Genomic DNA, 72,089 nt, shown 5'->3' on the forward strand with positions numbered 1-72,089 from the left:
CTACAACTCTCAGCAGGTCCTGAAGGTCTGCATCTGACAGGGCATGCTGGCAGTTGTACTTTTCAGAGAGGGGAACAGTAAAAACATGAGAATTTTTTTTATTTTTTTTATCAGTAAATACCTTTTCTTCCATTACTTTAGGGACTTGGGAACTGGCCTGGCTGGACACACTTTTGTAGCTTTATTTGAAAAAGAGCCTTCTGCTTCTCTTCTCTTTCCCTGTCATCACATTTTCCCACACTGAACTCCCGAGCTCTGCTCAGCATCTGGAACACGGGCAGGCGGCAGGAGAGCTCCCTTCTCTGCGTGCAGTGTCAGCGGGATGACGGATGGATGACGGATGCACGCAGTGAGAGCAGAGGTCAGGAGGCGGCTTGGCAGCACTGTGCCACCTATAGAAGAGGACAAGCAGCTGGATGACAGTCCAGATCATCTGGCTGCTTGCTACATACACACTGTGCCTATGGTAAATGCTGCGCTGTTTATTACAAAAACTCTTGTTAGCAGGCAGTTGGGGTTGCCGCTGACTAGTATAAGCAGATAGGCAAGGGGCCCAGCAAGGATTTCCTTGCTGGGCCCCAGCAAGAAAAAAGGGCCAGGCTCTGTGGTGGCCAGGCCCATGGGAGAAAACATAGGCCAGCGCTTTTTCCTATAGGGTGGTCATAACCATTAAAACCATACCTGCTCCATTTGCTTGTGACGGGCCGGCCGCCGCCATCTTGCTTAAAGATCTGGCGCGAAATCTCGTGGGCCTGAGATAATGTAATTTTGCCGTCGGGCACGGTGACATCCTATGTCACTGCACATGTGATTTTAGCCAAGATCTGCAAGCAAGATGGAGGCGGCTGGTACGTTGCGAGAAAATGGAGCAGGTAAGCATGATTTTTTTCTTTGTTGCACTATTTCAGGTTAAATCTATTTGTCACTGCGAAGCCCAAGGACATTTGGCTTTGTGGCTAATCAAATTTATTGTAAAATAAACTTTTAATTTTTAAGGGGACAAACTGGCTTTTATTCTTATGATGGGACTTGTAGGGGGAAATGGGTGTTATTTTTTATGAGACTTTACCTTGCACTTTTATGTCCACACCATGGGGGACAGCTCTGGTACCCTTGAGGGGGGTGCCTTTGGCTGCTAACTCTATCATTGTAAGGAGTCATGGTGCTCCCTTGGGAGACTCCTACTGCAGCAGATGGGGGCATTCCTCTCACTGTGTCATCTCTTGTGTCTTTTCAGCTCCACTGTCAACTCTATTCTAACTATAGTTTCTTGCAACCCTTTCCCTTCGCAGGGAGCAGGGCAAACCCACTTCTGCCCAAAAGGGGGGAGAATGGAATGTTAAGTTCCATTCTAACTAAAGATCTCTCTCTGCCAGATACACTGCCACCTGCTGGACAACCAGGCACATTACATGTAATTCAGTTGCATAGCAATAGTATTAAGGAACAGTATAAGAGGACCTGGAATTAAATACACAGATGATTTGTTAGCCATCTCTTTACTTGTATAACATCTGTAATAACAGGTGTTACCAGCCAGTCACCCTTATGGTAAATTTTGGCTAAGTATTTCCGGTGTGGCCTTTTGTTGAGCTCCCTATCTAGTGCCACGGTGACTTTGTTTAGGTCCCTAGGGTGCAGTATGTGTTTTTGTTTATTTTTTGTTTGTCAGTGCTTGTAGGGGCTATTCTTTACGTGATTTCCATTAACCCTAAGTTCACACCTGAGCGTTTTACAGCGCGTTCTTACGCGCTGTAAAACGCTCAACAAGGAGAAACCAATGATTCCCTATGGGAATGGTTCTCACATGGGCGTTTTACAGCGCGTACGATCGCGCTGTAAAGCGCCCGCGCTCAAACAAGTTCTTGAGCTTTTTTTGGGGCGTTTGTCGCGTGTTCCCGTACATAGACTTCAGCGGGAACGCGCGACAATGTGTGTTCGCTTGTCTCTGTATGCACGATTGTAAACGCTGGTACAATCGAGCATACAGAGAGCTCGTTTCAGAACGCTCAGGTCTGAACCCAGGGTAAAGGTTATGTTTTAATTATGTTACTGCCCCTCTCATTTAATATTCTGAGCTGTCTGTCCTTCCCATTATCTGCTGGTCCTTCTCCTCGCCCTCATACTCCTCGTCAGTCGTTCCGTCAGCAATTGATCATGAAGCGATTGCCAAGAGACAACAGTATGTTGCTGGTTCTGCAGTCCCTCCCTTTCCAAGTGGTGGACTCTGCACCTTTCAGAGAACTGATGGCTTGTACCAAGCCGAGGTGGAGAGTCCCAAGCCGTCATTTCTTTGCCAAAAAGGCAGCACCAGCCCTGCACACATATGTAGAACAGAAGGTGGGCCAGTCCTTGAGCCTGTCGGTGTCTGCCAAAGTGCATGGCAGCGCCGACATGTGGAGATGTAACTACAGTCAGGGACACTACATGTCCTTTACGGCTCACTGGGTGAATGTGGTTCCTGCACAGCCACACCAGCAACTTGGCCAGGTGACGCCGCTTACGCCTCCACGTTGCCATGCTGTTGGTCCTGTGACAATGTCCATCTCTGCCTCCTTATCCTCCACCGTGTCCTCAGCGTCCACTGCAGGGAGAATTCACAGGGGCCCTCCAGCATACCACATGTGCAGGGCATGGCAGTGTCACGCTGTTCTGTACCTCGTTTGCCTGAGCGAACAGAGTCACACAGGGTAGGAACTGCTCCGTGTCCTTTGTCAAGAAATCGAATCCTGGCTTTCTCTGCGACAACTGAAAAGCATAACCATGGTGATGAACATGGTGTCAGCGCTGCCTCAAGGAGGGCTGAGCCATGCGCCCTGCATGGCACACACGTTCAATCTGGTTGTCAAGTGGTTCCTAAAGTCTTCCATCCATCTGTAAGACATCCTAAAAATGGCCAGGAAACTTTGCATGCACTTCAGCCACTCGTACACAGAAAAGCTCACACTCCTTGAGCTGCAGAGGCAGAACAGCATCTCCCAAAATAGGCTTATGTGTGATGTTTCCACCTATTAGAATTCCACCCTCCATATGTTAGACCAACTATACGAACAGAGAAAGGTCATAAACGATTTCTTGATGATCCAAGCAGATAGGAGTACTACTCTGTGTTACTTTGATGTCAGTCAGTGGCTATCGCTCTGCGATTTTATTACTTGATAATTATTATAATTATTCTATTTATAAAAAAAAAAACTAAGTAATATAATCGCATAGCGAATTAAACTTAGCTGTCTCTATAGTCAACTTTCCTATTTGATTGCTAGAATTAGCAAAGTTGATGAATAGATAGCTAAAAACGAAGATGGAGAATACTTCGTTATCTTCGCTTTGTGAAATATGACGAATATATTCGTCATCTTCGCTAATTCTAGATATCAAACCATTGAAACCAATAGGAAAGTACTAGCCTTAAGTTAAAATCGCAATACGCGATTATTTAAATTGCATATTAATCGCGATAAATTAAATAATTATGAATATTCGATTTCGACGAATATTATACGAATATTCAATCGAATATTCGTGAAATATCGCAAAATCGAATATTGCACCTCCCGCTCATCACTAGCAGAGAGTCCCTCCGAGTCACTTGCACAAATGGACCAATGCATGCTCACTTGCTTGTGTAGTGACAGCCGAATTGTCACCATTCGGCAGAGGGATGACTTCTGGCTCTTTACCTTGTTGGACCCTCGCTACTGGTCCAAAATGGGGGCCTTTTTTTATACCCGCTAAGAGGGAGGACAGACTGAACTACTATAGAGACATCCTATGTAGTCATTTGGCCGCTGCCTATCTGCCCCATCATCCATCCTCTCGCTGGTCCGACCGGGGGGACCTCTGCACTCACATTCCACTGCCTTGGCTGCTGGGGAGGGGTAGCAGGAGCAGTACCAGTTCTATCAGCAACAGCCTGAGTCTAGAGTTGCTGATGAGCCGCTTTCTTCACCTGCATAGTAAAGAAACTACTCACCAGCAGTAGCAGCTAGACCTGGAGCAGGACCTGAACTAGCAGTTTGTGGCATACTTGGACAGCACCCTGCTACCCCACATTGAAGATCCGCTGGACTACTGGGCAGCCAAACTGGATTTGTGGCCACAACTAGCAGAGTTTGCCCTGGAAAAGCTGTCCTGCCTGGCCAGTAGTGTGGCATCATAGCGGGTGTTTAGTGCGGCAGAGGCTATAGTTACCCCAAGAATAACTCACCTGTCCACCCAAAATGTGGAGAAACTGACCTTTGTCAAGATGAATTAGGCGTGGATCAGCCAGGATTTCCACCAACCAATGCCTGATGCATCAGACTAGATCATCCATGGTGCCACACCAACACTTTGACAAAAGAGACTGGTTTCTTCTGGCTACCTGCCTCAGCTACTATTCTGATGCTGCCAACCGCCTGATGCCACACATCTGATGCCAAGTGCTCCTTCTTTCACCTACCATCTTCAGCTGGTACTGGTATTGTCACTCACCTCCCCACTCAGTCATCGTGTCACTCTGTGGCCTCCTCATGCTGCTGCCACCTCCACAAACCCTCATTGTTGTGCAACTCTGTGGCTTTCTCATGCTGCTGCCACCTCCACACTATGTCACCTTGCCACTTCTTGGCCTCCTGATGCTGCCACCACCTCCACACTGTGTCACCTTGCCACTCTGTGGTCTCCTGATGCTTCTTCCACCTCCACAATATCTCGTCATTGTTCAACTCTGTGGCCTCCTCATGCTGCTGCAACCTCCACATTCTTTCATCTTTGTGCCACTCTGTGGACTCCTCATTCTGCTGCCACCTTTACACTATGTCACCTTGCCACTCTGTGGCCTCCTGAAGCTGCCGCCACATCCACAATATGTCACCTTGCTACTCTGTGGTCTCCTGATGCTTCTGTCACCTCCACAATCTCTCGTTGTCGTGCAACTCTGTGGCCTCCTCATGCTGCTGCCACCTGCACGAGCTCTCGTCGTCGTGCAACTCTGTGGCCTCCTCATGCTGCTGCCACCTCCACAATCTGTTGTCATGCCACTCTGTGGTCTCCTTATGCTGCCGCCACCTCAACACTCTATCATTGTGCCACTCTGTGGCCTCCTGATGATGCCACCACCTCCACACTCTGTCCTTGATGCACTCTGTGGCCTCCTCATGCTGCCGCCACCTCCAGACTCTGTCATTGGGGCACTCTGTGGACTTCTCATGCTGTTCCCACCCTCCTCACTTTATGACTGGGCCACTATTTAGCTTTTTTGGCTTGGCTGACATTATCATTTATAATGATAAATCTGATCTGTCAGAAGAAAGGAAAAAATAAGACGCACAATGGATCCTGTCTGTGTAGCAGCTGTAAGGCCTGTATGGTCCCATCAGAATTGGCTTGTGATTTGGTGCCAAAAGCAGGAGTGGGTATAAAACACAGAAGACATGCAAATATTATATTCACATGTCATCTCTGTTTTGGATCCACTCCTGTTTTTTTTGCATTAGCAATACTGATGGATTACTGACCAAATGCTATAGACAGGATCCGTTTTTTTGTGGGCTATTGTTCTGACAGATCAGAGGAAGGTCAAAATAATTAGTGACGTCAACACAAAGTTACTGCTAACACCCTCTCCACTCTGTCGGGGGCCTCTACTTGTTTAAACGTTTAATAGAACAGGTTCTGTAGACATCTATGTGGAATCAGCAGACGACGGACATCTATGTGGAATCAGCAGACGACGGTGTAAAAGGAGTGCGCTTCTTCTTGGCGCTAACATTGACCTGTAAGGCTGAGTTCATACTTGAGTGTTTTGGTCAGTTTTGGCCCTGTGACTGCCCAAATACGTGAAGTGTGCTGTGATTCTAAGAGCGACGCCTGTCATCTGCGTGTCATACTGACTCACAGTATTATTTCACTACCACAGCAGACTCCCTATGCGTGTTACTGCAAGGCACAGTGTTCTACACCCCTGTAAAGCTTCTTTGCAGCCATGAAATAACCGTTTTTTAGCAAAATTTTCCGGGAACAAATTTGGATCCAACCAAATTTTTACCCCAAAAATTCGCTTATCTCTACTTATATTTAATATAAAATTATTTTATGCTGAAAAATTAGTAAAGCATGAAAAAACTATATAAATGTGGTATTGCCATAACCATATCAATCCACTGCATAAAGTTATCATATAATATATACCGCATTTAGAACCCTACAAAAAATGTAAATTAAAAACCCTGACAGAATAGCAATTTTGCCCACTTCACTTAAATTTATGGCTCCTAAAAACAATATAGGCAAATTCCATGTAAGATAAATCCATATCCACGCCTTTTCTTCTGATGTCGTGCCCCCAAACATCAGTTTACAATTAGAAATGAATGTTTTCATATTCAGGAAATATTGAATAACAAGGTGTGGGGTGCATTTTCTTCTGTTACCCCTATGAAAATTTTAGGCTAAAGCAACATTTTATTGGATACATTTTTCATTTTCACAGCCAAGTGTTTCTTTATTCTTTTAAATACTTGTTGGGTCAATACACTCACCACATCCGTCAATGAATGCCTTGAGGGGTGCAGTTTCCAGCAAAATCTGCCCTCCAAAACCCATATTGTGACGAACTGCGACCGCCGCGGCCACAATACGTCACTAAACCGTCACAGCGCCCCTAGTGGTCAATCCGCAAACACGCCTCTCAGCCACTTTCAGCACACCGACAGTCTAACTTGAGTCCGTACAGTCGATAGGCTGAAAGCGAGGGAGTGGACCGCTGATTGACCGCAAGTAAGCGTGTGATGAACTGCGACCGGAACCACACACAGGGTAGTTTAACTGCCACCACCTTGCAATTTATGGGAGCAAGGAACCCACTATCTAGATAACAGAACCGAGTAGCTTTCTCTTCGGAGAGGCTAGGGTAAGTTTTTGCAGTGTTTGACAACAGGCATATGGCGAAATGACTGGGAGGTCATTTATTACAGGTCCTTTCCAAAATATTAGCATATTGTGATAAAGTTCATTATTTTCTGTAATGTACTGATAAACATTAGACTTTCATATATTTTAGATTCATTACACACAACTGAAGTAGTTCAAGCCTTTTATTGTTTTAATATTGATGATTTTGCCATACAGCTCATGAAAACCCCAAATTCCTATCTCAAAAAATTAGCATATTTCATCCGACCAATAAAAGAAAAGTGTTTTTAATACAAAAATAGTCAACCTTCAAATAATTATGTTCAGTTATGCACTCAATACTTGGTCGGGAATCCTTTTGCAGAAATGGCTGCTTCAATGCGGCGTGGCATGGAGGCAATCAGCCTGTGGCACTGCTGAGGTGCTATGGAGGTCCAGGATGCTTCGATAGCGGCCTTAAGCTCATCCAGAGTGTTGGGTTTTGCGTCTCTCAACTTTCTCTTCCCAATATCCCACAGATTCTCTATGGGGTTCAGGTCAGGAGAGTTGGCAGGCCAATTGAGCACAGTAATACCATGGTCAGTAAACCATTTACCAGTGGTTTTTGCGCTGTGAGCAGGTGCCAGGTCGTACTGAAAAATGAAATCTTCATCTCCATAAAGCTTTTCAGCAGATGGAAGCATGAAGTGCTCCAAAATCTCCTGATGGCTAGCTGCATTGACCCTGCCCTTGATAAAACACAGTGGACCAACACCAGCAGCTGACATGGCACCCCAGACCATCACTGACTGTGGGTACTTGACACTGGACTTCAGGCATTTTGGCATTTCCCTCTCCCCAGTCTTCCTCCAGACTTTGGCACCTTGATTTCCGAATGACATGCAACAGTCCAGTGCTGCTTCTCTGTAGCCCAGGTCAGGCGCTTCTGCCGCTGTTTCTGGTTCAAAAGTGGCTTGACCTGGGGAATGCGGCACCTGTAGCCCATTTCCTGCACACGCCTGTACACGGTGGCTCTGGATGTTTCTACTCCAGACTCAGTCCACTGCTTCCGCAGGTCCCCCAAGGTCTGGAATCGGTCCTTCTCCACAATCTTCCTCAGGGTCCGGTCACCTCTTCTCGTTGTGCAGCGTTTTCTGCCACACTTTTTCCTTCCCACAGACTTCCTACTGAGGTGCCTTGATACAGCACTCTGGGAACAGCCTATTCCTTCAGAAATTTCTTTCTGTGTCTTACCCTCTTGCTTGAGGGTGTCAATGATGGCCTTCTGGACAGCAGTCAGGTCGGCAGTCTTACCCATGATTGCGGTTTTGAGTAATGAACCAGGCTGGGAGTTTTTAAAAGCCTCAGGAATCTTTTGCAGGTGTTTAGAGTTAATTAGTTGATTCAGATGATTAGGTTAATAGCTCGTTTAGAGAACCTTTTCATGATATGCTAATTTTTTGAGATAGGAATTTTGGGTTTTCATAAGCTGTATGCCAAAATCATCAATATTAAAACAATAAAAGGCTTGAACTACTTTAGTTGGTGTGTAATGAATCTAAAATATATGAAAGTCTAATGTTTATCAGTACATTACAGAAAATAATGAACTTTATCACAATATGCTAATTTTTTGAGAAGGACCTGTATATATCTATATACAATACAAATTATCACGATGCACAGTAATTATTAACACAATAATAAAGGAAAGTATAGTCCAATAAACAAAAAGAGAGAAAAGAAAGAAAATACGTAGTTTCCGCAGAAAAGATGTCCGTTGGTGAAATAGTCCGTTGCAGGGATAAAGTCCAAGAAGCCTTTGTCCAGTGTAATATGCCTACAGCCCACGGGTTCTCTGGCTGAGGCCCTTTTCAGGTGTTGTTAAAAGTGGCGAACTACTTTGGCAGATTCTAGGTCTTTGTTATAAAGGGTCCCAGAATCAAGGCGGAGAATTGAGAGTCCGCCTGCTGGGGCCGGCTGTATTCCTGAGGTGAATGCCAGTTCTGAAATATGGCATGTGCCATATTGTGGGATGTCTCCGCTGTACACAAGTAACAAGCACATATTCACATTCCCCACAAAATATGGAGTTCAGGGATACCAAATATTACTATTATAACTGGTTCTATGAATGGGTAACACCATAACTTTACCTGGGCACATCTTAGAGTTATGTTTGTCCTATGTAAACGTCCAGTGAATTCTGAGTGACACGATGATGTAATTTTTACGTCCGTAAGATGCATGGTCTCTCTTAAAAAGGTAAAAATCATATCTCAGATTCATGTTGCAATCTGGAAACCTTGGTGCCGGCCTGTCTGCAGCAAGCTATCTTACAAACCCCTTATGGCAGCAACACCAAATGGCTCCCCCCAGGTGCAGTCTTCACACCTAGCTGTGATATCTCTGCAGAAAGGGAAGTTCTTTTGTCAACCTGAGGAAGCCAGCTGTAATTGTGTTATCTGCTGGGCATCTATTGACTGACTTGAACAAAAGGGCTATTTTGTTCTCTGGGTACACGGAAGGAGACGCTCTGAGTAATCAAATTGTAGGTTCTGGGGCCTAGGGAAATAATTACTGTTTAATAGACCTACTGCTCAATAAGGGAGACTAATATTGATAATATTGGAAGGACAGGTCAATATTCTCGCGGATCATCCGTGACACATATGGTGCTCCTTCCCTTCTCAGCTTTGTGGTTTGGCCACACAGCTGTTTACGACGGGTACTGCTGTATTCAGGAGAAAATGGATAACAAAAAGTGGGGTGCACTTTATTCTGTTACCCTTTGTTAAAATGAAAAATTTAGGCCTAAAGTGACATTTCCTTGTAAAATATATATTTTTTTCCTTTTTACGGCCAAGTGTTTGTTTTTTTCTATTAAACAAAGTGCTCACTAACTCCCTTAAATGTGTAGTTTCCAACATGGGGTAATTTTTTGGGAGGCTTCCACTGTAGCGGTGCATTAGGAGGTTTTCAAATGCAACATAGACCCAGAAAATTATTCCAGCAAAATCTGCCCTCCAAAAGCCATATGGTGCTCCTTTCCTTCTGAGCCCTGTTGTGTGGCCACACAGCAGTTTACAACCACATATGGAGTTCTGTAAACTGAAAAATTAGGGTAATAAATATTGAGGTTTGTTTGGTTGTAAAACACAGTTTCATGGGGCTCTTCATGGGGCTGCCAGGAACCCCGGTGACGTCACCGGCACTGATGAGCGGGATTTAGAGCTAAAGCCTGCCCATCAGAGCCGGTGACGTCACCTAACACACTGCCGGGTGGAAGTTTCCGCCCGGTAGTCTGTTATTGCAAACAAAAGAGCACGTGCCCTGCGCGATTTAGCGCAGGGCTAGGGAGCGCATCGGAGCATGAGATGCTCCAATGCTAGCTTTAGGGGAGCTGTCTGGGTGAAAATAAGGGTATATCCGGGTTCAGAGGTGACAAATGGCTCAGTCCTGAAGGGGTTAATTAGAAAGTGGTTGGTGTTTGTATGGGGACACCATGGCTCGTAGTGTTTAATGGGAATGTGGCTGGCATTTGTATGGGGACACCATGGCTGGTAGTGTTTCATGGGAATGTGTCTGGTATTTGTATGGGGACACTGTGGCTGGTAGTGTTTAATGAGAAAGTGGCTGGTATTTGTATTGGGACACTGCGGTTTGTAGTGTTTAATGGGAATGTGGCTGGTACTTGTATTGGGACACTGCGGTTTGTAGTGTTTAATGAGAAAGTGGCTGGTATTTGTATTGGGACACTGCGGTTTGTAGTGTTTAATGGGAATGTGGCTGGTACTTGTATTGGGACACTGCGGTTTGTAGTGTTTAATGGGAATGTGGCTGGTATTTGAATGGGGACAGTGTGGCTGGTAGTGATGTGATGAGATGGTGTTTGAAGCATAGGGTATATGAAAAAGGAGAAGTCTGCCTACATACTATGCAAAGTAATTTCTCACTCCCCCATCCTGTAACAATTTACAACATACGGTATGCAGAGGAAGATCTGAGGAAATGAAGTTGCTAGAAAAAGATTCTCATTCTGAAGTTTCCCGCAGACACACATGAGGACAGCTAAGGTAAGTCCTTTATCATACTGTTTTGTTAGACGTTAAATGTAATTTATAAAATTGTATGTAATACTGTGCAGAAAAGGAAAATTATAAGGTTCTGTCTTGAATGATCTTTTCTAAAGTCAAGAAACATTTCTACACCTTTCCTATATTTTATGTCTGTCTACTCACCTGTACTCTCTAAGGGCTCATTCAGACGATCTTATCCATTTTTGCAGTACGCAAATTGCGGATTTGCAAAACACAGATACCGATTTTTACATATTCAATATTGAACTATATGTAATTATTAGTACATTCCTACAAAGGTAGTGATTCCAAAGCAGACAATATATAAATATATATATATATATATATATATATATATACACACACACAGGTAAAACTCGAAAAATTTGAATATCGTGCAAAGTTCATTTATTTCAGTAATCCAACTTAAAAGGTGAAACTAACATATGAGATAGACCCATTACATGCAAAGCGAGATATTTCAAGCCTTTATTTGTTATCATTTGGATGATTATGGTTTATAGCTTATGAAACCCCAAAGTCACAATCTCAGGTATGGATTAATTAGCTGACTAGAGTGTTACACTTTGAGCATAGAATATTTATCTTTTCACAAAATTCTAATTTTAAGCTGCATTACTGAAATAAATGAACTTTTGCACGATATTCAATTTTTTTTAGTTTCACCTGAATATATATATATATATATAAAAAAGCAATATAGTTGGATATTCCACTTACGCTTGTGCCCAGCTCCTCTATGTTTGCTGCAGTATCGCAGCAGAACTGCACAAACTGCTGCACACAACACGTAAATCATAGACCAATCTCTATGATATCGTGCGCTATCTTCCCCGAATAAGATATGATTCAGTGTGGGACTCACTCTATAACAGGTCTGATATCTAGGCTGTGGATCATGCCCCAGTCGGTGGCGCAATTCTGTTTGTTCAGAATTGCAACTAGCGCTCTCAGGGATCAGATAGTGACGTCACTATGCAACATGGTTGTGAGTGCCAAACGTCTTTCTTATTATAGCGTGAATCCCACATTGCATTTAGAGAAAGACAGATGCCGCAGAGAAAGAAACCATCAGTAAGGTAATTTGGAATAGAAACCGATTGTACTACTGCGGGTATCTTTAAGCAGGGGGATCATATCTTATTTGGGGAAGGTAGTGTGTGGTATCATAGAGATTGATATTTATCTATATAGTTAACCTTTGCAAACAATGTATTTTATTCTGTGCTCGGTCCACCAGTCAGGTCTTTTCTCCTGTATCTATAATATATGAAATGGTCATTTTTACTAGATTTCCATGTAAAAATTGTCCATAAAATGCTAATTTGTTGATTATTAAGGGCTCCCTATAAACAGTTCCAATCCCAACATTCAGTGTGGTGATGGATGGACTGTGACAGGTATTCAGCTGAAGATAGCATTTGCAGTGAGAATATGAAGACCACCTTGACCAGCAATCATCACCCAGCAGCATGTCTAAGAACATGCCTAGAATGCTGACTCACGAGCAAGGGCTCATAACCCCCAACATGTTAACTTTGTAAGAGCCTTTTTAATTATTAAAGTGCTTTAAACTAATTACAGAGCCAGGAAGATACAATTGCAAAGCCTTTAGCATCTGTGGGTGGGTGACGCTTGGCTGCATGCGACCAGAAACACTGTTGTGTTATATTTGTAGGGATAAATTGGGTTAGGGTTTATTCTAAAGTTTTATCCAATATGCAAATTAGGTGAAGGTTGCAAACTCCATCTGCTTTGAAACTACAACTCCCAGAATCCTCCTTTCACTACTATGGGAGTAACAAGAACAGCCAAGTAAGTGTGCATGCTGGGAGTAGTAGCTTTACAGCAGCGGGAGTGCTGAAGGTTGCTGATTCCTGCCTTACCTTATCTTCTGCACTGAATCTTGTGCATGTGGCATGCAACCATGGGAAGGTGCATGCACAGCACTCTTCAGCAGGTGCGCCTTGGTTATGCAAGATGGAAAACAAAGTCCTGTCGACAGGACTTTTTTCCGTTCTGCATAATGGAAACCAGACGGATCTGTTATGATTACCCAAAGACTTTTAAAGGCTTCCGTCTTATGGATTCTGTTATTTTCCATTATAACCATATTATAACGGAAAGAAATAACGTACATGATGCAGTACATCACTGAAACCAAGGCCCACCTGCTGAAGAGTGCTGCGCATGCACCTTGCCATGATTGCATGCCACATGCACAAGATTTTTAAATTTAAGTTTTGACTTCCATAATAATACAAGTCAATGGGCAGCATAATGGATCCGTCTAAGTTTCCGTTATGCAGGACTGGACTCCTGCATAATGGAAACTGGGACGGATCTGTTATGCTGCCCATTGACTTATATTATGAAGGATCAAAATGGAATGCCTCTTATAGGCTTCCGTTTTGACTTCTGTCTTATGGATTCCGTTATTTTCCGTTATAACCATGTTATAACAGAAAACAATAATGGAATCCATAACTGTGATGTAAACAAGCCCTTAGTGGTCACTGAAGCTGAAGCTAATAGGCTAGAGAGTGCTGCACATGTGCATGAATTACTGTAAGCAGAGGACAGAACTTTGGACAAAGGAGTGATCAAGACAAGGAAGGAGGCATGGGGCAGGCATTATGGAGACGTGCCTTTGGACTTGCCGTGACTAGGGTCACCCATTGAGGACTTGCATAATGTATAAAATCTAATTTTCCCTTTAATGAGATCTTGCGACACATTAATGTGTCCATAAAAACATTAGCTACCGTAATTTTTGAGAAAATGTCCAGAAGAAAGAGTGTTTTTAAGGTTTTATTTCTATAGCAAATAAGATTAATTTAATTGTGGATATGTCCAGAGATCAAACCCTTTGCATTGTAATGGGTGAGATGCACTGCAAAATTGCACACATAGGGCAAGCTGCATAGGGCAAAGCTGTAGATGGTGCAGAGGTGTCTCAAGGGGCCCAAAGGTCCCTCTGCCACAAAAGAAGACCCCAGTATTATAAACAGCACATGGTGAGTGGTATAGCTGTCACATAGCAATCTTTATTTTTTACTGTATATAGCACCAACATAATGCACAGCACTTTACAGTCAGAAGGTACATGTACAGACAGAATCAAGTGGCTTGAGGGCCCTCTTCACAAGAGCTTGCAATCTATGAGGAAGTCGGGGTACCACAAAAGGTAGAGGTGCTTGTTTTTTAGTGGAACATGGGCACCTATGGGCGATGGATGGCACTCTGAGGTTTCTGTTTTGAAATCCTCCAGATAGAAACCTTGGACGGGCACTAAACAAAGTGAAAGGAGCCTAACTCGGACCTTGAAAATATCCACAAGAAATATTCAGCGTGAAAACAGGCCCTGGGTAAGGTGAATAACGACAGTAATTTTCATTCTATTATTCTGGCGTCACATTATGGGGCACAAAAAGTGACATTGGATGATGATGATGCACTCTATACAACCTCCAAACGTGATCTAAGTAGAGATCAAGAAGAGACCTTTTAGTAGAAATGATTACTATTATGCAAAAGCAATGATTGCCGCTGCAAGCAGAATTCTGTAGTAATCACGTTTTTCTTAATAAACATGTTAACCTTATCTATGTATATCTTAAAGTGCCCTAAGCCACTTTTTCAGAAAGATAACAGAGACCTTTACTTCCTCAAAGTAAAAAGAAACCTAAAAAAAAAAAACTGTTTACGCTCATTAGAACTGCTTTCTTTTCACTCACTGTGGGAAGATAGGCAGAGTTTTGCCTGGGCTGATTGGGTGTAGTTCGTTGGTTGTTGGTTATTAGTTAAGCAGAGGGGAGAGCTGTAGCAATCATCTTCTCTGTATGGGAACTAGTAATCTCTAGTGCAATCTGTAATCATAGAAAATCTGATCCCATGATTTAATATGGCACAGGCATGGCCTGATTAAGGAAGGGCACCCGGGGCTTGTGTCTCGGGGCCTCCACCAATAGAAAGGAAGTAGAAACCTTCACCAAAAATACTTGTCACCCCTAATGGTCCCTTTACATGGGATGAAGATCTAGCAGATTGCTTCCTTCCCGACAATCTGCTGATCGCTAGCGGAGGTGACAACATGTTTCTGTTTTGGCATGTTGTGGCAGTGTCACGGGTTTGCTGTTGGCGCCGTGACACTGGCCACGCATGCTGTTGTCTGCGGCAACATGTTGTCTTTTGGTTTGTGCAATTTCCCTTTTAAGTAGTGTCTCCCTGCTGTGTGGTGTGTGTGGGGTTAATACACTGGCTGGAGCAAAGTGGTGAGTTGGGTATCCAAGTTTGACATCAAGGTTATTAGCAGTGTCATCTGCAATGTCAAACTGAGTGTTTCCTCCTTGTCTTCCTTCCCCTCCTGGTGTGTCATTTATGGTCTGGGTTTAAGTTGGAGATTTGTTGTATGTCTTGTTTGTGGTTGCATGTTTGGGATGTTGTTGGTGTTTGGCCTAGTACTTGGTGACATTGTACGGTGGGGAGTTTCCCCCATTCCCCACTGTGACACATGCCATGGCTCTTCCCCATACTGTCTCGTTGTTTCCACTGGGAAACAATAACCTTTTGTGCTGCACAAAAGATACAATTACCCGATAAACAAGCGTTTTGCTCATTCATCGGGTAATTGGCGGTGCATTTACACCATCAGATCATCGCTAACGTGCATTACTAGTATCACTAGTTAGCGATGATTTGTTCAACAATAGGCCAGTGTAAATGGTCTTTAAGGGAGGTGCTAAGCCTCCACATGCATAATTGATGAGGCTTGCCTAAAGAGGGCCCTCAGACACCTTGTTACACTACTGTGAGTAACTTAGGTGTTAGGAAATGTTCACTGTCCAGACCCCAGCCTGTGACTCTGAAATTGCTATTAGCCTTCCAAAACCATTCAGGGTGGCAGGAAGCTAAGGCTACAACTAGGTCCTTCACCAGATTCTGCCACAAAGCCAAATGGACTTTGCTGCTAGGGACCCACATTACATTTGCAAAGTTGATTACAGGAAACTGGAACAGGCACATTAATGGCATACCTTCTAAAATAACCTGGAGGTACACAGTGAAGTCAGCAAGCAGGCTCAAAACCAGGAGAGACAGACATGGCCAACGCAGTAAATGAGTGGTTAGTCCATAGGCAGGCTGAAAACAGTTACCAGGAGAGAGTATATAAGCAGAAACAGTAGCCACAGGGCAAATACAATTTAAAAAAGCCCGTAGTCAGTACACTAGAACAGAAAATGGGAAGTCGCACAATACTGAGCCCTAAAACAAATGAAATCTCAGGTAAGTCAATCAGAAATTAGCAGTCTTAAATCCCCCACCTAGCTCTGGGATTCGACAGTGAGTCAGAAATCAGATTGGTTCAGCTTCCAGTCACAATGACATGTCCACTAGCTTGGACATGACTGGTTGGTGTGACAACCCTCCTAGCAAAACCCTGCACAGTGATTTGCATTGGTAATCTCCTGAGTAGAGATTGCCTTGCGGTTCGCCCAGCGGTTGTTTTTACAGTGAACTTTGCGCATTTGCGATTTGCCAAACATGCGAACATATGGCGATGTCCGCCGGCGCCATAATCTTTTGCATTGCGCCAAACTTTGACCCATGACACACACATCAAGTGGGAAAGGACAGCCAATTGAGATGTTTCAGCACATGGATACAGCCCCACACTATAACAGAACCCGATCTGGCAGCCATTTTATATTCTGTGTTTTGCCAGTATAGGGAGAGGTTGCTTTGTTGAGCATGGACAGACTGTTAGAGACACCAAATGCTAGCTAAAATGGCCACAAAAGTCCTTTTAAGGCCTGGTATAGGTGTGTTATCGATAGGTGTGATATACTGAGGGGTGTAATATACTCATAATATACTTTCTAACATAGAAAGTATATTATAGTGCATTTGTTTTGTGCAGCAGTTGTGTGCGGTTCTGCTGCGATACCGCAGCTATATAGAGGGACAAACGCTATTGGAATAACTAATTGCTAATGGTGTGATATACCTATTGCCCCCAAAAATACTAATTGAAGGGTGTGATATACCTGCTTCCACAAAATAGTGATTAAAGGGTTTGATATAACTGCTTCCACAAAATACATATTGAGGGGTGCGATATGCCTGCTTCCACCAAATATTGATTGAGGGTTGCGATATACCTGCTTCCACCAAATATTGATTAAGTGGCTCTATATACCTGCTTCTACAAAATACTGATTAAGGGGATTGATATACCAGCTTCCACCGAATATTGATTGAGGCCTGCGATACACCTGCTTCTACAAAATACTGATTAAGGAGTTTGATATACTGGCTTCCACCAAATACTGATTGAGGCCTGCGATACACCTGCTTCCACAAAATACTGATTGAGGTGTGCAATATACCTGCTTCCACCAAATATTGATTAAGGGGTTCTATATATCTGCTTCCACAAAATACTGATTGAGGGGTTTGATATACCTGCTTCCACAAAATACAGATTGGGGGTTACGATATACCTGTTTCCGCCAAATATTCATTAAGGGGTTATATATACCTGCTTCCACAAATTACTGATTAAGGGGTTTGATATACCTGCCTCCACCAAATACTGATTGAGGCCTGCGATACACCTGTTTCTACAAAATACTGTTTAAGGGGTTTGATATACCAGCTTCCACCAAATACTGATTGAAGTTTGCGATATACCTGCTTCCATAAATACAGCTTTTCTCTAGGGACTTTGACACAGGGTCATTTTAAAAATGACATGCAGAGAAAGAGGCAGGCCGTTCCGCAGGGGTGGTAGGGGTCGGGCAGGTGCACCAGGCCGGAGCAAGAAGAGCAGGCTTTGGGGGTGGGACTTTAAACTCCTGGGCGATGAGCAAGAGCCAGGGCCCACCACCGCTTCCAATTTAGTGGGGACCTTCATGCTCCAGTGTTTGAAGAGGAACCGTATAAAAAGCATTTTTGTTTTACTGCCATTTCAGGGAAAATCTATTCGTTACCGCGAAGCATGAGGAAATTCGGCTTTGCAGCAAAGAAAAATTTTCCTGAAATTAAGATCGAATTCCACTTCAGATACTTCAATTGTTAACATATCCTTGTGTACAACTGAAGTTAAAAAGGCCAGCACAAGAGTGCTGCAAACAAGTAGAGCTAATGGACGAAGGTGCATTTAACTTTCTGCAGCCTGAGGTAAAAGATAAATTGACCCCCCCCCCCCAATGTTGTAGATTTTCAGAAAAATCCAGAACAAATGCTGTACATGTTGCAGAATTTTGCTTAAGATTTTGCATTACATTTTACTTAAAAATGAATACAGATGCAGACAACAAAACAAACAGAATAACTAAAACCAATACAAACCAGACCTCAGTCCAGGATTGACATCCTACTTAATTTTTTCCTGGACAATTGAACCAAAAATCATGGACGGACCAAAGTTTTTATAGACATCCACCCTGGAATATTTTAAAGAAAACGGGGGTCATTTATCATTCTGAAATATGACTAAATCAGGTGCATTTCAGGCGCAGATACGGAGCAACAGCTAGCTCAATTTGCAACTTTGCCCCGCTCATGCCAGGTCTAAAGTTGTGGGTGTGGTGTCGGTGGGGAGGGGGACAGGCTGGCAGGCCTGTCTCATTTACCATTTTCTATGCCTGTTTCAGGCGTAGAAAGAGGTCTAAATCTAAGACTGTTCAGAAGCTGTCTTACATTTAGAACTGGCGCTGGATGCGCCAAAGTTATGGACAGGCCACCGTCTGTGGCCACAGCCATCACTGTTGAAGAGCTGCAAGCAGTATCAGCCAACATAATCCGACATTCCCAAAGATGCATAGACGTGAACGAGGACTACTTTCAGCATCTTTTGTGACAATCCACTTGCTCATTCATCTTGTCATGCTATTGCTGGAGGTGGGCTACCTTTTCATGGGCCGCCCTGTAGTATGGTTGTATGCATGTGCGCTAAAGGAACACAGTTTATCTCTAACTTACTGATGTAAAGTAATCTTTATGTTCATAGGAATGTGTAACAAATGCACTGACTTATCTTATTTTTCAGAACTCGGATCATATTATGTCTTATAGCTGAATTGTATAAAAGGTGACTTCTTATGACTGAGACAACTGGAAGGAAGATGGTAACGATGGTGCTCTTTTCACTTTAAGAACAACACATAAAAGCTTCTTTGTTATTTCTATGTTATCCAATGGAGTCTGAAGAAACTAATTGCTCTATTACCACAATAAGTGTACCATTTCAGATTTTCAGTATAATTACTTATATTCCACTTTTTATTTTTGGCGTTATATGCAATGTCCTGGCACTTTGGATTTTTTGTTGCAAAATGCAAAAATGGACAGAAACTACTCTTTTCATGGTGAATCTGATGCTTGCCGATATCTTGGTCACTTTGACCTTTCCATTCAGACTTTATGCTATCTTACATAAATGGGACCTTGGAAGTGAACTGTGTAAAATCTTAATGTCCTCGTACTTTGTGAATACGTACATTAGCATTTTCACTATCATGGCTATTGCTTTTGACAGATACTTGGCAGTCAGACACCCAATGAAATACAAAAGTTGGATGTCATTAAGGAAAGCTTCTATCATGTGTTGTACCTTCTGGATCATTTTTATCACAGTTAGTATCCTGAGGAATTTGGAAAGCAGAGGCTACAAGTTTACCATATGTTTTCAGAAAGACAGCAATCAACCCTTTAACTTGTCCTTAGTCTTCGTCGTTGTTGGATTTGTCCTTCCTTTGCTAGTTATAAGCTTTTGCTCCTGGAAGGTCATCATGACTTTAAGGATCAGAACAAGAATGCATCCTTACAAGCAGTGTTCCGTCAAGAGAGCTGTGAAGATAGTTATAGCCAACTTACTGAGTTTTGTTATTTGCTTCTTGCCTATTCACGTTGGATACACAATCCGTTTTGTAGCTGAAAACCTCAAGGCCTCTTGTTACATACTCGAAAAAGTCAATGATTTTATTCATGTGGCAAACTTCATGGCAAACTCAAATTGTGTTCTGGATTCAGCGTGCTACTACTTCGCGGCCAGTGAATTTTGGAATGCTTTTTCCAAACATGAGTTCACTTTATCTAAATGCAAGTCTTCATGTGTGTCATAAACCTGTGAACAACCCATGTATGTTACAGAATAGCTTGCAGAAAATGGGTAGATAGACAGGCGAGGAGGCTATATGAGCAAGGTCTTAGCAGTACAGAGCCATGATATTGCACTCATAGACTTCTAAGTCTACCACTGTATGTCTCTGATACGTGCTGAAGTATGCCTACTTTTTTATTTTTCTCATATCTCACAGTTTTACTACTTTTTAGCTCCATGTGATCTGTGACTACAGCATGATAATGTGCCTATCGGGAGTCTGAGACACGCCTCCTGCCTCTTCATTGGCTCCACTATCTCCCTCCCCTTCCTCAGATTGGCTTCTTTGTATAAACACAGCCTACTACAGGCTCACAGGAAGTTAGGTGGAGAGCTGATTTCTATTACAGCAAGGCAAGGGCAGAATGATTAGACAGCACAGATTTCTAAGCCTCCAACAGATAAGTACCAAACATATACTGAGGAGTATGAGCCTCACTATGTAGGAAATGGAAGGGTCGCTTTAATCCTGCCATGCAGACACTGGGTAAGGCAGAAGAATACTAAGATAAGATTTCAACAATAAGGTCTAGAAGGCTAAACAGAATGGAGTTTCCGCGGCTAATGCCATGTTTTGTTATGATTCTTCCCTGGAAGGCACGCTTCTAGGTGAGAAGTTGCATAGTACAACATCTGATGAAGCATGGCGTGTTTATTTCATATGCATGTGGAATTCATAGAGAAAAAGACTCCATATATCTATGTATGAGGCATATAGAGGTATAGTAGGGTCCTATAGAAGTCTATAGGTGCTGTATTACAGCTTTGTACAGTTCAGATATGGCTATATGTGTGACTCCCTGCTCATTTGCAAACTAGACAAAATAAAAGTGGGGGCTTTAAAAGGTCGAAATACTGGTATATGCCAGTCTGTGATACAGGAAACCACATCAGATTGATCTAAATAATGTTTCTGCTTGTCAGTGGAAATATATTGCAGATATGTTTTATAACAATGATAATCTTACAATTCTTACTACTGGGGAAGCCACAAACAATTGAAATGTAAGATTATGAAAAAAATGTGAACCATGAGAGAAAATGAGAGATATATATCTGTCCCTAACAGCTTACAACGGAATTGAAAGAGTGAACAAATCTCTATAGTGCCAGTGTTGGACCAGGGTTTCTTGAGCCTACCTGACAATATGATAGTCCAAAGTACATCTATGAAGAACTCTTTTGGTTGCATTGTAAATGCTGATGTTCTCATTGCACATTGTGGAAACATCAATAAGATAACAACTATCTGAAGTAACACAGGAGAAAAAGTCCCTACTAACAAGTGGTTGCCTCCAATGCCAGCTCTAAATGGGATCCTATGGCACTCCAGCTCTAATCTCATATGAAGGCAAAAGGTGATGTTTTCTGTTAGATTACATATGATGGCTTATAGCTACTGTAAAAAGGGCAATAAATGGGTAAGCTGTAACCTTTGAAATGTACAAAGGACTTAATAAAATCTGTAAAATTTGCAAAAATACAAAATGAACGGCAGGTGGCCAAAGAGAACAAATAAAATCCCTGAGTCTTTATGAGCATGGTCAAAGCATGTAGATTCCCCAAATAATGGTAAAGGCGGGTTAGTCACTGAAGATAAGGAATATGCAGATATACTGTACTAAATGTGTTTTTAGTTCTGTATATACAAAAGGGCTGTTAGTACACCCAGTGATATACTCAATTGGCTAACTGTAGATATGGTACAAGCTAGGTTAAAGGGGTTCTCATCATGGACAATGGGGGCATACCGCTAGTATATGCCCCCATTGTCTTATAGGTGGGGGTCCCAACGCTGGGACCTTTTGGGGCAAAACTCTTCTTCTATAATTGTTGGGGACCCAATTGCAGTGTCCTTATGAGTGCTCAGAGAGCTGGCACAGACACACTGCTGATTCTCTCCTTTATCACACACGTGCATACATCTTTATAATACTACAGATAATCATAGACAAATCTGGCACACCGCCAAGAGGGTGGAAATCAAAACTAATGGTTTGATTCATTATTCATAAAAGGGAATAGTTCAGTTCCATGGTTAGCTATGTTAATACATTTCACTCCAGATATGTTAATTCAGACTTTTAAAAAGAGTAAATGGGTGACATAGAAAGTGAGTGACATATCAAGACAGAAGTGTTAGTGTACAGCCACACAGGTCTCTTGATTTAGTTTTGGAAGCCAAAACCAGGAGTCAATTAAAAATATAGGAAAAGTCATATCTACCCTTTAGTCATATCAGGAAACCTGACAATGTTGCTGTACCCTTAGACTTAGGGTATTTTCACACTTGCGGCAGAGGAATCCGGCAGGCAGTTCCGTCGCAGGAACTGCCTGCCGGATCCGGCAAAACTTATGCCAACTGATTGCATTTTAAGACTGATCAGGATCCGGCATTCCGGTATTTTGAATTCCAGATCTGGCACTAATACATTCCTATGGAATTCAGGCAAGTGTTCAGTTTTTTGGCCGGAGATAAAACCGTACCATGCTGCGGTTTTATCTCCATCCTGATCAGTCAAAAAGACTGAACTGAAGACATCCTGATGCATCCTGAAGGGAATGTTCTCCATTCAGAATGCATGGGGATAAAACTGATCAGTTCTATTCCGGTATAGAGCCCCTAGGACGGAACTCTATGCCAGAAAAGAAAAATGCTAGTGTGAAAGTACCCTTAACCCTTTTTTTTTTTCTTTGCTTTTTCATTTTTTTCTTTCTGTTTGGCTTGGTTTTTGCGGGACAAGACTTTCTAATGGCATCATTTAAACACAACACACAATTCCACCAGTTTTATGCATTTTTTATGGCATTCCCTATGCAGTAAAATTGAGCAGTTACTTTCATTCTCCAGTTCAATAAGCATTCCCATGCCTGGAAGCGTGTGCAGGGATGAACGGGCTGGTGCTGCGACGTCATATGGCCGTGACGGTCCACGTGTCCTTGCCTGTGGCATGCGTGTGGGCTGCTCGGTAGCGAGCGTCGCTGGATTTAAATAGTCTGGCGGCACTGCACTCTTCAGTTGGGCCATGCAGCCCGGACAAGAGAATCATCCCCCAGGAGAACGAGCAGTACATTGCGAAGATCATCCCCTAGAGACGAGCACCCCTGGAAGACGAGCATTAACCACTGCATCTGGCTGAGTACCCTATACCACCAACTATTAACCCTTATATTAACCCTGATCCCCTGCATAACCCTTGCTATTCCCCCTGCCCTGCATTATCCCACTGATTCCCCCTGCCCTGCATTCTCCTAAGCCCCTGCCTACAGTATTAACCCTTTAACCACTGCCATAGCCCACAGACCCTATATACCCCTGCAGTTACCCCTTCACTGCTCTCCTGCATATCCCTGCAATCTAGCTTGCCACAAACTGTATCCCTGGCCTGCATAGTCCTATTAACCTTTGTAGCGCCATATTGTGTTTTACCCCATAGGGACAGACTATAACCAGGTTTGGTGGGCTGTTGCTAAATAATGTGTACTTGGGTGTAAGTGTATAATTTAGGTTTTTGGGGTGGAATTGTGTAAGCTATTGTACTGTGTGTAGCGTAGTTTAGGTGTATTGTAGTGTTAATATGTCACTGTGTGGGACTATAAGTATATATACTGTATGTATATGTCCATTGATATAAATATATAAAGTTAGAGCAATAATTAGACTGCAGACGTGTTATTGTGTTAATAAATATAATTATTGTGTTAATAAATTTATTATTCATAATACAGTGTATAGTATTTTTGGTAGGCGCCGTAGTACAGTATATAACATGGTGAACGCACGTAGTTCAGGGAAAGTGTAAGTGCAACAGAGTTAAGTAGTTTGTATTTCTAGTATAAATAGGCGGAGTCATCAATAGACAACTAACGCCTATTTATGAATATTCATTATTGATATTAACACACAATATTAATAATTAATATTTCCTTTAAAAACATAACACATAGTTTTTCTTGCATTTTAATACTGAAAAAAAAACCTTTTAAAAATATTTAATTTTTCCTTTTCATTGCCATATTCTGATCCTTATAACATTTTTGTAGGGCTTATTTTTTGCAGGCTGATCTGTACTTTTTGTTAACATTTTGAAGTGTGTATGACTTTTCGATCACTTTTTATTACATTTTATTTGGGGAGGTGAAGTGACAAAAAATTGCGAATTGGCCATTCAGAATTTTATGCTGAAGGCTACACTGTTCACCACATGGGATAAGTGTTGTTATATTTTAATAGTACACACATTTTTGGATGTGGCGATGATTGTAATGTTTTGTTTTTTACAAGCTTTTTTTTAAACTTTTTTAAGTCATCCTAGGCGACTATAACAAGCAATAATTGTATTACCAATTGTGTTCTGTGATGGGTATCTATCAATCACAGAACACACCATTCACTGTATTCTACTACAGTGCTGAGTGCCTGTATTGGAATATTCCAGTGGGTTTTGACATGGCATCTGAGTGTCACGTAGTGATGTGGGAGGGAACACCACACTGACAACAGGAGGGAAGGGAAAAGAAACTAGGCCTCAAAGCTAGGGAAAGGGAAACGGACGCCACCTATGGAAACCCTAATCCTAGCCCTGACTCCTATCCGCATGAACAGACCTTTAGGGTAGGAATGTTCATACACAGGAACCTGAGACCCTGAAAACCCTGAATTTCCCTAGTAACAAATGACAGAATTGAAACAACTAAGGCTACTTTCACACTAGCGTTCATAGGTCCGTTCGTGAGCTCCGTTTGAAGGAGCTCACGAGCGGACCCGAACGCCTCCGTCCAGCCCTGATGCAGTCTGAATGGAGCGGATCCGCTCAGACTGCATCAGTCTGGCGGCGTTCAGCCTCCGCTCCGCTCGCCTCCGCACGGACAGGCGGACAGCTGAACGCTGCTTGCAGCGTTCAGCTGTCTGCCTGGCCGTGCAGAGGCGAGCGGATCCGTTCAGACTTACAATGTAAGTCAATGGGAACGGATCCGCTTGAAGATGTCACCATATGGCTCAATCTTCAAGCGGATCCGTCCCCCATTGACTTTACATAGAAAGTCTGAACGGATCCGCTCAGGCTACTTTCACACTTAGAATTTTTTCTAAGTTATTAATGCAGACGGATCCGTACTGAACGGAGCCTCCGTCTGCATTAATATGATCGGATCCGTTCAGAACGGATCCGATCGAACGCTAGTGTGAAAGTAGCCTAAATATAAAAGGGAAGTAACACTTAACTTCTGAAGTAAATGGATGAGCATGAACTCAGAAGAGGACAACACACCAGCTCTTCCAATACCAAACTGAAGCTATCAACTGCATAGCATGATGGGTGAAGCCAGACTAAATAGTGGAATGGGAATGACCACTAAGCTACACCTGAGACAAGAGGTGTGGTCATTACCAGCAACAACACTGAAAACAAGTGAAACCAAATAGGCTGTCAGATCACATCACGTGCAGCCAGTCTCTTAGATCTTCTGACACCTGTCACGTTAGAGACTGTGACACTGAGGGGTTAAAAGTGTGCAATTGACCTTATGGCTGATCATATGCATTTGCCACGGGCCTCTGCTGCTTGAAACAGCAGAAACTTGGCACCCCCTGCACGCCCAATGCCAACTTCCACCGTACATGTACTGCGGAGGTAGTGAAGGGGTTGTCTCACTTCAGCAAATGGCATTTATTATGTAGGGAAAGTAATTACAAGACACTTACTGATGTATTGTGATTGTCCATATTGCCTCCTTTGCTGGATTAATTAACTTTTCCATTGCATTATACACTGCTCGCATCCAGTTGTTACGACCACCGTTGCAGCGTAGACACAAGGTGTCTGTCAGGGAAGCTGCTGCACATGTGAAACTAAGCGCACTTTCATGATCCTGGCTACCAGAGGCTGATGCTTTTTCCTACAGTATGCAAGCATGGCCACTGCTGCTGGATTGCACGGTGGTTGTAACCCCTGGATAAGAGCAGTGTATAATGTGATGAAAAGTGAATGAAACCAGCAAAGGAGGCAATATGACAATCACAATACATTAGTACAATACATTAACTTTGTCTAAATGATTAATATTATTTGCTAAATTAAGACCTTTAAAGATACATCAAATTTAGCAAACTCTATTCATGATAAATCTCACTCATTATGTGTCAGTGGAATCCATTGCAAAACTGATCTGTCACATCCATCAGCGACAGTGTGAACATGTAAGCCGTGTACCGGGGTGGGCTCCCCAGGATACAGCAAAGTCACAGACAAGGAAAGCGACACTGACACCAGCCTTATATGCAAGAATATAAACTTTACTTTGGAAACAGTATTAACACAAGTATAAACAGTATAAGTAATACCCCAGGCCCACAGTCACCGTCCCTGTCCGAGGGACAGGCCTAGCCCGTTGGCGTACATAGCAGAGCCTACAAGTCGTACTGTGCCGCTATAGAGGACACACCTAACCGGTGGCAGACGCTTACCCGTGATGGCCACCAAGCCCTCAGCAACCGTGCGGCCTTGCTTGATGATAAGGTTTTCTGTCCATACACTGGAACTGGTCTTCCTGGGACAACCTCTCTTTCAAAGAGCTGGATCCAGACAGGGGACAGCAGATACTCTCCTTCCTTTGAGTGTCCATTCACTGCCGGACATCCGCAAGCCAGGATGGAATCGGATTCAGTCCCTCACAGCACAATCCTTCCACCATGCCAGAGCCACACTTCCTGGTTCACACAGAAGCATGAGTCATCATCTCCTTTGCATATGCAGATCCCAGAGTGTGCTGACTGTGCTGCAAAACAGTGGCCTCTAGTGCCCGGAATGCCAAATGACAGCTCCAATACAATTTAAACATAAATATTATACAGGCAGATCTTATCCACAATCTAACAAACAGAAGAAAGAAATCAACAAAGCAACATAGATTATGCTGCCTTTTTTAACTGCCAGTAAAAGTTGATATTCATAATACAAGTTATCTTTACTTAAACTGATTATCCAAGACTAAAAAATGTCCCCCATATGCCCGGGCCCCTCACACTTAATATACTTACCTAGCTCCACGCTCCTGATCTCCACAACTCCGCTGCTGCTTCTCCCTGTGTGCGGATGAAAACATCCGGTGTCGGGGGGGAGCAGCAAATGGCAGGCGGGGACAGGGATGAGCCTTCCTAGCATCGCAGGTGACACTAGGAAGGCTCGTACCCACCTGCCATTGACACTCTTGGCTCCAGCAGGTTTTGGGATAAGGCTACTTTCACACTAGTGGTAGCCATGTCACAGTGTTATTCTGACCACCTCTCGGCATGTTTGCTGTGCTGCAGCCGGACTTCCGGACCTCCCTCATTATAGTGAATGGGGCCGGAATGGACTTCCGGCAGCATGGGGCACTAGCATTAGTTCGGATCCTGCAGGCCTGTGGGGCCCAGTCACTTCTAGCTACGCACCTGCCTGCTTCCACCAAATATTGATTGAGGCCTGTGATATACCTGCTTCCACAAAATACTGATTGAGGCCTGCGATACACCTGCTGCCACAAAATACTGATTGAGGCCTGCGATACACCTGCTTCAACAAAATAATTATTGACGGGTGCGATATGCCTGCTTCCGCAAAATACTGATTAAGTGGTTTCATATAAATGCTTCCACAAAATACAGATTGAGGGGTGCGATATACCTGCTTCCACAAAATACTGATTGAGGCCTGCGATACACCTGCTTCCACAAAATACTGATTGAGGTCTGCGATACACCTGCTTCCACAAAATAATGATTTACGGGTCACTGATGGCACCCTGGCTGTGACTGACCAGTTTGGTGATCTCATTAAATGGCCGCAGAAGTCTGCATGCGTCGTGCATGAGCAGCCACTGACGCGGTGAAAATAAACAAAACTCGCCAGAACCTGTCCTGCTGCAGAGTTCGTACAGGTAGTTGTTAACGGCACGTTGCTGCTGGAGCAGCCTATCAAGCATATACAAGGTGGAGTTCCAGCGCGTCAGGCTGTCACAAATCTAACATCTGACGGGAAAGTGGTGTAGCCGCTGAACGTCAGCAAGGCGAGCCATGGCCGTGTAAGATCTTCTAAAATGGCCAGAGATTTTCCTGGCCTGCTGCAAGACATCCTGGACCCTGGGGTATTTGGCAACAAATTGCTGCACGACTAAGTTCAGGATGTGTGCCATGCACGGCACGTGTATCATTATGCCCTGTTTCAGAGCGCTCAGCAGATTGCCACCGTTGTCGCACACCACTTTACCAACTGTCAAATTGAGCGTGGGTTAACCACTGATCGGCCCGTGAGCGCAGAGCTAAAAGAAATGCAGGACCGAAGTGGCTCTTAGTTTCCAGGCACAACAGCCGCAGCACAGCATGGCAACGTCTCACCTTGCACTTCGAATAGGTTCTGGGGAGCTTGGGGGGTGCAGCGGAAGAGGCCTCTTCCTCTGCCTGTCATTTTCAAAATGACCCTGTGCCAAAGTCCCTACATAGCAGGTGTATCGCAGGCCTCAATCAATATTTGGTGAAAGCAGGTATATCAATCCCCTTAATCAGTATTTTGTGGAAGCAGGTATATCGCACCCCTCAATCAGTATTTTGTGGAGTCAGGTATATAAAAACCCCTTAATCATTATTTTGTGGAAACAGGTATATCGTACCATTTAATCTGTATTTTCTGGAACATGTATATAGAACCCCTTAATCAATATTTGGTAGAAGCAGGTATATCAAACCCCTTAATCAGTATTTTGTGATAGCAGGTGTATCGCAGGCCTCAATCAATATTTGGTAGAAGCTGGTATATCAATCCCCTTAATCAGTATTTTGTGGAAACAGGTATATCAATCCCCTTAATCAGTATTTTGTGGAAGCAGGTATATCGCACCCCTCAATCAGCATTTTGTGGAAGCAGGTATATTAAACCACTTATTCAATATTTTGTGGAAGCGGGTATATCACACCCCTCAATCAGTATTTTGTGGATGCAGGTATATCAAACCCCTTAATCAGTATTTTGTGGAAGCAGGTATATAGAACCCATTAATCAATATTTGATGGAAGCAGGCATATCACACTCCTTAATCAGTATTTTGTAGAAGCGGTTAAATCAAACCCCTTAATCATTATTTTGCGGAAGCCAGTATATCGCACCCGTCCTAAATGAGTATTTTGTGGAAGCAGGTTTATAAAACCCCTTAATCAGAATTTTGTGAAAGAAGGTGTATCGCAGGCCTCATGCAATATTTTGTGGAAGCAGGTATATCAATCCCCTTAACCAGTATTTTGTGGAAGCAGGTATATTGCACCCCTCAATCTGTATTTTGCGGAAGCAGTTATATCGCAGGCCTCAATCAATATTCGGTGGAAGCAGGTATATTGCACCCCTCAATCAGTATTTTGTGGAAGCAGGTTTATCAAACCCCTTAATCAGAATTTTGTGAAAGAAGGTGTATCGCAGGCCTCATGCAATATTTTGTGGAAGCAGGTATATCAATCCCCTTAACCAGTATTTTGTGGAAGCAGGTATATCGCACCCCTCAATCTGTATTTTGTGGAAGCAGTTATATCGCAGGCCTCAATCAATATTTTGTGGAAGCAGGTATATCGCACCCCTCAATCTGTATTTTGTGGAAGCAGTTATATCACAGGCCTCAATCAATATTTGGTGGAAGCAGGTATATTGCACCCCTCGATCAGTATTTTGTTGAAGCAGATATATCAAACCCCTTAATCAGTATTTTGTGGAAGCAGGCATATTGCACCCCTCAATCAGTTCTTTTGGGGGGCAACAAGTATATCACACCTGTTGCAAATAGTTGTTCCAATAGCTCTTGTCCCTCTATATAACTGTGGTATCGCAGCAGAACCACACACAACTGCTGCATAATACAAATGCACTATAATATACTTTCTATGTTAGAAAGTATATTATAAGTATATCACACCCTCAGTATATCACACCTATCAATAGCACACCTATACCAGTCCTTAAAAGGACTTTTGTGGCCCTATTAGCTAGCGTTTGGTGTCCCTAACTGTCTGTCCATGCTCCACACAGCAACCTCTCCCTACACTGGCAAAAGACTGAATGTAAAATGGCTGCCAGATCGGGTTTATTTATAGGGTGGGGGTGTGTCCATGTGCTGAAACGTCTCAATTGGCTCTCCTGTCCCACCTGATGTGTGTGTCATGGGTCAAAGTTGCAATGCAAATGGTGCAATGCAAAAGAATATGGCGCCGGCGAACATCGCCATATGTTCGCATGTTCGGTGAATCGCGAACACCCTGAGTTCACTGAGAAACGATCACCGGGCGAACCGCAAGGCCATTTCTATACAGATATAGCTGTCAGTCATTGAAAGCTGTACACAGGGGAGGTGTTATCAGTGATTGATTGCATTCTCTGTGTAAGTGTGTATACAGAGATAGCTGTCAGTCACTGATAGTTGTACATGGGGAGATGTTATCAGTAAATCATAGCATTCTCTGTGTGTGTATATAGAGATAGCTGTCAGTCACTGATAACTGTACACAGGGAGGTGTTATTAGTGATTGATAGCATTCTCTGTGTAAGTCTATATACAGAGATAGCTGTTAGTCACTGACAGTTGTATATGGGAAGATGTTATCAGTGACTGATAGCATTCTCTGTGTAAGTGTGTCTACAGAGATAGCTGTCAGTCATTGATAGTTTTACATGGATGCTGAGATTTAAATGTATAACTCACAGGTTTTGACAAATCTTTTCCCACAAAACTATATATCAATCAGCTCAGCTCCTCCTGCTCTATAACCTGCTGCCTGCAGATTGCACTGCATTTCATGGTGACAGTATATCTTTAAATGGATTGTCTGCTTTGGACAATCCTTACTTGTTACATGGGACCCTTGACAATAAGCTGATCACAAGTTGTCTCTCTAATCGAAATCCCTGCAATGAGCTATACTCTATGGGGGAACCTGGCAGTAAGTATTCAAGTTCCAAATGCCAGCTAATAGACGTAAGGCATAGTGATTGCACTTTTTGTATGTTATTGTCTTTCGCGTACATATACAAATATTTTAAGCTGGGATTGCGATGCAAGTTTATATTCTGATTTGACATTATGTAAAGGTGCTGCTGATCTCAAAATAAATGAACAAAACTCTTGCTTGTTGGGTGATGTGATTGTTTATGTAAAATGATTATTTGTCAGCAGCACACCCCCCTGTGTAAACTGTGATGTGCTGCTGACAAGCAATTACATTCTATGGGAGAGAACAATAGAAGTGCTGATTGTTCATTCCCATACAGAGGAGATAATAATTGCATATAATAGCATAGAAAATACATCTGAATCATGGGACAGTCATTGGAAATAAACGGTTTGTTCCCAAACATTGCTCTTTGTATTGGCCTATGTAAATGGCCTCTTATACATGATGTGACTTTGTGCTTATATTAGGTTTCTTTATTACAAGACTGGTTCCATATTACCGTATTGTATTGTACAGCTTATGGCACTATTTCACGTGTCCTACCATTATTCATTAGGTTGTTTCCTTTCTCTGTCTTTGTGCCCCAAGGATTTTTTTAGATACTGTGGTAATTTTTTTTGTGCTATTTTGCCTTATGTACTCAGATTATACCTTTTCTGTTATGCCATGTTTCTTCACCAAACTTGAAAAATGATAGTTTTCCACTGAAACATTGCTCTCTAATATTGAAATATGTAATTTTGCAGTTTGCACTTTTGCAAATAGTGGAGGAAGTACATGTGATTTTTCCCTATGCCAGTTAATAAACTATACCTTACTTGTATTACATATTGTGTGCCGTTTTTTTTCCACTTATGATATTAGAAAGGTCCTTGTATGATTTGATGTGTGACAGTATTTAATAGAAAGTACTACTTGTAACCACCTTGTATGCTTTATTTGCCTTTCTCTGAATCCCTAATACATTTAAAAAGATTGAACTAGATGAACCCATGAAACTTTTTCATTATAGTAATGATGCGAACCTGCCCATTGCTGTCAGGCTGCTCATCCATATTGTAAGCAGGACACCATCTTGCTATTATAGAGTTCTGCCTCCCCAACCCCCAAGCAGATCTGCAAGTTCAGTTATCCTATGGATGGGTTGCTGGAGGCCATCTTGTATAATTCCCAGACAATATAATAATTACAATGGTTTTCTAAGATTTTCATGCTGATGGCCTATCCTCGGGACAGGTCATCATTAATATGAGTTTGGCGACGGTCTCTCACTACCCCTGCCGATCAGTTGTTTGAGGAGACTGCACCTCTTCCGCGAGCCTCCTCGCAGCTAACCAAGCAGGATGACGTCCATTTGATAGCAGGTATGCTTGGTATTTGCAGTTCAGACCATTCACTTGTATTGTGTTGAGCTGCACCTAGGGCACGTGATGTCACATGGCCTAGAAACAGGCCTAAGTGCTCACGGAGCACTGTAATCTCTTCACACAACTGATCATGGGAGTCATAGGAGTCTGACCCTCCACCGATCTTGTACTGATGACCTATCCTGAAGATAGGTCACAATATTAAACACCCAGAAAACCCTATTAAAAGAGTCGTCTCACTTCAGTAAATGGCATTTATCATGTACACAAAGTAAATACAAGGCACTTAGTAATGTATTGTGATTGTCCAGATTCATTTTTTCCATCACATTACACACCGCTCATATCCAAGGGTTACGGCCAACCTGCAATCCAGAAGCGGTGGCCGTGCTTACCCTCTATAGAAAAACACGTACTCTCGTGGCCCCAACCACCAGAGAGGCCAGTGCCTTTTCTAATAGCACGGCCACCACTGCTGGATTGCAGGGTGGTTGTAACTCCTGGATATGAACAGGTACACTGGTCTGTAAAGACGGAATTTTTGCAAATACATTTGGAACTGTTACAATTGCACACAAATGCACAACTGGACAGAGGCTACAGCAAAAATATACAGTGACGGTGACACAGCACGGTATGTCTAGTCAGGTTTTGTACATTTATTACTGAAGAAACTTTGCAACAGCTTGTTTGAAAAAAATCAACAATTGGACATAGTCTACAGCAAAACTATGTGCTGACCATCAGCAACCAGTACATATGATTTTTTAAATATATATTGGGCTGCTAGCTGACTCCTGCACATTAGAAAAAAAGGAGCACTATAGCTTTAAATAGCAAAGCAAGCAAAGAATTGTCGATGGCTAGCTGCAGCAAAGTAACACACAGTACACTAAATGACCCTGTCCTCTCAAGCTAAAACCTCCCTCTTTATTATTTAATCAATCCATCTTAACTACTGTATGTCCTAAGACTCTGAACTTGCTGTATTGGTTGTGTGTCTTTGGTTTATGTGTGGCAGAGACATCCTGCCTCATTATTCTCCAACCTCAGAATGATATCATTTCTTTGTTTGGGATCATAGTGCCTGTGACACATGTCTTAATCATCCCTCCTGATTGTCTGAGGATGACTACACCGGCCAGGGCCTCGTCCGGGGTCACGTAATCCTTCATCGTCTTCTTCCCTGCCATGCCGTGCTCACTAGTGCACCGTGATATGTACAATGGTGGACACTATTTTCAGTGATTCATTTGAATTGGATAAAAAAAAAAAAATAATTGGCTTCATTTGAAAGACAAATTTGTGGGAAATTCTAAATTAATTTGATTTATTTATAATTAGTGAGGAGCGGCAGGGGCTATATTCGAATTCGCAATATTTCACAAATATTTAGTAGAATATTCGTCATATATTCGCGAATTTGACATTATTTTATTGAATGCGAAAAATGGGCAATGTAAAAATCGCATAATGCTAATTCGTAACGCGAAATACAGGCGTGGGTCACTTTGGCTAAATTTTTCAAGCTGGTATAAGTTTCCTGAGACTGGAGAAAATGGTTGACACGGCAGAACATTAGAATGGCATTATATGCAGATAGAGTAAAGTGCTCCAATATGTTCGCGATTGCGCTAATCGGCAGTGATTTGGAATATTTTTTCGCACTATGTGCATCTTCACATTTTAGCAGGTCTGACTACAGATTACTGATTGGTGCACTAAGTATTGTTGTGAACTTGACATTGCTTCCTTCTCATTGACCCCCAAGAGAGAAGCAGAGAGGAATCATGTGTTCAGATGGAAAGAAAATGCAGAATATTCGATATAATGAATATATAGCACTATATTCTAAATATTCGCTAATTCTCTAAGTGCCGATATTCGCATCTAAAATTCGCTATTCAAATATTCGTGCTCAACACTATTTATAATTGATTCTAGTCATTTCTACTTATCAAATACAAGAACTGAGTATTGGGCTGTCAGAAAGTAACATGAATGCTTGTGTCTTTGAAAAGTTTGAAAGATAACCCCTTAGGTGATTATGAAGTTCACTGTGGCTATGTTATCAACAAAGTACAAACTATGGACTTTCTGGGGGAAGGGGGCATTTTTCTTTGTATAGAACATGCATGCATCCATACGTATGTTTTAATATGTTACCTTTTACCTTTTTTCATGTTCTATAATAGTATAAAACTGCTATATAAATGTAGTATTGTTCTTTGTTAGATTACAAAGGTCAGCTTTTAACTTGGGATCTTGGGGTCTATGACCGGGCTCCAAAAACAATTAAAAAAATTTTACTTTTGAGCATTAATTATAAGTTTCAGTGTTCATTTACGTTAATGAAGGATTTTTTAAATAGCCCTTTCACAGTTTTTTGTCCAGCAGTAATCTTGAACAATACCCTTTGACAGTCGATAATGATTAAGTCAAATTAAATATATATAAAAAAAAAGAGAGAAAGAGACAAGCCTAAACAGTGGACGGAGGAAAGCATAGCAACAAATTAGGTGTGCATCACACATGATAGCGTTATATGCACCATGATGAATTTTTATGCGAAAATGTTTATGCGAATTTTAGGCGAATTTTCGCAATCAAGAAAATAATGCCTGGAGATCACAAATTCGCGAATTCTCGAATATATGGCGAATATTCGCCCAAATATTCGCTAAATATCGTGAATTCGAATATTGCCCCTGCCGCTCATCACTACAGCTCATGCGTGGAACCAACTGAATACAGCCATCGCACAGAAAGCTGGCATACAGACGCCGTCTGGCAAAACATAAAGGCGGGTGAGTGGCTCTACACTAGGTGGGACGCCCCTGGTGCAGGCTTAGAATCCGTCTTAAGTGAATAGAGACTTGATTATCCAACTATCAACATGCAATCTGATGTTATTCCCCTACTAAAAAGGAGGAATCTTTGAATGAAAAAGAGGATTTTTTAACCTCTATTATTACTAACATCCTACTATCGAACTGGTCCCACACCAATAAAAAAGAGCTGTACCTTTGCTAGATATTCAATATCATTTTATATTCCTTTGGATATACTTTTATGGGAAATAAAAGTGTAAGGATTTACATCACCATTAATATTGCTCTTTTTTCCTACTGTACTGGACTTAATACAAGTTTTTCCTAACTGTGTTAGACTTAATATAATTTTAATTTTAATTATATAAGTCCAGAATTTTAGCTTCATGGTTTGTGATTACAGGTAATGTAAAGGTACCATTCTTAACCTTATTAACGATTACTAACACAAATTTATTTTGGTATGTTAGGTTGTTTTATAGTATGCACATCTTGTAAAGGAGGTTATCTGCAGTGTCACTACTTGCTATTTACTGCGCTTAAGTTGTTTTATTTAAAAAAAAAATTATTATTTTTTTCATATTGGTAATCATTTTTTTTTTGTATTTCTATATAATAAATAGTATAACTTTTACCATTACTAATTTTGGATATAAATATGTAATACAGATGTAATACAGATGGTAAATGCCTGTTTCTTACTTTCTAAAAATATATGGGTTTTGTTTTTACAACCTTCCGTTAGCGGTAAAACTGACCTGTTACCTTCATTTTCTGGGTCATCATGATTACAACAATACCACATTTGAAACGTTTTTCGTGTTTTTGAATTTTCGTGTTTTTGAATACTGAAAAAAATAAAAATGTTCAAATTTTCTTTTTCTTTTCATTCTTATATGCTGACCCACATAACTTTTTTACAGTTAATTCTACAGAGCTGTGTGTACTAATTTTTTTGTGGGGCGATCTATATATTTTTTTATACCATTTTGGATTATATGCATGACTTTTTAATTCATTTTTTATAAATTTTTTGGAAGTGAGTGATAACAAATGATGAATAATCATGAATAAGCCTTCATAAAAAAAAAATCCGTTACAAAACATTAATATTTTAATAGTTCAGGCATTTTGGGACGTGGTGATAACTATTATGTTTATTTCCTGTTAAACTAGATGGTGTCGTTTCTGAAGAAACCACAGGATGTTGGCTTGAAAACGTTAGAGATATAAGCAAAGTTTTTTTAACCTGGTTTATTCAAATTTTAACTCGTCACCCAATGACTGACTGTGACAAATTTGAGGACCCTGCCATTAACAGTCTAAGGCTACTTTCACACTAGCGTTCGATCGGATCCGTTCTGAACGGATCCACTCATATTAATGCAGACGGTGGCTCCGTTCAGAACGGATCCATCTGAATTATATTGGCAAAAAATGGCTAAGTGTGAAATTAGCCTGAACGGATCCGTCCAGACTTTTACATTGAAAGTCAATGGGGGACGGATCCGTTTGAAGATTGAGCCATATTGTGGCATCTTCAAACGGATCCGTCCCCATTGACTTACACTGTAAGTCTGGACGGATCCGCACGCCTCCGCACGACCAGGCGGACACCCGAACGCTGCAAGCAGCGTTCAGGTGTCCGCCTGCTGAGCGGAGCGGAGGCTGAACGCCGCCAGACTGATGCAGTCTGAGCGGATCCGCATCCATTCAGACTGCATCAGGGCTGGACGGAAGCGTTCGGGTCCGCTCGTGAGCCCCTTCAAACGGAGCTCACGAGCGGACAGCCGAACGCTAGTGTGAAACTAGCCTAAGGTGGCGGCAATTTCAATTTTCCCATATAAAACGAATGGCTGAAATGTGATTGGCCTCTGGCTTTAAAACTGTGAGAATAGCAGTATTTGAAAGTTTTACATTGAAGTCAATAGGTGCAATCTGATTGGCTGTTTTAGGCTCCACCCACTTTCCCTAAATTTTGACCGCAGTCATCCAGTGAGTAATTGTGCTAAGTTTGGGACACTTGGCATTTAAACTGTGATAATAGCAGCAGTTTATCTTTTTTTCATTAAGGTCAATAGCTGAAATCTGATTGGCTGTTAACCCATCCCTTTTCCTAATTGTGAACCACAGTCACCCAGTGACTAATACTTTAAAGTTTGGGAATTATGGCATTTAACGTGTAAAAATGGCAGCAGTTTTATTGTTTTCTATTGAAAATCAATGAGTGAAATGTTATTGATTGTTGGTGGCTCCGCCACTTTTTCTAACCTTGAAGTGGAAACACCCAATGTTGTGAGAATGGCAGCATTTTAAATTTTTCCTATTTACATCAATAAAATAAATCTGATTGGTTGTTTTTGGTCCCACCTACTTTTCTGAATTTTAATCACAGTCCTCCAGTGACCAACTGTGCTAAGTTTGAGGACCCTGCCATTAACAGTCTAAGAGCAGTTTTACATTTTCCCATTTAAACAAATTGCTGAAATTTGATTGCCCATTCTAGACTCCGCCTACTTTTTATAAATTTTAACCCCATCGCTGTTTTTCATTCTTCCTGTCAGCTGACCGGTGCGACATCATTGCAGGTCCTGGAAGGTAAAATCTATAGGAGGACTGCAGCACTTGGAGACAGGGCCGGGAGGAGCGCTGTCCTTTCCTCAGGGGGTGGCGTTCTCTCCTAGTATGGACACCCGGGCTGTGGCCGTCCGGAGTTCTATATTGGGCGGCCGCAACAGTGGAAGGAATCGCAATGGATCTGACACAGGATACGCCTGAACCTGTGGTGTATGAAGTTGAGGTGGAAATTGAAGGCACAGAGAAACCATGCAGTCCAGAGACACAGTGTCAGAAGATAGGCAACGATCGGGGGTAGTGTCGCAACCAGGAGGAGGTAAGCGAAATGGGACCTTTGCAAACGTTTTGCAATCAAGCACCCCAGAGAGAAGCGCAGTGGGAAGGAAAGGCCCGGAGACCCGACTCTCGTGGAAAACCTGGGGAAATATTAGAAAGGGCAGGAGCTTGGACTCGACCCTTGACCAGGCCAGCGTCCATGTGGTTAAGCCCTCTAATGTAAAAATGTCCACTGCTGAACAAGTGGTGGGCACGGTAAAAAAAGGTTTTGCTGCTGAACAAGCAGCGTGGAGGGTGGTTGGCCGTAAAGTGTCAATGGACAAACAGATGGAAAATATGCCGGTAAAGGTGTCTAGGAATGTGATTTCCAGGGTCAGCGAGTCAAGTATATCTCGCCCTGGAGAGTCTGGTTTGTCTCACCTCGGTGGGGCTGGTGTGGATGTGACTCAGTCAAAAAATAAAGAGACCAAGGTGATCCAGAACTGGGGTGTGCAAGGCCCCACAGATACTTCAGACATTTTTGCTTCCAGAGTGTTTTTTATCTAAAGCTAAATGATGAAATTAAAAAAGACTTGAGAAAAGTTTAATTGGAACACAAAAATATGAAGCTACAGGAGGGCTTATTGCCTAAGCGTAAAAAAAAACATTTTTCCCCCTCTAAGCTGGATAAGCTAGAGGAGGAGATAATGATCCTGGAAGAGAAGAAACTGGCCATAGAAAAAAATGGCGGTCCATTTATGGAAAAGCTTCAAAATGACAGACGATTTGAAAACATGTCAGGTGCTGAGTCTGGCTCCCCTGGTCCGTCAGGGCTGCGGATCAGGAGCCTGTGTAAAACAGCAGTGGCTGAAAATTCGGGGCAGGACTCCTAGCCAGCAGGGCAGGGGGAACCCTCTTGGAGTCAGGGAGCAGCCTCCGGGGATGAAAGTGAGTGGATTGATATTGCTAAGTATCAAGCAGCTGGAATCCCCAATAGGTAGGCTTTATTTTGGAGATGAGGAGATACCTGAAGAGGAGAAAGTAAAAGGAGAAAAAAATAGAACCAAAGTTGTGGAGAGAGAGGTGTTTGTGTATGGCCCTTTAAACACTTCAAACCCCGCTGCTGAGCCCAGCCTAGGTCCTGATGTGGAGCCAGGTTGTACAGAGCGGGAGAGTTTGGCTGCGGTCAAGGTAAAGATGGACAAGGTGAGAGCGGACAAGGTCGCGAAAAGGGCGGACAAGGTGGCTCCTTCTGTGGTAGAGGGGGGGGGGGGGCCTGCAAAGGCACCACTGAGGTCAGGAGAGACAACAGCAAGGAAAGATAAAAAAAAGTGATGGCAAAGTGATGGAGCCAGTACAGAATACAGTGGTGATTATGGGTAGAAGTGGGGAGAACCCGGCCAGTCTAGGGGGAGTGAGTGGTGGTTCCCAGGGAAAAAGTGATAAGCATGTGTTGAAAAGTGGAGTGAACTATGCAAAAAGAGATACGAAAGGTAGTATGAAAGAAGGAGAGAATGGAGTCAGTAATGCAGGATAAAAGTGTGGATGCAAGTTTGAATGCAAGTGTGGACGCAAGTCGTAATGCAAAAGTAAGTGAAAATATGGAAGTGAGTGGAAATGCTGTAAGTGGGAATGTTGTAGGTGGTGAAAATGTGGATATGGAAGAATATGATGCAAGGATTTTGACTGCTGAGGATATGGAGAAGTTGAGAAAAGAGGAGGAGGAGGAAGAAAAGGAGAGACAGTCAAAAAAGGCAAAATGTACTTTTGAAAATGTCATTAAGCAGGGTGCAAGGGACTCTTTTCCCACAGGATCTGGCCAGGGTAATTTGCAACGGCGTCTCTTGGGGGCCTTAAAAGAGGGTGCGGAGACCTCCATACAAGTAGAGGGTGAATCGGTTGACCTGTCTTTCTGGACGGAGAGACATGGGCTGAGAGTCTTCCGAGAGGAAAAGGGGGGTGAGACCATCTGGACTCACCCCACAACCGGGAGGGGGGGGTGGGCGACCGTAGGAATGTGGCCCGTCTGTTTTGGAAAGGTAAGGAAGCAACACCTTCCAGGAAGACTGTTGTGGAGCTTTTCCTGCAGATGGGTTTTGAGGCGAAAGACATCTATGCCCTCATCCATCCCTACGGGACCAAGTAGGGATGGATGTCCTGCCAGAGGGGCTTGAGCTCTTCTGGTCCAAATATGAGCTGACAAAGAGCACCCCGGAGTGGCAGGGTTTTGCCGTCCAGGCCATCACCCCCCAGAACAAGGTGAAAATAGTGACTATGTTAACTTGTAATGAGTCTCTTTCTAGTGTAGACATAGCGACCTGGCTTAGTCGCTATGGTTAATTGGGCTACCCAACCAAGGTCCTGGACGAGCATAGTATTTGGTCAGGGGCCTGGACCTTTAACATGATGTTGAGGGCCCAGGGAAATTCTGTTACCCATATCCCCTCCTCAGCCTTTATAGGGAAGGATTGGATATTTTTTTTTACCTGGGGAAGCCAAAGGTCTGCCACAGGTGCGGCGACCCCACACACATCAGTGCACAGTGTAAGACCCAGAGGTGCGTGAGGTGTGGAGGGAGTGACTGATCATCTTGCCGCAACCTGTCGGAGGATCAGGTATAACATGTGTGGAGACCTGGGTCATCTGTTTAGTCGCTGTCTGCTTGCCTTTGCCAACCAGGCTCAGGGACAGGCTCAGAACCAGGCAGATACTAGCCGCAAGGCTGGGCCTGAAGTTGGTGAAGAGTCTGCTGCCGGGACTGGGCAGACTGGTGAGGGGACAAGTGTCGGGGATCCCAGCACTGGAGGAAGCAAAAAGGATTCTGATAAGGTAAAAAAAAATGATAGCAGCTAGGGCCAGGCGGCAGGAACAATGCAGAAAACAGAGGGAGCAGGAGGCAGCTAATCCCTCAACTGGTATCCTAGTTGAGAATCCGGCCAATAGTGGTCAAGATGACAGTGATGATGATGGGAACCCCGGAGTTCATCCCGAAGAGGCTGACCTCTCCGCTGTCTCTGTCTCCTCAGGTGGGGATAGTGTGGATGAGGAGGACAGTGAATGGTTGGTGAGGAGGAGGAACAAGCAGGGTAAGAAGAGAAACAGCAAGAGAGAGGACAGGAAGGCCTCTCTTGAGTGTGATCCTTCCATCCCACTCTCCCTTGACCAGATACCAAGGGAGGTTTCGGCCGGTGCCCCTCTTGTGGAGGTCTCCAACCAGTATAGCATTCTAAGTGATACCTCCAAGGCTGACTTGGCTGAGGGGGGGGCAAGGAATGCTGTGTCGGTGGGTGAAAAGGCCTACTCGCGGGTTGCAGGGAAACCTTCTGGAAAGGGGGGCCCAGTCAGATCCTGTGGGCAAATAGAAATGTGATATGGATGTCTCCCAATGCCTGAAAAGGCAGAAAGAAAGTGAGGAGTCAGATGGTTGTGATGGTGAGGGTGGCAGTGGGGTTAAGAAGAAAGCTATCTAGTTCAATCACTTATGATGGCGGAACTAACCCGGTTGACGCTAGCAAGCATTAATGTTGCTAGTATTAAGTCAGACATGGCTCGTTATGCGGCCTTCAATTTTTTCAGCCATCTTGATGCCGATGTTTTATTTTTGCAAGAGACCTGGTTGACTTCCACGGAGTTAATGGAGAAAGCAAAGAGAGAGTGGAGGCATGGTCCATCCTTCTGGTCTCGTGCGGCCGAGCCACGTAGTGGGGTAGCGGTACTTTTTAAAACCGCTGAAAGAGTGGAATGCAGCAAAGTAATTGAAATAGAAATGGGAAGGTGCCTGATCCTGGATGTGCTCATGGGAGGACAAGAGCTGAGGCTCATTAACATCTATGGTCCACAAACCAAGTGGGACCATAAATGTCTTCTCATGAGGATTAAACCTTACCTTTTTTCCAGCCGTCAGGTGATCTTTGGTTGAGACTTCAACAATGTGACAAGAGTCTGTGATAGGGGTGGCTCCAAAGTCAGGCTGGATACTGATAGCGTCGTATTAAGTAAGATAGTTGAGGAAGCTAGTCTGGTGGATGCTCACTTAAAGCATAAGCCAGGCCACGTGGACTTCACCTTTTATCGAGGTAGCCAAAGGTCTAGGATAGATAGGTTTTATTTGATGGGGGAAGCAGTTTTTTCAGTCTTAAAAACTGGGTAAGTGGTTTTCTCTGATCACTGTTTAATTTGTTTTTCTTTGACTGTTGCATAGACCCCCTGTATGGGCAGAGGTTTGTGGTAGTAGAATTAATGTCTCCTGGAAGATGCGTCAATAAGACAATCCTTTGAGGAGTTCTTTCAGGCCCAGGACTCGTTAGTGGACCTCTGCAACAGTAAGTCAGAGTGGTGGGAGAAGTTTAAAACAAGGACGGCAAGGTTTTTCCGAGAGCTTTCATACCTCAGGTGCCAGGAAGAAACTTGAAAGTCTTGTCTCGACGGGAGGTAGCCATGAGGATATCTCTCGTGTGAAGTCCTTACTTAAGAGGTGTCAGTACGATAGGTACGCATATTTGGTTGTCGAGAGGGACTTTCGGGAAGTACCACTCGCCCGACCCTTACGACAACTGTAAGATGTCAGTAAAACGTAAGCTGGTGACAGACCTGATTGATAGTACAGGACCCCTGAATAGGTCCAAATCAGGGATCCTGGAGGTGGTCAGGTCTTTCTACTCTCACCTCTTGGGTAGGAAAGAACTAAATCGGGACAAGTTTAGCTTTCTTGGCTGAAGCTGTTCCCAAGGCAGGAATGGACCCCTCTCTTGCTGTTTTGTCTGAACCAATCAGGGAAGAGGAAGTGAGACTGGACATTGAAGAGCTTAGGCCCAAGAAATTGCCAGGTCCAGATGGCTTAACATCTGAGTAGTACAGGACTTTCAAGGAACAGTTAGTTCCTCCATTGACTGAGGTTTTTAATGAGTGTCTTTCCTCTGGCACTTTGCCAAAGTCAATGGGTAAGTCAGCCCTGATTCTATCAAAGGGTAAAGATCCATCCCGTATTGAGAATTGGAGACCCATATCACTTCCTCAATAAGGACAGAAAGATCCTGGCAAAAACACTTTTTAATAGATTGGTGAAGTTTGCACCGAGACTTCTTTCAGGGGCTCAGCACTGCACAGTTCCCGGTCGGAGCACTTTTAGCGCCGTTCTCAGTGTCCATGAGGCCGTGGAGCGAGGCAGGGCGGGCCTTTGGAAAGGGTTTCTTTTGACCATGTGAACCATGAGTATCTGTGGTCCATCCTTTTGTGGTTTAGTCTGCCAGGGAGGTTTGTGAATTGGCTAAAGGCTTTGTAAAAAAGGGGCTGAGAGTTTCCCGTTGGTCAATGTTTGGTCAGGACAGCCCTTCGAGGTGGCTTCCGGTGTCTGTCAAGGATGTCCCTTAAGCCCCTTGCTGTATGTGTTTTCGATCCCATCATTAGAAGGGTAGATCGTGGACCGTTGGAAGGGGTGGGTATGGAACTGGCGGGGGCAAGGGGGTCGTCTTTGAGTGTAGTAGCGTATGCGGATGATGTCACCATTTTCGCCTCTTCCTGTGAGGTGGTGGGCTGGGTGATGTCGGAAGTGGACCGCTATTCAGAGGTTTCTGGGTCTCAGATCAACCGTGATAAATGTGAAGCTCTCTGGTTGGGAGAAGGAGATCCTGCTTTTGATCTCATGGGCACTCTCCCAGAGACTCAGAAAAATGTCAAAGTTCTCCGCACCAATTTTGGCCAGGATGATGACTATCATCAGAAAAATTGGGAATGCAGACTGAAGTGGACCGCTGGAAGGGTTGGTCTTTGACCCTCAAGGAAAGGGTTCACCTGTGCAAGGCTTATCTGATCCCAGTACTATTGTACTTGGGCACTGTCTGTGTCCTGCCAGGCTCTCTCTGGGCAACGGTCTACAGCCTGTTTTTTCAGATGTTATGGGGAAACAGGCTGAACCTAGTCAAGAGAGATGTCACTTACCGACCATTGAGACTAGGTGGGTTGGATATGGTCAACCCAGTGGTATTCCTAACGAATACCTTCTTAAAAGCTAACATTGCAATCCTCTGGATGGAGAGGGCTCCTTGGTGGGTGAATTCCTGTAGGGAATGGTTTCGGCCCTTCTTCCAGGAATGGGAGACAGGAGGGCGTATGAAAGACCTACGCTCGTCAAGGCAGAGATATCTCCCGGCTTATGTTGCCCCGGTCCTGAGAATTATAAAGCGATGGGGACTCGGGAGGGGAGGGATAGAGACCAAGTCGAGGTTCGACCTTGATTTTAAGGTCCTTTCTACCTTCTTCCAGCCTCCGTTGGCCTTGAGGGATTGCCCAAGTTGGGATCTAGAGGGCGGGTTGACTTTATTACATTCGATGAGGATCCCCTTGAAAGTTTGGGATGTGGCTTGGCACTGCTTCCATGGTAAGCTATATGTAAGTGATATTGTGAAGTGTAGAAACTCTGAGGAAAGGGGTTGTCCCCGGGAGGAGTGCGGTGCTGTGGTGGAAAGTATGGACCATTTCTTGCTTCACTGTCCTTTTAATATAGAGGTTTACAAAAGGGTGGGGACTTCCATCGGCTGTCCTATGCTGGCTGCCCTATCCTATGCAGAGTGGGCCTATGGTGCGTTCAAAGATCTGGGTGGATAAGACCGTTGCACTTTATTCCTAGTTAGCGCAGTAGTCAGGTATCACATTTGGTGCGCAAGGTGTCTAGTGTCGACGGGTTCTAAAGTCCTCCCGGTGTAGACGGTATATAGGAGCATCATGGGTGACCTGGATAAAGTGCGCTCTCTTGAGAACAAAAGGTTGGGCGGCCCTAAAGTCTCTCATCTGTGTGGTGGACTGGCATGACACTATTAGATTTTTTTTTTGTTTTATGATGAAGCAGGATGCTTTGGTTTACAGGCACTGAACCATAGCTAAAAAGTTGGATTTTGTGTCATGTATTATATGATAAGTTTATTGTATATGTATAAGTTGACTATATAGGGACTTAATGTTTTGGGGTTTGTCAGGTTGGGAGAGGGTTTGAGGGGGGGTTATGTATATAGATTTATATGTGTGTGTGTGTGTGTGTATAATAAATAAATAAAAATAAATAAAAATAAAAATAAATCCAATTAAAGTCTATGACCAAAAGTGGGGTCTTCCGGGGGCCGCCCCAGGGGCCTGGAGGGTGGGATCGGTTAACAAAGCACAAGTAACCTATTCGGGTATGTGCCGAACAAGTGTGCAAAGTTTGGTAATTGTACTCATAAAACTGTGGGAGGAGTAGCGTATAGAAAATAGCTAAATTTTCATTGGCCGCTGCTAGCTCCACCCACTTAAAGTGTCCCCTCAAAATGTACCCTTTTATTCAGGTTAACACCAAAAATATATGGTCCGGTTTGGGGAGTGTAGCTTCGAAACTGTGTGAGTGGGAGCGATTTTAAAATTTTACCTGTCAAAGTCAATGGCAAAAAAGGGGTCTTTGGTGGTCTGCCGCAGGGGCCCGGAGGGTGGGATCGCTTATTAAAGCACAAGCAACTTACCTCACTATAGGTCGAAGAAGTGTTGAAAGTTTGGTGTTTGTGTCATGGACCCATGAACCAGACGTACAACAAGAGATAAGTGGAAATAAGAAGGCTTTATTGAAAATAAAGCTGTAAGGCAAAAGTCCAAACGGATGGCTAAACCGAAGCAGGGTCTTGCGAAGCCAGAGGTCAGGAACCAGAAGGGTAGTCAGACGAAGCCTGGATCAGGAACCAGCAGGGTAGTCAGACGAAGCCTGGATCAGGAACCAGAAGGGTAGTCAGACGAAGCCAGGATCAGGAACCAGAAGCAGCAGCAGTCTTAGAAGCATGTGAACACAGGAGGACCAAGCAAGGAACTGAAGCCACAGACCTCCTATATATATGAGCTAGGCATCCAGCTCCTCCCAGTGGGAAGGAGAAGCCGCAGGGTGGGAGGCTACAAGAAACCCAGAAACCAAGATGGCCGCCAGCACATGTCAAACGAAGGAAAACAGCAAGAAGGTAAGACCATGACAGTACCTCCCCCTCAAGGGCCCCTCCTCCGCGGAGTAAGGAACGGTTTCTGAGGGAAGCGTGCGTGGAAGGCTCGGAGCAAGGCAGGAGCATGGACATCTGCGGAGGGAACCCAGGAACGCTCCTCTGGACCATGACCACGCCAATGGACCAAAAACTGCACCCGACCGCGGACCAGGCGTGAGTCCAGGATATTGCTCACCTCATACTCCTCACGATTGCCCACTTGGACCGGACGAGGCCGAGGAACCGAGGAAGTGAAACGATTACACACCAGTGGCTTCAACAGGGAGACATGAAACACGTTGGAGATCCGCATGCCAGGAGGAAGCGCAAGGGCATAGGCTACCGGGTTTACCCTGCGAAGCATTCGGAAGGGACCAACAAAGCGAGGCGCCAGCTTGGGAGTGGGCACTCGAAGGTTGAGGTTGCGGGTGGACAACCATATGCGGTCTCCGACCTGGTAGGAAGGAGCGGGCGCTCGTCTGCGATCAGCCTGGAGTCTCTGGCGCTGTGCAGAGACCTCAAGGGACCTCTGGATCTGTACCCAAGAAGCACGTAGGACGGAAAGGTGATCCTCCACAGCCGGAATATCCTGGGGAGAGAATACCTCCGGTAACACGGCAGGTTGGAACCCATAATTGGCCATGAAGGGAGACGTCCCAGAGGAAGAGTTCACCGCCGTGTTCCTGGCAAACTCAGCCCAAGGCAGGAGGTCAACCCAATTGTCTTGGTGATCGGAGACATAGCAACGAAGGAATTGCTCCAAGGCCTGATTGGATCGTTCTGCGGCCCCATTGGACTGAGGGTGGTAGGCCGAGGAGAAAGAGAGATGAATCCCCAACTGGGAGCAAAAGGAGCGCCAGAACCTGGACACAAACTGACTCCCCCGATCCGACACAATCTCCTTGGGCAAACCGTGCAACCGGAAGACCTCCCTGGCAAAAATCGTGGCCAACTCTTGTGCAGAGGGTAACTTCTTGAGAGGAACACAGTGGCACATTTTAGGAAAACCGATCCACAATCATGAGAATGACCGTATGGCCTCGGGATGCAGGGAGGTCCACAATGAAATCCATCCCCAGGTGTGACCATGGACGCTCCCCGGTGGCTATGGGTTGCAAAAGGCCCAATGGACGGTGCCGAGGGGACTTACTCTGGGCACAAACGGAGCATGCCGCTACATATGCGGCGATGTCGGAACGTAGAGAAGGCCACCAGAACAGACGTGAAACAGCCCACGACAGCTGATTCTTTCCAGGATGCCCCGCGGCCTTGGAGTTATGGTAGGTTCGCAACAACCGAGTGCGCAACTCCTCAGGCACAAAACATCTGCCGTTGGGTCTCCCAGAGGGAGCACCAGATTGAGCCGCCAAAATCTGCTCACCCAGGGGAGAGGTCAGGCTGGTGCGAATGGCGGCCAGGATCTGATTCGGAGGTATGACCGAAGTCGGAATCGACTCCTCCCCGGACAGCTCGGAGTACTGCCGTGATAAGTCATCCGCTCTGATGTTCTTGGAACCGGGTAGGTAGGAGACTACGTAATTAAAACGTGACAAGAACAGGGCCCATCTGGCCTGACGTGGTGTCAATCTCTTGGCCTCAGAGAGGTAGGTCAGATTCTTGTGGTCCGTCAGGATGAGAACCGGAACCACCGAGCCCTCGAGCAAGTGCCTCCATTCTTTAAGGGCCTGCACGATGGCCAATAACTCCCTGTCACCAATCTGATAGTTGCACTCCGCGGAAGACAGTTTCCGGGAGTAAAACCCACAAGGAAGCAGAGGACCCTCTGGTGTTCTACGCTGAGACAGAAGGGCGCCTACTCCCGTCTCAGACGCGTCCACCTCGAGGACAAAAGGCAACCCAGGGTTGGGATGCGACAGAATCGGAGCCGACACAAAGGCGGACTTTAGAGCCTCAAAAGCTCGGATGGCCTCGAGCGGCCAGACCTGGGGATTACTGCCCTTCCTGGTCAGATCCGTGAGAGGCTTGGCTAGCATGGAAAAGTCCCTGATGAACTTCCGATAATAATTGGCGAAGCCCAAAAAGCGCTGCAGGGCACGAAGACCACTGGGCTGGGGCCACTGTAAGACAGCCGAAACTTTCTCAGGATCCATGGAGAACCCCTCAGCGGAAATGATGTAACCTAAGAAGGTTACCTGGGATCGGTGAAATTCGCATTTCTCAAGCTTACCGAACAGCTTGTTCTCTCGTAACCGTTGCAACACTCGTCTGACATCCAGAATGTGGGCCTCCATGGATTCAGAATATACCAAGATGTCATCCAAATAGACCACCACACACTGCTGCAACAGGTCACGGAAAACATCGTTGATGAATTCCTGGAAGACTGCGGGCGCATTGCACAACCCAAAGGGCATAACCAAGGATTCATAATGACCGGTCCTGGTGTTAAACGCGGTCTTCCACTCATCGCCCGCCTTGATCCTTACCAGGTTATATGCCGCCCTCAGGTCGAGTTTGGTAAAGACCGTGGCCCCTTTGAGGCGATCGAACAGCTCGGAAATCAAGGGTATCGGGTAAGCGTTCTTGATCGTGATGCGATTGAGACCCCTGTAATCGATGCAAGGCCTCAACTCACCGCCCTTCTTTTTCACAAAGAAAAATCCAGCCCCTGCCGGGGACGAGGATTTGCGAATGTGTCCGCGTGAAAGCGCCTCCCTCACGTACTCCTCCATGGCCTCATTCTCCGCTACCGACAGTGGATAGACTTTGCCACGAGGAGGAACGGCACCAGATTGTAACTCTATGGCACAATCGTATGGGCGGTGCGGAGGTAGGGCAACCGCACGCACCTTATCGAATACATCCCGGTACTCCTCGTATTCAGGAGGCAACAGAGAGTCCGAGGAAGTACACAGCAACTTGACAGACCCATGGATGCAACTAGCCCCACACTGCGGTGACCACGAGAGGATCTCGGCCGATCTCCAATCGAAAGTCGGATTATGCTTCTGGAGCCAGGGGTACCCCAAGACCACCGAGTAGTGTGGAGACGAAATAACCTGGAGACAGACCGACTCTCTGTGAACGGCAACAATGGCCATCCCCACTGGAAGGGTCTCATGAGTCACGTGTGGCGGCAGAAGGGGTCTGCCGTCTATCGCCTCAAGAGCCAGTGGGGAACCTCGAGGCTGCAGAGGAATGGAATTGGCGGCAGCGAACACACTATCAATGAACAAACCACCAGCACCAGAGTCCACCAACGCCTGGGTCGTCACCGAGCCCCCGACCCAGGAGAGGACAACAGTAATCAGTGGTTTGTCAACACGGGAAACCGGGGACGAGGAGACTCCACCCAAGATCTGCCCCCGACAGGATCTCAGGTGCGAGCGTTTCCCGGACGGTTCGGGCATGCCAACCGAAAATGCCCACCGAGACCACAGTACATGCATCGGCCCTTGCGTCTCCGGAGTGCCCTCTCCCCCTCGGACAGGCGAGCAAACCCCAGCTGCATGGGTTCACCCCCAGACAAGTCATCCCCAGGAGGTGTGGGAGGAGAGGGAGGCACGGGTGGGACAGCAAACGTAGGCGCCAATCTGTTAGAAGACCTCCGCAGGTTCTCCTTAAAGGAAGGTCTCTCCCTGAGTCTGGTGTCAATCAAAATCAGGAAAGAAATAAGAGACTCGAGCTCCACTGGTAGGTCCTTAGCTGCAACCTCATCCTTCAAGGCATCCGAGAGACCATGAGAGAAAGCAGCGACCAGAGCCTCATTATTCCAGCCCACCTCTGCTGCCAGGGTACGAAACTCAATGGCATATTCAGCTACGGATCGTGAACCCTGTCTGATGGACATAAGGAGCTTCGCAGCAGAGGCAGCACGAGCCGGCACATCGAATACCTTCCGAAGAGAAGCAACAAAGCCGGAAAACTCGGCAACCACCGGATTGTTGTTCTCCCATAAAGGGCTGGCCCAGGCCAAGGCCTTGTCCAAGAGCAGCGAGATCAAGAAGCCCACCTTTGATCTCTCAGTAGGAAAGGCATGTGGCAGCAACTCGAAATAAATGCCCACCTGGTTAAGGAAACCTCGGCACTGAGTTGGCTCTCCCCCAAAGCGCTGTGGAAGGGGGGCAGAACCGGTCATACCCCGAAACACCGCAGGCGCAGCAACAGGTGTCGGGGTAGACTCTGGCGCAACAACCGGAGCGGCAGTAGGAGCGGGCCCAGGAGCGACAACCGACCCATCGGCAACGGAAACTAAATGAGCCGTGCGTTCAAGCAGGGTTTGCAACGCCACAGCGAACCGACCCAACAGGTGATCCTGCTGATCAAGTCTGGCAACCAGCGTAGGTAGCGAGGATGGCCCTGTACCGTCAGAATTCATGGCTTGGTCCTAATGTCATGGACCCATGAACCAGACGTACAACAAGAGATAAGTGGAAATAAGAAGGCTTTATTGAAAATCAAGCTGTAAGGCAAAAGGCCAAACGGATGGCTAAACCGAAGCAGGGTCTTGCGAAGCCAGAGGTCAGGAACCAGAAGGGTCGTCAGACGAAGCCTGGATCAGGAACCAGCAGGGTAGTCAGACGAAGCCTGGATCAGGAACCAGCAGGGTAGTCAGACGAAGCCAGGATCAGGAACCAGAAGCAGCAGCAGTCTTAGAAGCATGTGAACACAGGAGGACCAAGCAAGAAACTGAAGCCACAGACCTCCTATATATATGAGCTAGGCATCCAGCTCCTCCCAGTGGGAAGGAGAAGCCGCAGGGTGGGAGGCTACAAGAAACCCAGAAACCAAGATGGCCGCCAGCACATGTCAAACGAAGGAGAACAGCAAGAAGGTAAGACCATGACAGTTTGTAACCCCAAAACTGTAGGACTAACGTATAGAAACAAGGGGGAGGGGGGGGGGCGGAGAATAGGGTTGAGCGAACCCGAACTGTAAAATTCGGGTTTGTACTGAACTTTATGATTTTTCGACCCCAGACCCGAACCCGAAAATTTCAGTAAAGTTTGGGTTTGGGTTCGGTGTGCGGTGCTCTCTTGGCGCTTTTTGAAAGGCTGCAGAGCAGCCAATCAACAAGCGGTTAACTGTCTGACCTTAGAAGCCATCACAGCCATGCCTACTAATGGCATGGCTGTGATTGGCCAGAGCAGCATGTGACCCAGGCTCTATATAAGCTTGAGTCACATAGCACTGCATGTCACTCTGCTGTTACAAGTGTAGGGAGAGGATAATGCTGGACTTGTGATTTCAGGGAGAGAATAGTAGAGAATCTAACTCAGCGATCTACAGAGAAATAGATGTGTTGGTGCAGGGCACAATCATTTTACTCTGAGTTAATTGACCCCAAAAAAACTTTTATAATTCTGTTAGTTAGATGGGCGGCGGCGGCGGCCATTTTATACAAGCGCAGTGCATCTGAGCTTTTGGGACTTTGGAAATCACAATTATTTTTGTAAATCTGGATTAGTCAGTGTGCAATTTAAGGTAGAAATACACCCATCATTTTCTGGGGTTTTAAAAACACACTTTATTCTCTCCAAAAAAGAGTATTTTCCTGATCTGCAAGTGTTAAATTCAAGTTTGATATATACAACTTTCATATTCTGTTACCAAAAAAAGACTTTATTTTGACAAACTACATCTGGATTAGTCAGTGTGCAATTTAAGCTAGGAATACACCCATCATTTTCTGGGGTTTTAAAAACACACTTTTTTCTCTCCAAAAAAGAGTATTTTCCTGATCTACAAGTGGTAAATTCAAGTTTATTATATACAGCTTTCATATTCTGTTACCAAAATAACACTTTTTTGGCAATCTACAACATCTGGATTAGTCAGTGTGCAATTTAAGCTAGAAATACACCCATCATTTTCTGGGGTTTGAAAAACACACTTTTTTGTCCAAAAACTGTATTTTCCTGATCTGCAAGTGTTAAATTCAAGTTTAATATATACAGCTTTCATATTCTGCTACCAAATAAACACTTTTTTGGCAAACTACAACATCTGGACTAGTCAGTGTGCAAATTAAGCTAGAAATACACCCATCATTTTCTGGGGTTTTAAAAACACACTTTTTTGCCCAAAAAATGTATTTTCTTGATCTGCAAGTGTTAAATTCAAGTTTAATATATACAGCTTTCATATTCTGTTACCAAAAAAACACTTTTTTGGCAATCTACAACTTCGTGATTAGTCACAGCCATTTGAAATACATCAATTTTATGCAAATAAATATTTAATTTAGGCCTATACTGGTTCAGGCCCTGTGAGATACCCCCTCTACATATAGTGGTTTGATGCAGGCATTTGAAATACAGCCATTTGAAATACATCCATTTTGTGCAAATCAATATTTAATTTAGGCCTACACTGGTTCAGGCCCTGTGAGATACCCCCTCTACATACAGAGGTTTGATTCAGGCATTTGAAATAAAGCCATTTAAAATACAGCCATTTTGGGCATAGTAATATTTAATTGAGGCCTAGTCTGATTCAGGCCGTGTGAAATTACAACTTTTACATACTGTCGTTCTATTCTACTATTAATTAAAACCCAATTAGGGCAAGGTCCTAAATTCGAAAAATATGAGGAGAGCGTCAAATAAGGGACATGGCCCAGGTCGTGGTGCTGCTGGTGGAGCTCCTGTTGTAGGGAGAGGACGTGGTCGATCTGTGCCAGCTACACGCACAAGTGAAACCCCTTCCTCAGGTGCGAGTAGGCGACGAAACCTGCAGCAGTATTTAATCGGGCCTAATGCGGCTCTACGAATGGTGAGGCCTGAACAAGTACAGGCGATAGTAGATTGTGTTGCTGACAGTGGATCCAGTTCCTTCACATTGTCTCCCACCCAGTCTCCTGCTGAAAGACCACAGTTGGCACCTGCAGCCGATGTCCATCAGTCTTTCAGCCAAGCAGTCTGAGCCCCAAGTCATGCAGCAGACTCTTCTGCTTTTTGATGACTCTGTTAGCAGGGTTTCCCAGGGCCATCCACCAAGCCCTGCCCCAGAAGTGGAAGAGATTGAGTGCACCGATGCCCATCCTCTTATTTTTCAAGATGAGTACATGGGAGGACCATCGCAGAACGTCTCGGATGATGACGAAACACAGGTGCCAACTGCTGGGGCTTTCGAAAGTGTGCAGACCGACAAGGAAGGCAGGGGTGAAGACTGGGTGGAAGATAATGTGGAGGATGATGAGGTCCTCGACCCCACATGGAATCAAGGTCATGCGAGTGACCTTTATAGTTCGGAGGAAGAGGCGGTGGTTGCACAGAGCCACCAGCACAGCAGAAGAGGGAGCAGGGTGCAAAAGCGGAGTGGCTGTCCTCTAGACAGTACGCCTCCTACTGCTTACCGCATCTAGGGGCCGAGCACAGCAAAGCCAGCTCCAAGGAGTTCCCTGGCGTGGAAGTTCTTCAGACAATGTGCTGACGACAAGACACGAGTGGTTTGCACGCTGTGCAATCAGAGCCTGAAGCGAGGCATAAACATTCTCAACCTGAGCACAACCTGCATGACCAGGCATTTAAGTGCAAAGCATGAGCTGCAGTGGAGTAGACACCTCAAAACCCAAGAAAAGTCTCTGGCTCCTCCTGCTTCCTCTTCTGCTGCAGTTTTGGCCTCTTAATCCACCTCTGGAGTCACAGTGCCACCTGCCACCCCGCAAACAGAGGATCTGCCAGCAACACCAACACCTTGGTCACCAAGCATCTCCACAATGTTCCACGGAAGCGTTCAGCTCTCCCTCTCCCAAACACTGGAGAGGAAGAGGAAGTACCTCCCTACCCACCCGCGATCCCTACCCCTGAATGCCAGCATTTCTAAATTACTGGCCTTTGAAATGCTGTCATTCCGTCTGGTGGAGACGGATAGCTTTAAATGCCTTATGGCGGTGGCTGTCCCATAGTACGTCGTGCCCAGCCACCACTACTTTTCAAGGCGAGCCATCCCTTCCCTGCACAACCAAGTAGGGGACAAAATCAGGTGTGCACTGCGCAACGCCATCTGTGGTAAGGTGCACCTGACTGCGGATACGTGGACCAGTAAGCACGGTCAGGGCTGTTATATCTCCATAACAGCACACTGGGTAAATGCAGTGGCGGCTGGGCCGGAGGTGGATAGCAGTTTGGCGCTTGTCCTTCCACCACCGAGGATTGCAGGGTGCTTAAGTTTGCCTCCTGTTGCTACCTCCTCCTACTCCGCTTCCTCATCCTCTACTGGCTCCATATCCGGTCAGCGTAACACCTTCACCACAAACTTCAGCACAGACAGGGGAAAACGACAGCAGGCAGTTTAAAAACGTATCTTTTGGGGGACAAACCCCACAACGCGCAGGAGCTGTGGACAGGCCTTGAACAACAGACCGATGAGTGGTTTGTGCCAGTCAGCCTCAAGCCCGGCCTGGTGGTGTGCGATAATGGGCGAAATTTCGTAGCAGCCCTGGGACTAGCCAGTTTGACACACATCTCTTGCCTGGCGCATGTGCTGAATTTGGTGGTGCAGAGATTCCTTAAAAATTACCCCGATATGTCAGTACGGTGTTCTCACTCTGCTGCTGCTTGCCTGTCAGCACTGCAGCGTAACGTCGGCCTTCCCGATCAACGCCTTATATGCAACGTGCCCACAAGGTGGAACTCCACCTTGCACATGCTGGCCAGACTGTGCGAGCAGCAGCAGGCGATAGTGGAGTTTCAGCTGCAGCACCCACGGGTGAGTCGCTCGGCGGAACAGCACCACTTCACCACCAATGGCTGGGGGCTCCATACGAGACCTGTGTTCCTTGTTGCGCTGTTTCCAGTACTCCACCAACATGGCCAGTGCCGATAACACCATTCTCAGCGTTACTATCCCACTTCTATGCCTCCTTGAAAAAACGCTCCTGCCGATGATGGAAGAGGATGTGGCACAGGAGGAGGAGGAGGAAGAGGGATCATTTCGTAGGGTTTCCGGCCAGTCATTCCCAAGTGGCTCCGAGGGTGGGTTCCTGCACCCACAATCCCAAGGTACACAATTGTCCAGCCAGGGCACAGTTCTGGAGGATGACTTGGTGGAGGATGAGGAGGGGGAGATGGAGGAGGAGGAACCATGTTCACAGCAGGGTGGCACCCAGACCAGCTCATGGCCATAACTAGTGCGTGGATGGGGGGATACAGAGGACACAGACGATACACCTCCAACAGAGGACAGCTTTTCGTTGCCTCTGGGCAACCTGGCACACATGAGCGATTACATGCTGCAGTGTCTCCACATCGACCACCGAGTTGCCCACATTCTAACTTGTGCTGATTACTGGGTGGCCACGCTGCTGGATCCCCATTACAAGGACAACGTACCGTCCTTACTTCCCTCACTGGAGCGTGATCGTAAGATGCGTGAGTACAAGCGCACGCTGGTAGACGCGCTGCTGGTGGCATTCCCACATGACAGCAGGGACACAGTGGAAGCACAAGGCGAAGGCAGAGGATGAGGAAGAGGTCGCCAATGCAGCTGGGGCACCACCAGCACCTCAGAGGGCAGGGTTAGCATGGCCAAAATGTGGAAAAGCTTTGTCAGCACGCCACAACAACAAGCACCACCAGCTGATAAGGAACGTCTTAGCAGAAGGCAGCATTTTAACCAACATGGTGGAGCAGTATGTGTGCACACGCCTACACGTACTGATTGACGGGTCTGCCCCCTTCAACTTCTGGGTCTCCAAATTGGGCACCTGGCCTGAACTTGCCCTTTATGCCTTGGAGGTGCTGGTCTGCCCTGCAGCCAGTGTATTATCTGAACGTGTCTTTAGCACGGCAGGGGCCATCATTACAGTCAAGCGCAGCCGCCTGTCCACAGCCAATGTGGACAAGCTCACGTTCATTAAAATGAACCAGGCATGGATCCCTCAGGACTTGTCCGTGCCTTGTGCAGCGTCTCCACATCGACCGCCGAGTTGCCCACATTCTAACTTGTGCTGATTACTGGGTGGCCACGCTGCTGGATCCCCATTACAAGGACAACGTACCGTCCTTACTTCCCTCACTGGAGCGTGATCGTAAGATGCGTGAGTACAAGCGCACGCTGGTAGAAGAGCTGCTGGTGGCATTCCCACATGACAGCAGGGACACAGTGGAAGCACAAGGCGAAGGCAGAGGATGAGGAAGAGGTCGCCAATGCAGCTGGGGCACCACCAGCACCTCAGAGGGCAGGGTTAGCATGTCCGAAATGTGGAAAAGCTTTGTCAGCACGCCACAACAACAAGCACCACCAGCTGATAAGGAACGTCTTAGCAGAAGGCAGCATTTTAACCAACATGGTGGAGCAGTATGTGTGCACACGCCTACACGTACTGATTGACGGGTCTGCCCCCTTCAACTTCTGGGTCTCCAAATTGGGCACCTGGCCTGAACTTGCCCTTTATGCCTTGGAGGTGCTGGTCTGCCCTGCAGCCAGTGTATTATCTGAACGTGTCTTTAGCACGGCAGGGGCCATCATTACAGTCAAGCGCAGCCGCCTGTCCACAGCCAATGTGGACAAGCTCATGTTCATTAAAATGAACCAGGCATGGATCCCTCAGGACTTGTCCGTGCCTTGTGCAAAATAGACATGTATACCGGCACTAAGCAGCCATTGTTATACTGCAGCGCAATTGCTCATGTTTGTATTTTGGATATTTCACTCTTTTGGAGTGTACCTTAACTTTAAAAAAATTTATTAAAACAAAAACCTGTGTTGGCTATCTCGTCCTCCTCCACCGCCGCTTTCACCTACTCCACTATGTCCACCGCCTCCTCAAACTCCTACTCCATATAGAACTCCACCTCATAAATCATTTTTTTTATTTTTTTTACATGTTTTATTTTATATAATTTCACTACTTTGTCATTTACATAGGGCGGTTAAAAATAAATAAATATGTCATTAACATTTTCGGGTGAAATTCACCAATTTTTAGGTGTATAGTGCCACTGCTATACCTAGTAGGCCGGTTAAAAAAATAAATTGTCATTAACATTTTCTGGTGAAATTAATTTTTTTTGGGTATATAGTAACACAGCTATACCTAGTAGGCCATTTAAAAAAATAAAATAAATTGTCATTAACATTTTTGGGTGAAATTAACCAATTTTTGAGGTGTATAGTACCACTGCTATACCTAGTAGGCCAGTTAACAAAAAAATGTAATTTGTCAGTTACATTTTTAGTTGAAATTCATCAATTTTTGGGTGTGAAGTACCACTGCTATACCTAGTAGGCCGGTTAACAAAAAAAAAATAAAAAAAATTGTCAGTTACATTTTCTGGTGAAATTCAGCAATTTTTTGGTGTGATGTACCACTGTTATACTTATTAGAGAGGTAAAAAAAATATATAACATTTGTCAGTTAAATTTTATGGTCAAATTCACCAAGTTTTTGGGTGCACTATACCCCTCCTCTACCTAGTTGACAGCTTAATACTAATACGGCCTACTAATAAATTTCAATCATTTTTATTTTACATTTTCGGGTGACAATAAACAATTGTTTTCTGTCATAGACCTCTGTTCTACCAAGTAGACAGGTTAATTTCTGTAATTTTTCAGTTACATTCTTGGGTTGACATTATACAATTTTAGACATGAATAAACCCCTGCTCCCTGGTGACAGGGAATAAAATTTCTGAAATGCTTCTTTAATTGATGCGCCACCTCCTTTGATTCAATGCTTAAACTTAAACAAGTTGTACCACATTTAAGCTTCAATACTTTGTCCCACATTTACGCTATACTCTTTTGGCCAACATTTGCGCCTCAATAGTTTTTCCCACAATTCCGCTTGACCTGGTCCTCCTAGATCAAGATTATTCTTTTTCATTTTTACATATTTTATGTTATTTTAAGTTATTTCCCTATCCACATTTGTTTGCAGAGCACTTGCCATACTCTTAACCACATTTTGACGACATTTGCAGCCCTCTAGCCCTTTCCATGACATTTTTACAGCCATTTTAGTGCTCAAAAGTTCAGGTCCCCATTGTCTTCAATGGAGTTCTGGTTCGGGGTCAAGTTTGGGTCAAGTTCGGGACAGGAACTCAAACTTTTTTCCGAAGTTCGACCGAACCCGTCAAACCCAAACATCCAGGTGTCCGCTCAACTCTATTCAAAAGCAATGTCTGATTTTCATTAGCTAATGTTTAGTACTTTTTTATTTATTATTCATTTTGTCAGTTTCAACTTATTTTAATGCCAATTGTGTTTTTTTGTTTATTATTTAATGGAAGGGTACCAACAAATTTGTGCTTGTGTCTACACTACGTGCAGAATTATTAGGCAAATGAGTATTTTGACCACATCATCCTCTTTATGCATGTTGTCTTACTCCAAGCTGTATAGGCTCGAAAGCCTACTACCAATTAAGCATATTAGGTGATGTGCATCTCTGTAATGAGAAGGGGTGTGGTCTAATGACATCAACACCCTATATCAGGTGTGCATAATTATTAGGCAACTTTCCTTTGGCAAAATGGGTCAAAAGAAGGACTTGACAGGCTCAGAAAGGTCAAAAATAGTGAGATATCTTGCAGAGGGATGCAGCACTCTTAAAATTGCAAAGCTTCTGAAGCGTGATCATCGAACAATCAAGCGTTTCATTCAAAATAGTCAACAGGGTCGCAAGAAGCGTGTGGAAAAACCAAGGCGCAAAATAACTGCCCATGAACTGAGAAAAGTCAAGCGTGCAGCTGCCAAGATGCCACTTGCCACCAGTTTGGCCATATTTCAGAGCTGCAACATCACTGGAGTGCCCAAAAGCACAAGGTGTGCAATACTCAGAGACATGGCCAAGGTAAGAAAGGCTGAAAGACGACCACCACTGAACAAGACACACAAGCTGAAACGTCAAGACTGGGCCAAGAAATATCTCAAGACTGATTTTTCTAAGGTTTTATGGACTGATGAAATGAGAGTGAGTCTTGATGGGCCAGATGGCTGGATTGGTAAAGGGCAGAGAGCTCTAGTCCGACTCAGACGCCAGCAAGGTGGAGGTGGAGTACTGGTTTGGGCTGGTATCATCAAAGATGAGTTTGTGGGGCCTTTTTGGGTTGAGGATGGAGTCAAGCTCAACTCCCAGTCCTACTGCCAGTTTCTGGAAGACACCTTCTTCAAGCAGTGGTACAGGAAGAAGTCTGCAAGGTAAGAAAAACATGATTTTCATGCAGGACAATGCTCCATCACACGCGTCCAGGTACTCCACAACGTGGCTGGCAAGAAAGAGTATAAAAGAAGAAAATCTAATGACATGGCCTCCTTGTTCACCTGATCTGAACCCCATTGAGAACCTGTGGTCCATCATCAAATGTGAGATTTACAAGGAGGGAAAACAGTACACCTCTCTGAACAGTGTCTGGGAGGCTGTGGTTGCTGCTGCACGCAATGTTGATGGTGAACAGATCAAAATACTGACAGAATCCATGGATGGCAGGCTTTTGAGTGTCCTTGCAAAGAAAGGTGGCTATATTGGTCACTGATTTGTTTTTGTTTTGTTTTTGAATGTCAGAAATGTATATTTGTGAATGTTGAGATGTTATATTGGTTTCACTGGTAAAAATAAATAATTGAAATGGGTATATATTTGTTTTTTGTTAAGTTGCCTAATAATTATGTACAGTAATAGTCACCTGCACACACAGATATCCCCCTAAAATAGCTAAAACTAAAAACAAACTAAAAACTACTTCCAAAAATATTAAGCTTTGATATTAATGAGTTTTTTTGGGTTCATTGAGAACATGGTTGTTGTTCAATAATAAAATGAATCCTCAAAAATACAAGTTGCCTAATAATTCTGCACTCCCTGTATATATAACTTTCAATAATCATGTAATAGCCAGACAGCATGATAATGTGAACTAGCATCTAATCATTCAGTAATTATCTGTTAATGCTGGATTAATGGCATTAACTTCATATAAAATTACTGTACTAGAGCTAGCTAGATAGAAAATGGTAGTAACTTCAAATTATGTTAGCTGTAAGATATTTTCTTAAGCAAAAAAAAAACAAAATAAAACATATATTATGTTTGTCCAGTAGGTGGCGGTAATGCCTAACACAACTATTATGGAGGATGGTACTGTATGATTTCATGTTACAGATCAGTCGTGGCTGGTAACTGTTGTATTTATTATGTTGCTACTTCTCACATATTTAAAATTGTTGTCAGAGATTTTGATATTGATACCCATAAATGACCCCATTTTAGAAACTACATCCCTTAAATTACTCAAAATTGATTTTACAAGCTTTGTTCATGGGGTGAAATTTAAAATCTCATTTTTTTGTGCAGATTTTTCATTTTAATAACTTTTTTCCTATAACACAGCAAAAGTTAACAGCAAAACCTTAATATGTATTACTCTGATTCTGCAGCTTACAGAAATACCCCATATATGATGGTAAACCTCTACATATGCACACGGCAGAGTTTAGAAGGAAAGAGAGCCATATAGTTTTGGGAGAACAGATTTTGCTGGAATGGTTTTTAGGTGCCATGTCATATTTGAAGGGACCCTGAGATACCCCTAGAAAGGAAACACAAAAAGTTACCTCATTTTGGAAACTACACCCCTCAAGGAATTTATTGAGGAGTGAACTGTGTGCTTTGAATTAGAAAATGAAAAATTTAATTTTTACAGGAAAAGGTCACTTTAGCCCCAAAGCATTCATTTTCACAAGGGGTAACAGGAAAAAATGCACCCCACAGTTTGTTACCTATTTTCTCCTGAATACGTCAACATACAGTATATATGTGGTCATAATCTACTGTATGGGCAAGCATCAGAGTTCAGGAGGAAAGGAGCAGCATGTGTATTTTCTAACAAGGAATTTGCTGAAATTAAGTTAAATACAAATTACTGAGGTGGTCAAAAATTGCAATTGTGTTAGCGTTTTTTATTTTTATTGTTTATAGGATTCTCCTTACAGTATATTTCATATGATAACTTTATTCTATAGGTTGATACATCTATGGCAATACTACATTTTACCAAATGTCTTACCACTTCTATATCATAAAATTACTTTTTATTAAAAATCAATTTTTTTTTTTTATCGCCATATTTAAGATCCATTACTTTTTTACTTTTCCATCAACATTGCTGTGTCAGGGCTTATTTTTTGCAGGACAGGCTGAAGTTTTTATTGGTACCATTTTAGGATATATATGACTTTGATTATTTCTTATTTCATTTTTTGGGAGGTGAGATGTGCAATTGTCAGTGTTTTTAATTTTGTATTGAGCTCACCATGTGGTATATTTGATATGATAACTTTGTTCTGTGGGTCGATATGGTTATAGAGAATACCAAATTTGTATTGTTTTTTTTTTTCATAAAGTCCCTTTTTCAAATTTTTTTTTTGCATCGCCATATCTAAGACCCAGAATTTTTTTTCCCATCAACGTAGCTACGTGAGGACTTTTATTTTTGTGGGATGGGCGGTAGTTTTAACTGGTACCATTTTGGGGTAGATATGACTTTTTGATCACTTTTTTTATACTTTTTTCTTTGGGAGGTGAGGTGACAAAACCAGAAATTCCTACATTGTTTTTCAATCTTTTTATTTTTTTTACGGTGTTCACCATACGACATAAGTAACATGATCCTTTTATAGATCAAGTTGTTACAGATGTGGTGATACCAATTATGTGTAGTGTAGTTTATTTTATTTTTTCATTTTTTTATCAATTATAAATGAGCAGATATGGGAAAAGGCAATTTATTTATTTATTATTTAATTTTTTTACTTATTTATTTTCTTATACATATTATTTTAACTTTTTTTATTTTTAAACTTTTTTTTGAAGATCCAGTGGGGCTGATGGCTGTACAGTACACCATAATAGTCATCTATTGCAGTATCACACTGACACTTAGCCTGATCAGACCCTCAGGGTCTATCAAGCTTAGATACATGGCAAGCCTGGATGCCTTCGTAAGGCATCAGGCTGCCATGGCAACTACCAGGACGTTGCCATCTCAACCCCATGGATGCCGTGGTTGCTACTGACCATCTAAGGGGTTAAATGGCGAGGATCAGTGCCAGTAAAACAGGGAATTGACTGTTGCCCTGTTCTCCTCCACATCTTGTATTGCCCGTCACTTCAATAAAGAGGAATTTGATAGGGTTGGATAATGCCATGCTTCACACATTCTTCAGATGAACTGTTTACATTGACCTTATGCATAGAGCACAGCTCTGCACCGATTTATGAGTCATATCAGCTGCTTTGAAAAGACACGGAGTCTGTGCATATCGCTCTAGTGCCGTCTCTCTTCTATTATTGTGGGTATTTTAATATGTACCCCTCTCTGTTGCCACTTTCTGTGTAACAGTAAGCTCTAAATAATTATTTATATGTGTACTGACAGAAAATCCACAGGCTGCTATTAGAGCATCTCAGCTATGTACAGAAAAAAAGGGTTCCATATTTTTAATAAGACCAATTTTGAAATGATTTTTTAGCTCAAAATTAGAACAAAGGTGTACATGGCCTTTAAGCTGCAATACAAATGTCAATGGTCTAAAGGAAATGGAATCTGAAACAGTTGATGCAAGACATCTTAAAGGGTCTGCCAAAATGTTTCCAGATGAGATCCTTCCCCTGTTTCACACCTCCAGCACCAATCAGAAATGTTGGGATTAAGGCAAAGGAGTAATTGGGGAGTATGACACAAGAGCATCATTATCTTATAGTGATTCTCTATATGGGATCTACAAACAGGTGTGATGGCTGCTCTCAACCATATCAGTTTTCAATCATCCTGGGAAATAAATCTACCCACTTAGTCATATAATGGTGCTGGATGGAGGCGGGAGGGGGTATGGGTAGAGAAAAAATAGGATATATATATATATATATATATATATATATATATATATAAAAGATGAAAAAGGGCAGCACTCCAATGGATAAAAATGAAAATAACTTTATTTACCCATAAGGCTGTAGCGACGTTTCGGCTCCAATACAAGAGCCTTCCTCAAGCAGTGTGTATACATCAAGCTCTGGACATATATAGTGTCACACTATATATGTCCAGAGCTTGATGTATACACACTGCTTGAGGAAGGCTCTTGTATTGGAGCCGAAACGTCGCTACAGCCTTATGGGTAAATAAAGTTATTTTCATTTTTATCCATTGGAGTGCTGCCCTTTTTCATCTTTTATATTTTACTGGATTGGCTTATATCCATGCTGGGCCTGTGCACCCTTCATCCATTTTTTCTACTGTGACGGTGCTGCCATCTCTTTTTTCTTTTATATATATATATATATATATATATATATATAGCTCCAATATAAGCCCCTTAGATAAATTAATCTGCCAAAGGTCACAGAAGGCAAATCTTCAGATCTTTGACTGCTCTCCAGCATTACCCTCCCGTCCTTGCTGTACAGTATGTGCACGTTGGATTAAATAAAGGAAGATTTTTATGGTGAGTGCTATGCTTCTTGTATTCCTTTTTGTTCTGGACTCATATTGGATTAATACTACTTGCATTGAGCACTACCATATTATTGTGGCGCCGATCGCTGGCGTGTGTTTTCTCTTGTAAAAGGACCGTGCCGGCCAAGTGTTTTCTCTTTCTTTTTATGATAGATCTATCAAAATGATCAGAAAAAGAGACACTAAAAGCCAGGCCAACAATCAATGTAGCTGACAGGAAGGCAGACAGTTTCATAAAAACTTTATTCAAAAATGAAATCTAGGAAGTGTTTGGGGCATAAACAATACACAACACCACCGAACACCAATCCAGAGTAGCTTGAATTATCACATATCTACCCATGGGGTCCAATATAGAAGACACAACTTGCAAAGGGTAATGGGCAGAAAGAAAAATAGCCACTCCAGCTGATTTTTTGTTTGCAGAATACACCCTAGGGAATGTCTAGATGCTAATTTAAAAGACATAGTTTGATCAAAGTGTGATTTCTGAAGAAAGACGACCTATGCCTTTTGAGAGTCTTAATTTGGAGTTTAGTCCCTTGACACTCAAGGATACACACTTTTTTTTTACTTTTTTATCCTCCGATAGGTCATCAGTATGTGATCTGCGGCAGTCCAAAACCCCCGCCAAACAGCTGTTTTGAGAAGGCAGTGGCACTCCAAACACAGTGCCATACATTGTATAGCAGCTATGCTTGGTATTGCCCTCAGCCCCATTCACTTCTCATGGGGAAGCATCAGGATCTCCAGGCGACAGATGACATTCCCGAGGATCTGAGCAAATCCTCTTTTATTGGACTGGGTGCCATATCAGAGTAGCAGAACAGGAATATCTAGAGCAGAATAAAATGCTGGAAGCTCAGCATGAGTACAGAGAGACACAATCTTTACATTTCTAGATGCAAGGAGTGCAAACGGGAAGCCCCATCTACAGGTAATCTTCTTTTCACCGAAATGCAATATGGAATGTAAATCCCTCCTCTTTTGAATAATAAGCTACAATAAGTCCTGATATTGCTGTATGGGGGTGTAGCTGGCCAGCTAAGACCTGTCCTAGGTTGCTAATATAGCTTGTGTTTTTATACAGCTAGACCTGCCAATAACCTTATTACAGTTCCTATGTTTATAAGTTAAAGACAAAAGAAGAGTTATTTACTATGACTTCATGTTTGGTTGTCATATAACTGCTATATATATTGTGTTCACAGAAGCAGAAAAGATAATATGCCTTTAAGATTTATTATATAATGTAAGGTAAGCTCAATGACACAACAGAAACAACAGAAAGCATAGAGTTAAACTGTTGGTGCTGGGCAGAAGTCTTGACCAATCTTAGCCAGCCTCACACAGCCCAGGAGTTTTGACCAGTTACAGCCAGCCTCACACACAGCTTGTGTGGGAAATTCCCCTAGCAGGAGCTGCTGGAATCATTCACGAGAGAGAGAAGCTGCACATTCACTCCACTAAAAGCTGTGTCTTATGGAAGCAGAGATGCCAAAATAGGTATTTAAAACTGTGATCTAATGTTCCTATTGTTAATTAAGTGATTAGAACTGTATACTGAACCAGTTATATGTGTGTTTACTTACAGTTCCACCAATTGCAAACTACAAAGTTCACCATCCAAATTCAAATTTCATATTGCAATTCAAATTGCATACAACCATACCAGATTATACTCAACTAATCTGCAAATAGTTACTGCTAACTGCATACTGCAAATTACGACAACATTCAGGAAGTGAACTATTAGACCTCAGATATACCTCTCAGAGTGATTATAAAGTGCTTAAATAACTTGAAGTAAGAGTACAGATACTCAAGAGAGAAATATATCCACCATTTTATGTTGAATGACAAGATTGAACAGTTGAACCACCATTTAATGCATACCGCCATTTTGTGATATCTTTTCAACACGTGTTATGTACATGGACTATCTGCTGCGGAGGCGGCATTGTTATATGAAGAAAAGTTGAAGATAATAAAGAAGTTATTTCAAGCAATTTAGTGTGCTCTTTAAACCTACTGTTTCCACAGAACAGCACTAGAGGAATTACAGAGTAATAGACAGTCTGGTTAGACTAAAAGTCAGAGATATCAAAATTCTTCTAATGCCACAGTGCAAAAGGCAATTCATAGTGCTGCGCCTGTCACAGTTCAACTATTACCCTCAGAGGGCGAAGCGATAGCGCTCCTCAACTTGCACAGTAGAGAACGCATTAGAGCAGCGGAGCACCAGCATATACCACTGCGCAGCAACTGTTCCCTGAGTGAGCAAGTAAAGACACCTCAGAGGAGCTACCATAGAGGCCATGGAACGTGTGCATTAGTCAAACTGCAGCCGATTCTTAAAGTGGCAGAACGGCAAAGGCAAGATAGTCAGAGAAAGAGCGCCAACCCTCCTGCGATCCCTAGAGAGAGAAAGAGAATCATTTTGGGAGGCCAAAATCCAGAGCTAGAGTGCCCGCACCGCTAACCATGGAGAGACCACGTACTGCAGCCAGCTAATTTCCCGCCACTAGGCCCAAAGCCTGCAGCAGTGTCAAAGCCAGCCCATCGCAAGTCAGCACAAAGAATCGCAAGTCAGCAAAGAACATTTCAAGCAGCGTATCCAAGACAGCGCATCGCAAGCATAGCAAGTCTGAACAGAGCATTGCAAGTCTGCACAGAGCATTGCAAGTCTACACAGAGCATTGCAAGTCTGCACAGAGTGTTGCAAGTCTGCACAAAGCATTGCAAGTCTGCACAGAGCCATTGCAAGTCTGCACAGAGCCATTGCAAGTCTGCACAGAGCCATTCCAAGTCTGCGCAGAGCATTGCAAGTCTGCACAGAGCATTTCAAGTCTGCACAGAGCATCACAAGTCTGCACAAAGCATCGCAAGTCAGTGCAGAGCATCGCATCATATCAAGAAAAGACACGTCTCCTTTAAAACTGACATTTGCTCCTGCTCTTTAGAATAAGGTCAGCGCTTTCCTTTTATTGCTTATCATTGCATATAGGCTTTGGCATAAAGAGACATTTTTTGTGTTCAGAAATAAGAGACTTTAAAGTAAAAACAAAGAACAGTTTGTAGTATATGGACTCTAAAGTATTTAAAGTTAAAGTCATGTATTGCCTGCATCTATTGCTATTGCATTTAAAGTGAAAGTCATTTATTTCTGCATTTTGTCAGTATTGCATTTAAAGTGAAAGGTCATTTAAAATTCGTATTGATTGCTATAGCATTTAAATTAAAATGTCTGAGCCTAGTATTACCATGCCACTGTTAAGAGGATGCAAAGATAGAGTAGAAGTTGAAGAGCAAGGGAACTTGTCTGAGGTAGAAGAGTCTGATGCCTCAAACAAATATAGCGCAAACAGATGAACTAAGATGTTCATCACGTGACAGAAAACCGACCTCAAAGATTCTGGAAAATTAGGAGCAAGAAGCAGAATTAAAAGAGAAAAAGTTTGCCAGAATGTATGATAAGTGGAAATTATACATTAAAGACATTCGTAAAAAGCTAAAGAAAGGAAGTATAAAAGGGACCTTGAGTGATATGGTAGAGACGGTAGAAGAATCTGAATCAGAGCTTATGGCAGCATATGTCAAACTGCGGTTGTTTACGACATCTTCCCAGGATATTGTAAGGCACATGGACACATGAGAGAACTTTTATCTGCAGCTAATTATGATGAAGTTAAAGCAAGAAGTAGAATGAATGAGCTTTTTATGAGAGACTATGCTAGTTCCTTATGGGGAACCACAATCTCAAGTGGGACTTCCTTCGCTAGCAGAAGTGCCACCCATATATCAGAGTCTTCAAATACTTTAGCCAAAAGAAAGGAGTTAGCTGAACAACTTTCTGTCAAGACAGAAGAAATTGAAATGGAAGCTGCCATCGAGGCACAGTGCTGTCAAATGGAAGCACATCACCATCAAATTGAAGCTGAAATGGAGGCACAGCGCCATCAAATGGAAGCTGAATTGAAAAGTCTGGAATGGCAAAAAGAAGTTAAGATCATAGAAGCCAGACTCAGAGTACATGAAGAGGCTATGAATCAGAATAGTCATAGGTTTAAATCTGTACTAAGTGAAGAAGCAGACTCCTACTTTCCTACATACTCCCAGGAGAATGGAAGGAGATCTCCAGCACTTAGTGAAGAAATAAGTGTTTATCCTTCCATCCCTGCTCATCAAGAGAGGCCTAGTCGTGAAATAGGGGACTATACACACATTTGGTTTTCTTGTCCTATGATTGCTCCATTCTGGGAAAGGATTAATGATATACTAAATGACGTCTTTAAATATACAGTAAAAATTTCGGCAGACTTAGTTTTGTTCTACTTATTTGATGTTACTCAGACTCCTATTAAAACTGAGTTGTGTTTACACCTCCTTAACGCGGCCAAAATACTGGTACCCAAACTTTGGCTTCAACAAGATCCTCCGATTATAAGAGAATGGTTGATGGAAGTATTGAAAATACGGGACTTTGAGAAACTTAAATGGACCCTAGCGTACAATCTTACGAAGTATCAAGATACTTGGGACGTGTGGGACACTTATTTGACCCCGGAGAAATATGCATGCTTGTATTCAAGTTCGAGTCTGTGATCCTGATTTACTGATTAATGATACTGTCCTGTTGCCTTTAGACACTTATTCGTCTTTACTGATTAGATGACTGGTATTCCTTTTATGTTTTTCCTTGTTTTCAAAGTTTATCCCGTTTATGCCCCCCCCCATCCCCCCCTATCCTTTGTCTGTTTCCCTTTATTTCCCAATTTCCAATGTTTATCTTACATTGATGTTTTGCAATCGTCAAAACTTGTTTTCGAACAGTGTTTATGATTGAAGTGAAGTAACTTAAGTCATGCACTGTATTTCTTTGATATATGTCGAAACTTACTTTCAAAAATCTATATTTGCCTTTTTTCTTGGCGATTGAAAATAAAATATTTACAAGAAAGAGAGGCCTAGTCCAGTGTTAGGAAAAAGGTGTCTGGATTTACCCTCTATCTCTACTGGAAAAGAAGAAGAAAGGGACTTACCTAATTTAGAACTAAGTGAGAAAATAGAATCGGATGATTCTATTCCTAGATACCACGGCAATGCTCTGGAGAATGTTACAATCATTGTCCCAGCAAGACCACAGAGAACAGTTCTAGCTAGACTTCGCGTTCCGGAACCTACTGTTTTTTCAGGAGACGTACTGAAGTTCATAGAATGGAAGGCAAGTGTTGAAATGATCATTGAGCATCATTGCTTCAGTCCAGTCGACAAGTTATTCTACCTTCAGAGATATGTTGGTAGGGAAGCAAAGAAAGTTCTTGAAGGTAACCTTATTAGAAAAGATGAAGAAGCCTACAAGCAAGCTTGGGAAAAATGTAATGCAAGATATGGTCATCCTTTTTTAGTACAAAGAGCTTTTAGAGCAAAATTGATTAACTGGCCTAAAATAGGTCCTAATAAACACTTCAGACGCCAAGAGTATGGTGACTTCCTGCAAGCATGCAGCAAAGCCATCCCACATGTTCAAGGTCTAGAAGTACTGAACGACTATCTAGAAAACCACAGGATGCTAACCAAGCTACCTGAAAAAGTGGCTTCTAGATGGAATCGCTATTTGACTAAACAGATCTAGGTAAGAACGTCCCAAGTTTTAAAGAGTTCTCTGAGTTCGTCAATAAGGAAGCACGGATAGCATGTAATCCAGTAACATAATTTTACGTCTTAAAATCCTTAGAAGAAAGGCGTGTAAGAAAGAAAAAACGCGTAAGAGCAACTAGCTTTGAAACCAACGCAGCAGCTAAAGGTCTACATACCTACAACAAATCTTCAGACTACCTTCATGTGTATGTTCTGTGGAGTGAACCACTACATACTCAAGTGCGAACAGTTGAAGGAGAAGTCCCCAGATGAAAAGAAAAGGTTTGTACTTGAGAACCAACTGTGTTTCAGTTGTCTAAGGAAAGGCCATGTTACTAAGGAGTGTAAGAAAAAGGCCACAAGCAGCATTTGCAAAGGACGCCATCCTTTACCACTACATGAAGAACGTCCAAAGAAAGATAAATCCTCAATACCTACAGATACTGAGGAAGAAAAGAAAGTATCGGTATTCTCTTGCAGAGTGAGGGAAGGATAAAGCAACGGCACATCAATGGTTGTACCAGTGTGCATTTCAAATCCTAAAAGGGGGAACAAGAAGGTATACGCCTATGTGCTACTGGATGCCCAGAGTGACGTCACCTTCATTAATCAAAAAATCTGGCTACAGAACCAGAGAAGCTCAAACTCACCACAATGACGGGGAGAGACATATTAGTGAACAGTCAAAGGGTCAAAGGACTGAGAATTAGAGGACTCCATTCAAACTTCACATTAGATCTACCTCCAGCTTATACAAAAGACGATATACCTCTAGCTTAAGATCGCATACCTACCTATAAAATAGCCAATAAATGGGAGCACCTATCTGTCATATCACATGAAATGTCCCCGCTGAAGGAGTTTCGTGTTGGACTGTTGATAGTTTATGATTGTCCTGAAGCCTTGGTACCATGAAAGATAATCACAGGAGGAAATAGTGAACCCTGCGCTGTTCAAACTGATCTAGGATGGGGTGTTGTTGGAGGAAACCAGCAGATCACAAACTGAAGACAGGTGACAGGATTGTGTCATCGAACATCTGTCCAAGAGTTACCAACTGTAAGTCCAGCAAAAGTAAACAAGATTCTTGAATCTGACTTTTCAGACATAAGTTCTAAAGAAAAGAGTGTATGCCAAGAAGACATAAAGTTCGTACACACTTTAGAAGAAAGTATTCAGCAAAACCAACAAGGTCATCTTGAAATGCCCTTACCTTTTAGAGAATGACCTAGTCTGCCAAATAACAGAAATCTTGCCCTAGCAAGATTGAAATGTTTGAAGAAAAGAGATCCCAAACTCAAAAATGATTATTTGAAATTCATGGAAGGCATCCTCAAAGAAGGACATGCAAAGAAAGTTAATAACCAACCTAAAGAAGGAGAAGTGTGGTACATACCACATCAAGGTGTTTACCACTCAAAGCAAGCAGATAAGATTAGAGTAGTAATTGATTGCTCAGCAAAGTACAATGCTGTTGCATTGAATGATCATCTACTAAAAGGACCAGATCTTACAAACACTCTGCCTGCAGTCATGTGTGACATTGACAAGTTCTTCTTTGAAGCATCTATTGAAGAGAAAGTTGCAATTAGAAGTACCATTCTTTCCGCAGTGGCTTCTATATATGATCCATTGGGATTCTTGGCTCCAGTAATCCTCAGAGCAAGAGAAATACTACAAGAATTATGCAGACAGAAGTTAGGATGGGATGAGCCTATATCTGAAAATTTGAGGCCAAGTTGGATAGGAGACTCAAAACTTGACAAAAAAGGAAAATGTCTCACTACTCCACTCAATTGGAACATCCTATACAGAAGTTAGTTGTTCTACTTGTGAGTGATAATAAACACTTGGAATTTGAGAACTTGATGGAAAATTCCTCAAATTCATGTTCAACTAAGAACATAAAACTATAGGTAATTTTGGTGGGAGTGTAGCTGGCCAGCTAAGACCTGTCCTACTGTAGGTTGCTAACATAGCTTGTATGTTTATACAGCTAGACCTGCCAATAACCTTAATACAGTTCTTATGTTTGTGTGTTAAAGACAAAAACAGAGTTATTTACAGTAACTTCATGTTTGGATGTCATGCAATAGTTATATTTTGTATCCACAGAAGCATAAAAATATAATATGCCTTTAAGATTCATTATATGGATGTGAGGTAAGCTCAATGACACAGCAGAAACAACAGACAGCATAGAGTTAAACTGTTGTTGCTCCGAAGGACTCTTGACCAATCCTAGCCAGCATCACACAAAGCCTGTGTGGGAAATCCTCCTAGCAGGGGCTGATAGAATTATTACACCAGAGGAGAGAAGCTGAAGAGACATTAATTCCACTAAGAGCTGTGTTTTGTGGAAGCAGAGAGGCCAAAAATAGGTATTTAAAACAGTTATATAATGTTCCTACTGTTAATATAGTTATTAGAACTGTCTAATGAACTAGTTATATATGTGTTTAATTACAGTTCCACCAATTGCAAACTACAAAGTTCACAATCCAAATTCAAATCCTATATTGCAATCCAAATTGCATGTAACCATACCAGATCATATTCAACCAATCTGCAAATAGTTACTGCTAACTGCATACTGCAAATTGCGACCAAATTCAGCAAGTAGAACTATTAGTTAGACCTCAGATATACCTCTCAGAGAGATCAAGTGCTTAAATAACTTGAAGTGAGGGTACAGATACTGAAGAGAGATATATATATCCACCATTTTATGTTGAATGACAAGATTGAACAAATCTTATGCATTCCGCCATTTTGTGATATCTTTTCAACATGTGTTATGTACATGGAATATCTGCTGTGGAGACGGCAGTGTTATAGATGAAGAAAAGTTGAAGTTAATAAAGTCATTTCAAGCATTTGATGTTCTGTTTCCTAGA

The 72,089-nt window shown here is 43.4% G+C and overlaps 1 protein-coding gene across 3 annotated transcripts; it reads left to right on the forward strand.

The window, feature by feature from the left end:
- Positions 1-10,884: 10,884 nt before the first annotated feature.
- LOC122933760 (G-protein coupled receptor 35-like) lies at positions 10,885-22,531 on the forward strand. Of its 3 annotated transcripts, none has more exons than XM_044288746.1 (2): positions 10,885-10,952; positions 19,030-22,531. In XM_044288746.1, the coding sequence occupies exon 2, from the start codon at positions 19,178-19,180 to the stop codon at positions 20,102-20,104; it is 927 nt and encodes a 308-aa protein (XP_044144681.1). In that variant the 5' UTR covers positions 10,885-10,952; positions 19,030-19,177; the 3' UTR covers positions 20,105-22,531. The 3 variants fall into 3 exon arrangements, with proteins under 3 accessions (XP_044144681.1, XP_044144682.1, XP_044144683.1); XM_044288747.1 differs by lacking the exon at positions 10,885-10,952 and adding an exon at positions 14,253-14,344; XM_044288748.1 differs by lacking the exon at positions 10,885-10,952 and adding an exon at positions 14,273-14,349.
- Positions 22,532-72,089: the final 49,558 nt, after the last annotated feature.

Source organism: Bufo gargarizans, chromosome 4, assembly GCF_014858855.1.
Source record: "Bufo gargarizans isolate SCDJY-AF-19 chromosome 4, ASM1485885v1, whole genome shotgun sequence".
Taxonomy (NCBI): Eukaryota; Metazoa; Chordata; class Amphibia; order Anura; family Bufonidae; genus Bufo; species Bufo gargarizans.

Excerpts from the sequence above, each read along its gene's own strand:
- LOC122933760 (XM_044288746.1), top strand. The coding sequence starts at position 19,178 with ATGGAGTCTGAAGAAACTAATTGCTCTATTACCACAATAAGTGTACCA.